We start from the raw sequence: 66,147 nt of genomic DNA, 5'->3' as shown, positions 1-66,147 counted from the left end.
GCTAGGTCTTCTTATCATTAGATCGCTCACTCCTAAGGCAGTTATTGTAAATGAAATGGTCACAGATAATAGTTTCGATGTACTTTGCCTTACTGAAACCTGGCTTAAACCAAATGATTATTTCGGTCTTAATGAGTCTACTCCTCCTGGATACTGTTATAAGCATGAGCCCCGTCTGATTGGTCGTGGCGGCGGTGTTGCAACAATCTATAAAGATATTCCTAATGTTACTCAGAAAACAGGTCACAGGTTTAATTCGTTTGAAGTACTTGTGCTAAATGTTACTCTCTTAGATGTAAGAAAGCAATCCCTATTATCTCTAGCCTTGGCTACTGTATATAGACCTCCAGGGCCCTATGCTGATTTCCTAAAAGTGTTTGCAGACTTTCTCTCAGATCTATTGGTCAATGTCGATAAAGCATTAATTGTTGGAGATTTTAACATACACGTTACACGTAGATAACACAAATGATGCGTTAGGGGCTGCGTTTACAGATTTATTAAACTCCTTTGGGGTCAAGCAAAACGTCACTGGTCCCACTCATCGTCTTAATCATACGCTAGATTTAATTATATCACATGGAACCAATCCAACCGATATAGATATTATACCGCAAAGTGATGAAGTCACTGACCATTACATGGTGACTTGCATACTACGTACTGCTGAAATTTGTCACGTTGCGCCACGTTATCGACCAGGCAGAACAATCCTTCCAACCACTATAGATAGATTCTCAAATAGCTTACCTGATCTATCTCAGCTGCTCAGTGAACACAAACAAACAGATGAACTAGAGGAAATGACTAGCACTATGAGCACCATTTTCTCTAGTACATTAGACATCGTTGCACCAATTAGATTAAAAAAGGTTATAGAGAAAACTAAAGCACCATGGTACAACAGTGCTACGCATGTTATCAAGAGAGAAACTCGTAATTTAGAGCGTAAATGGAAACAAACTAATTTAGAGGTCTTTAGAATCGCGTGGAAAGACAGTATGTCACGTTATAAAAAGGCCCTAAAAGCGGCCAGGGCTGAGCATCTCCGCAAACTAATAGAAAATAACCAAAATAATCCAAGGTTTTTATTTAACACCGTGGCTAGACTAACAAATAAACAGATGTCACCTGAGCAAAATATTCCGTTACAGTTTAGTAGTAATGATTTTATGAATTTCTTCACTGAGAAAATAGAAAGCATCAGAAACACAATTGTAAATGTACAATCTTTAATGATGTCTTATGATTCAGCCTCAATTATCGCCCCTCAAGAAAAACTACAGCGTTTTACAACTATAGGACAGGAAGAGCTAAATAAACTTATCATTGCATCTAAACCAACAACATGTTTATTAGATCCACTAAACTACTGAAAGAAGTGTTACCTGTAGTGGCAGAGCCTCTTCTCAATATTATTAACTCGTCTTTATCTTTAGGTCATGTTCCAAGAATATTCAAGTTGGCAGTTATAAAACCTCTTATTAAGAAACCACAATTATCATAATAACCTAGCAAATTACAGACCGATTTCAAATCTTCCATTTATGTCTAAATTTACTAGAAAAAGTTGTGTCCGCTCAATTGTGCTCTTTCTTGCAAGAAAATGATATCTATGAAAAATTTCAGTCAGGATTCAGACCGCATCATAGCACAGACACTGCGGTCGTTAAAATCACAAATGATTTACTTCTAGCTTCTGACCAAGGCTGTATCTCAATACTAGTTTTACTCTATCTTTTCTGCTATTAAATTCAGATAAAACGGAGGTATTACTTATTGGTCAAAAAAACTGCCCACAAAACCTCTTACAATACAACTTTAATTTAGAAGGGTGTCCTGTTACTTTATCCACTACAGTAAAAGACCAGGGCCCGTATTCATAAAGATTCTAAGAATCCTCTCAGAAAACTCTTAATTTAGCTTAAAAACTTTTATGTAGGAGTCTTAGCTTAAGAGCGATTCGGGACCGATCTGAGAGCAACTCTGAGTAAGGAAAATACAAAAACTTTTATCTTAGTAAGGAGGCGGGGTTAACCCCGTTGCTATGTATGACACAATCTTTTGAAGACTGTGATTGGTCGGTTGTCCAAGAAGGAAAAAAAAAGTGATTTTAAGTATAGGGTCTATTCTAAGCCTCCACTTTGAACTTACATGCGTAATTTTTCCTATTTGATCGTTCTCTCACACACACACACACACACACATTATATATGTGTATATACATCCTTTTTTTATTTACCATGCTGTTGATTTCCTATAAGGTATTTGATTGCTTAGAATGATAAAAATTGTTCCACTCTTTCCTGTTACACTGATTGCTGGCATGTCTATTTAAGTGGTGGTATGAATGTTGGTTTTAATGTATCAAACATGGAATTTTCCCAGTTACCAAATATCGTAATGTAGTGATTACTTTCATTTCAGGCGCTATGGCATTTCTGCGCTGTGTCGGAGATATTAGCGTGTCTCTAAAAAGATCAGTCACAAACATGATCCCTGCACGATCTAATCTATAGCGTCTTATTAACTCACTGTCATCCATTGTCTGCAACACATTTCTTGTCCCTCTTCATCTTTCTGCCATTTTCTCCTCTGCTAAAGAAACTCTTAAGCCTCTTAAAAGTCCTCGTCCGTGCTCCTAACAATTTTGACCTTAAGACCTCTTTTAAGGGTTAAGATGCTTTCTGAATTACTTTTTTCTTTACTAGGAGTTTTTCTTTAATTTTAAGAGTAAACGCCCACATTTCTAAGAATTTTCTTAGAATTTTGTCACTAGGAGCTACTCTTTGCATTAAGATTCTTTATGAATACGGGCCCTGGGTGTTATATTAGACCGCAACTTGTCTTTCGAAAATCATATTTCATATGTTACAAGAACAGCCTTTTTCCACCTTAGAAACATTGCTAAGCTACGTAACATGCTATCTCTTTCTGATGCAGAAAAGTTAGTTCATGCATTCATGACCTCGAGACTAGATTACTGTAATGCTTTATTAGCTGGTTGTCCTGCATCCTCAATAAACAAGCTACAGTTAGTGCAAAATGCAGCCGCTAGAGTTCTTACTAGGTCAAGAAAATATGATCATATAACACCAATTCTATCATCTCTACATTGGTTACCTATAAAGTTACGTATCAATTACAAAGTAATACTAATGACCTATAAAGCCCTAAATGGTTTAGCTCCTGGGTATTTAACGGAACTTCTATCGCCCTACAATCTATCGCGCTCTTTAAGATCACTAAAATCGAGGCTTCTGGTCATTCCTAGGATATCTAAGTCCACTAAAGGAGGGAGAGCATTTTCACATTTAGCTCCTAAACTCTGGAATGGCCTTCCTGATATTGTTCGAGGCTCAGACTCGCTGTCCCAGTTTAAAACTAGATTAAAGACGCATCTCTTTAGCCAAGCATTCACATAATACTTACCTTTTATACTACAGTTGAATCAGATTGAATGCATAAATATTATGAACAGCAGCTACGCTAATTATTTCCCATCTGCTTTTCTGTTGTTATTACGCTAGTCGAGATACTACGCTAGTCCCGAGGTAAATACAGATCGTCAGCTCCAGTTTGTATCCAGCCTCCCATGGAAACTACAGATGCCCCAACACCCGTGAAGAGACGACTCGAAGCCCGTGCAGAGACGACTCGAAGCCCGTGAAGAGACGACTCGAAGCCCGTGCAGAGACGACTCGACGCCTGTGAAGAGACGACTCGACGCTGGCGATATGTTTATGCCCTAAATTAATACATGATTAACTAACTGTATTTTTCTATGTACATTTCTGAAATGCACTTTCTGTAAAGCTGCTTTGAAACAATATGTAGGCTATTGTGAAAAGCGCTATACAAATAAATTTGAATTGAATTGAATTGAATTTGTCATGGCGAACAAAAGACAGAAGCAAATATGCAGGTAACTCAGTTTATTCTTATACATGTAAGTGAAAGTCCGGTGATGAGTGAGTAGCTGGTGACACAGGGACTGGATGGTCAGCGAGATGTCCGTGGTGAAGTGCTGAAACCGTGAAACCCAGGTGAAGACGAAATCCGAAGAACGAGGAACAGGAACTGGAACACGAAACAGGAACGTCGACAAAACTGGGATAACACACGGGAGACATCAACCAACGATCTGACAATGAGAGAAAAGTGCGGTGAGGTTTTATAGGTGGTTGAATGAGCTGCAGCTGGAGTGTTGAATGGGATCAGCTGGATCGCTGATCATCCGGAATGAGTGCCACGCCCACTCACACACACACACACACACACACAGAACAACAGTTACACGAGACAAGAAGGAAGCAATGAATTTATGAACCGTGACAGTACCCCCCTCCCTAGGAACGCCTCCTGGCGTCCCTAGGCTCCCCTACCTGTCGATTGTAATCATCAATAAGGGAGTGATCCAGAATGTCTCTGGCAGGTACCCAACTTCTCGCCTCCGGACCGTAACCTTCCCAGTCCACCAAGTACTGGACTCCGCGTCCCCTCCGCCTCATGTCCAGAATACGATTTACCGAATAAGTTGGTTCCCCGTCTACGAGACGCGGCGGTGGGGGAACCGGGGCTGGCGGATTAATACGGGAATAAAACACGGGTTTAATCTTGGATACATGAAACACGGGGTGAATCCTCCTGTACACTGGAGGGAGGTTGAGGCGGACTGCCACCGGACTAATGATCTTGGTGACAGTGAACGGGCCGATAAATTTAGGAGCAAGTTTATTAGATACGGAGCGGAGCGGAATGTTCTTAGTAGAAAGCCACACTTTTTGACCAACGACGTATACGGGAGGCCTAGACCGGTGGCGATCGGCCTTGGCCTTGGTGCGCGCTCCCACCTGGAGTAGAGTCTCGCGGGCTCTAGTCCAGGTGCGACGACACCTCTGGACAAATGCGTGGGCAGAGGGAACCGCGACTTCGGACTCCAGACTAGGAAACATTGGTGGCTGATAACCTACACTACACTCAAACGGAGATAGGCCCGTAGATGACACTGGTAACGTATTGTGTGCGTACTCCACCATAGACAATTGCTGACTCCACGAGGAAGGATTCTTGGAAACCAGACATCGCAACGTTCTCTCCAAATCTTGGTTGGCTCTCTCAGTTTGCCCATTGCTCTGGGGATGAAACCCTGAGGACAGACTTACAGTCGCCCCTAGTAATCTACAAAACTCTCGCCAAAATTTGGACACAAATTGAGGTCCTCTGTCGGAAACCACGTCTGTCGGGAGGCCATGTAAGCGAAAGACATGATTAACGACGGTCAACGCTGTCTCCTTGGCTGTGGGTAATTTGGGCAAGGGAATAAAGTGGGCCGCCTTCGAGAACCGGTCCACCACGGTCAAAACTACCGTGTTACCCCGAGAGGGTGGGAGGGCGGTGATAAAATCTAGCGAAATATGGGACCAGGGTCTCGAAGGGACAGGCAGCGGTTGGAGTAACCCATCTGGGGAACGATTGGAAGTCTTACCAGTGGCGCAAACTGAGCAAGCCAAAACAAAACTGTGAACATCACGAGCCATGAGTGGCCACCAGAATCGTTGCTTGACCAAAAACTTGGTACGATTAACTCCTGGATGACAAGCCACATTGGAACAATGCCCCCACTGAATAACGTCGGACCGTAATCCCTCCGGTACAAATAAGCGGTTCGGTGGGCAACCGGCCGGGGGCGTTACCCCTTCTAAGGCTCTCTTGACCTTCGATTCGACCTCCCATACGAGTGTGGAGACAAATAGATTCTCGGGTAAAATGCACTCGGGAGTAGACGGGCGTTCGGAATGATCAAAAATTCGCGATAAAGAATCGGGTTTGATGTTTTTGGAACCCGGGCGGTACGAGAGTGTAAAATCGAAAAAAAGTGCCCACCGAGCCTGCCTGGAGTTCAATCTTTTAGCAGTCTTAATGTATTCCAAATTCTTATGGTCTGTCCAGACGATAAAAGGTACCCCCGACCCTTCTAACCAGTGACGCCATTCTTCCAATGCTAACTTGACCGCCAACAATTCTCTGTTACCAATGTCATAATTGCATTCGGCAGGAGACAAACGATGGGACAAAAACGCGCATGGGTGCATTCTATCGTCTGAGGGAGAACGCTGAGAGATCACTGCACCTACCCCCACCTCTGACGCATCAACCTCCACCACGAACTGACGTGATGGATCAGGGGTAATCAAGATGGGAGCCGAAACAAAGCGACTCTTGAGTTTGGCAAACGCAGCCTTAGCTGCGTCTGACCACCTGAACGTAGTTCTGGGGGAGGTCAAGGCAGTCAGAGGCGAGGCTAGTTGGCTGAAGTTGCGAATGAACCGCCGGTAGAAATTGGCGAACCCCAGAAACCGCTGTAGGGCCTTACGGGAATCTGGAGTTGGCCATTCCACCACAGCCTTAACCTTCTCCGGATCCATCCGAATTCCCTCAGCCGACACAATGTACCCTAGAAAAGAAACAGACTGTGCATGAAAATCTCATTTCTCCGCCTTGACAAAAAGCCCATTCTCTAACAACCTCTGAAGCACTCGTCGGACGTGCTGCACGTGTTCCTGGAGAGAAGATGAAAAAATCAATATGTCATCCAGGTAGACATATAGAAACTGGTCGACCATATCTCGCAGCACATCATTGACGAGTGCTTGGAAGACTGCTGGGGAGTTGGACAGCCCGAAGGGCATGACCAAGTATTCAAAGTGCCCCCTGGGGGTGTTAAAAGCAGTCTTCCACTCATCCCCCTTCCTGATGCGGACCAAATGATAAGCATTACGTAAGTCCAATTTAGTGAAGACGGACGCTCCCTGCAACCTCTCGAAGGCTGAAGACATCAACGGCAAAGGATAGGTATTCTTTACCGTGATGCTGTTCAGCCCTCGGTAATCAATGCAAGGTCGCAGAGAACCATCCTTCTTCCCCACAAAAAAGAACCCCGCCCCCGCTGGAGAAGAGGAAGGACGGATGAACCCCGTTGCTAGAGAATCAGAAATATATTTCTCCATGGCCCCCCTCTCTGGAACAGAAAGCGAATATAACTTGCCCTTAGGCGGAGATTTACCTGGCAGTAAGTCTATTGCACAGTCATAGGGACGGTGCGGAGGAAGAGAAGCAGCCCGAGACTTACTGAACACTTCCTTCAGGTCCAGGTACTCCGTGGGCACGTTAGATAAATCCCCTGCCTCCTCCTGAAACACAGAGACAGAAACAGACGGACAGGCAGAGACAAGACAGGACAGGACTCATGACACTTAGTACTCCATTCAAACACCGTGCACTGCTGCCAGTCTATTTTGGGGTTGTGTTCGATAAGCCAGGGATGTCCTAGGACTATGGGTGCGAGAGGGGAGTCCAGTATGTAAAATGACAGGGTCTCAGTGTGGTTGCCAGATGTGATGAGCGTGACGGGTCCGGTGGTGAGTGAAATGTTAGGTAGAGCTTGGCCATTGAGTGCGCGGACTTCAATCTTGTGGGTGAGCGGTAAGAGAGGAACTTGAAATCTGTGTGCAAACGTGTAATCCATAAAATTACCCTCGGCCCCGGAATCCACCAGTGCTTGTCCGTCGTGCTCGTGAGCTGACCATCTCAGTCTTACTGGGAGGAGCGTCGATGTTGATGAGGTCTTCTCGGCGGAGATCCCACCTGACAGTCGCCTCAGAATTACTGCCGGGCCTGCCCCTTTAACTGGACAGCCGAAAGCGAAGTGTCCTGATTAGGGATGCAACGATACCATTTTTTCAGAACCGATCCGATCCGATACCAAAAATTCTGAGTATCGGCCGATACCGATCCGTACCGATACCAGCGCAGTTTTTTTTTAATCAAGTAGAATTTCTATAACTCTGTGTTGAACTGATAATAAGAACTGAAAAAAGAAAAACAACAACAAAAAATATATGATCATAATCTGACATAAATGCTATTATAAACTAGATTAGTGGATAATTCAGCAGTAAAATTTAGTCTAGAAAAATTACGAGTGCACAATAATTGTATAAAATTTGAACATTTTGTGAAAAAAAATGTTTAGTGGGGAACAAATTAGAGACAATAAGTGTAACACTAAATCTGGTAAAACTTTACACATTGCTCTTTGTATTGTTGTAAAATACATTCATGAAAAACAACAACAAAAATCAAAAATATAAATTATTTTATAGCCTACATTAAAATTGAGACATTTTTTAAATGTATAGCACAGCTGTTTAATGGTAGCAACATAATAGATAGGACAGAACAAGAACGGCTATTGATATTGTTTCATTGCGTCACTGTATTATGATATGAAAGGCTCCAATACAGAGCGGCACAAAGCGCTTATGCGCATCCCGAGCGCAGAATGATGCGCTTGAAGCAACATGAGTCACAGCGCGCAGCGCGTCGAGTCCGCATTGAAAAGTTTAAAGCACAAAGAAAATACATATTGATGCGTAGTGTATTGTACAGTATCTATCTATGCAATAGTCTATTCAGCATTTTCTTTTAACAGTTTTAAATTTCAGTTACTGTGCGCGTGAAGAACAAATAGTGCTCTGACTTTACTCCAGTGTTGTGATCTAACAGACACCCGGTAGAAAATAACATGATTAAGGTACAGCAATAAAGTCCAGCAAGATAGAGTTGTTTTATGCGAAACCATAGACCTTTATCTACAGATCAAGTATAATAATAGTAACACTGAATCATCTTGGAGAGAGTTTCATCGTGTTAACTGTTGTAACCGAACGCGACGCGCTGTTTGAATGAAGAATGACTGACAGCGCAGCTGAGGGAAACGTTTACGTGATCTTGAATTTAACGACTTAAATATTAATTTATATCTCACATTATACTATATAATGGCTTCAGAACACTTATAATATTGTGCACGAAAACTTATGGTGCTTTATAATGTTTGTGTGCCTTTTGTGGGGCTTAACAATAACACTGAATAGTATACGCACAATATCGGATTTGGATCGGCCTTGTCTGACCGATACCCGATCCGCCAAAAATGGCAGTATCAGAGCCGATACCGATACTGAGTATCGGATCGGTGCATCCCTAGTCCTGATGCCCCGCAGTACAGGCAAAGTCCTTGGGATCTCCGCCTCTCCTTCTCCTCCCGAGTAAGCCGAGCCCGCCCAACCTGCATGGGCTCGTGATCGTAGACGGGGCTGACCGCATCCCCACCGCTGGACCGTTGAACCCCGGCTCTTTCCGCCATTCGACCAGGCAACCTCCGTCGTTCAACACGGGATAAACGAGCATCTACTCGAAGTGCCAGTTCAATAAGTCCATTAAGGGATGTGGGCAGGTCCAGGGGGTAGATTTCCTTCTGGATGCGGTCAGCCAGCCCATGCAGGAATATGTCCCACTGCGCCTCCTCGTTCCAATGACACTCTACCGCCAGGGTTCTGAACTCAATCGAATAGTCAGAGACTGACCTCTCTCCTTGCTTGAGCTCTGCTAGGATGCGGGCCGCCTCTCTCCCGGTGCTGGCGCGGTCGAAGACCCTCTTCATTTCGGCGGAGAGTGTCTGGAACGAGGTGCAGCATGGATCTTGATTCTCCCACACCGCCGTTCCCCAGAGTGCTGCCTTCCCAGTCAAGAGCGTGAGAGCGAAAGCCACCTTGGCCGATTCGCTGGAGAATGTTCTTGGCTGCAGGGAGAAATGCATCGAACAGCGAGTCAAAAACGCTCTGCAAAAACTAGGCTCACCTGCATAGGTCTCAGGTACGGGAAGGCGTGGCTCAGACTGGAAAGCATTCTCCGATGGTGTGAGGGGAACGGACGGTGTGGGTGGCGCAGTGGGATTTCGCAGGAGTAGTAATTGCTGGGTGAGCTCGGACACCTGTGTCACCAGCGCTTGAACTGCTCGAGCTGTGTCGTTGATATTCCTTTCCTGATGATCCATACGTTGTATACTGGTGTTGACAAAAGTCTCGAATGAAGATGGTTTACCTGCTGCTTCCATAGCATGGTCAGATCGTTCTGTCATGGCGAACAAAAGACAGAAGCAAATATGCAGGTAACTCAGTTTATTCTTATACATGTAAGTGAAAGTCCGGTGATGAGTGAGTAGCTGGTGACACAGGGACTGGATGGTCAGCGAGATGTCCGTGGTGAAGTGCTGAAACCGTGAAACCCAGGTGAAGACGAAATCCGAAGAACGAGGAACAGGAACTGGAACACGAAACAGGAACGTCGACAAAACTGGGATAACACACGGGAGACATCAACCAACGATCTGACAATGAGAGAAAAGTGCGGTGAGGTTTTATAGGTGGTTGAATGAGCTGCAGCTGGAGTGTTGAATGGGATCAGCTGGATCGCTGATCATCCGGAATGAGTGCCACGCCCACTCACACACACACACACACACAGAACAACAGTTACACGAGACAAGAAGGAAGCAATGAATTTATGAACCGTGACAGAATTGAATTGAATTTGGACTTGACATGGGATGAGTCATTTTTACATCCTAAATTGTAATACATTAAGAGTATAAAACTATATATATCCGACCTATCACTATCTGTGTGTGTGTGTGTGTGTAGGTTTATATTACACAAGGATAGTAAAACCTGAGATCACCTACATTGTGGGGACCAGCCAGCGGTTCCCCCCGAGGGAAATGGGTTAATAAACATACAAAATTATTTTTTTTTGAAAATGTAAAAATGCAGTAAGTTTTCTGTGATGGGAAGGTTTAGGGGTGGGTTAGTGTAAGGGGACAGAATATACAGTTTGTACAGTATAAAAGCCATTATGTCTATAGAGTGTCCCCACAAAAATAGCACACCAGACGTGTGTGTGTGTGTGTGTGTGTGTGTGTGTGTGTGTGTGCACATGTACGTTCATCAATGAGTGTGAAACCGTACGTGGAGGGAGCGCATCAGGGAATATCTGCCTGCAGCAGGACAGTGTGTGAGAAACAGTGAGACGGTGCGAGACAGTGTGTGTGTGTGTGTGTGTGTGTGTGGGTGCTGTTCAGCTCAGCCTGTGTTCAGCTTTCACACTGTCCTCTGATAACACAGGTCACATCTGAGGAGCCTGCGGGGACCGAGCACTGAGAGAAACATGCATCAATATGAAATAATCCCTAAACATCAGATTCTCTGTCCAGGGCTTCACGCCAATCCTCTTTCACATATATGTGTCAGCAAAAACACGCCGCAGTGTTACATAAGCAGCCCTGTGCCAGCTTCACAAACACACCAGAGAGAGAGAGAGAGAGAGAGAGAGAGAGAGAGAGACAAAGAGAGAGAGACAGAGAGAGAGAGAGAGAGAGACAAAGAGAGAGAGAGAGAGAGAGAGAGAGAGAGAGAGAGAGACAAAGAGAGAGAGACAAAGAGAGAGAGACAGAGAGGGAGAGAGTGAGAGAGAGAGAGACAAAGAGAGAGACAGAGAGAGAGAGAGAGTGAGAGAGAGAGAGAGAGACAAAGAGAGAGAGAGAGACAGAGAGAGAGAGAGAGAGAGAGAGAGAGAGAGAGAGAGAGAGAGAGAGAGAGAGAGAGAGAGAGAGGGGCAGAAAGATCATGACAGTCAGAAATAAAATGACAGAAAGAAGGAAAAGAACGACGGACAGAAAGAAGAACTGACAGAGAAAGAATTAGTGATAGAAAGACAGACTCAAAAGAATGACATGCAGACAGAAAAGAACAACAGACAGAAAGAAGGGAAAAAAACGACAGACAGAAAGAAAGAAAGAAAGAAAGAAAGAACAAAGAAAGAAGAATTGATGGAGAAAAAGAAGAATTGACAAAGACACGGGGAAAAACAACTGAAAAATAACTGACAGAGAAAGAATTAGTGATAGAAAGACAGACAGAAAGGAAAGAAGGAAAATAAATTTGAGAACTACAAAATTTGAGTTTGTTGAACTTATCGGGTTTTGCAGTGCAGACAGAAAGAAGGAAAAGAACGACACAGAAATAAAGAAGGACAGAAAGAAAAGAAAAAAACGACAGACAGAAAGAACTGATCTGAGGAGAGAAATGATGGACAGCTGAAGAGGCGAATCATTGGCTCTGGCTGATGATGGTAACCCTTGATCTGTAGAAACTCATCTGTCACTACTAGGGTTAACAGGTTTGGGTGAGGGTTAATCTAAACCAGGGGTGTCCATTCCTGCTCCCGGACGGAAAAGGTTCGGGATTTCTCCAAAGCACCTGCTGGACCCGAGGACCTGCTTCAGGTGTGTTTGATTACGCCTGGATCTCCAACTTCCTGAAGAGCAAGACCGGAGACCACTGATGTTAACTCTGTTTGCAAGAACAAGGGTCACGATCTAACCAAAACAGGAAAGATGGGTCAACGGGAAAGAGGGAAGGATGGATGAGTGCAGAAGGGATTGGTGGGTAATTGGAGGAAGGGTTTAGCGTTTGATGAGCGAACAGAACAGACAGAAAATGTGTCCAAAAACAAGACTGACACATCTGTTTAATCCCGTCACATCAACAGCCAAATTAATCACAGCAGAACGGTTGGACCGCTCGCTGTCTCACACACACACACACACACGCACATACGCACATAAAACAATCACTCTGAGATATTTACTGAGAGATTACAGTCATAATCCAGCTTTTCATTCTGCAACAATCGCACCTTTTGCCACTTGTGCCAGACCATTTCAAATTAGATGACGTCTGTCAGATATCATTTAATCCCGGAGTTAAATCTGTCCATGAACTCATCAAGGCAAAGCTGGAAAAGAGCCTTTACATTTATTCACCGTGCGAAAGGATGAAACCTCAGTCTCTGACCTTTACAAACAGTTATGAGAGGGAAAACAGGGCTCTTACATGACAGAAAGAAAGAAAGAAAGAAAGAAAGAAAGAAAGAAAGAAAGAAAGAAAGAAAGAAAGAAAGAAAGAAAGAAAGAAAGAAAGAAAGAACGAACAACAGACTGAAAAGAAATGACAGAGTAAAAAAAAGACAGTAAAGGGATATGGGAAAAAAGAGGGAACCAGGAGACAAAAACACTGACAAAGAAAAGAAGGACAGAAGAAAAGAAGGACAGAAAGAAAGAACAACAGAGAAGAATAGAACGACAAACAGTCAGAAAGAAAGAACGACAAACAGAAAGAAAGAACAACAGACAGAAAGAACGACAGACATAGAAGAAAAGAACGACAGAGAGAAAGAAAACAACAGACTGAAAGAAAGAACGACAAACAGAAAGAAAGAACAACCGACAGAGAAAGAAAGAACGACAGACAGAAAGAACAAACAACAGACAGAAAGAACGACAGACAGAAGAAAAGAACGACAGAGAGAAAAAGAAAACAACAGACTGAAAGAAAGAGCAAAAGAGAGAAGAATAGAACGACAAACAGACAGAAAGAAAGAACAACAGAGAGAAGAAAAGAACGACAAACAGACAGAAAGAAAGAAAGAACAACAGAGAGAAGAAAAGAACGACAAACAGACAGAAAGAAAACGACAGACAGAAAGAACGACAGACATAGAAGAAAAGAACGACAGAGAGAGAAAGAAAACAACAGACTGAAAGAAAGAACGACAAACAGAAAGAAAGAACAACCGACAGAGAAAGAAAGAACGACAGACAGAAAGAACAAACAACAGACAGAAAGAACGACAGACAGAAGAAAAGAACGACAGAGAGAAAAAGAAAACAACAGACTGAAAGAAAGAACAAAAGAGAGAAGAATAGAACGACAAACAGACAGAAAGAAAGAACAACAGAGAGAAGAAAAGAACGACAAACAGACAGAAAGAAAGAAAGAACAACAGAGAGAAGAAAAGAACGACAAACAGACAGAAAGAAAACGACAGACAGAAAGAACGACAGACATAGAAGAAAAGAACGACAGAGAGAGAAAGAAAACAACAGACTGAAAGAAAGAACGACAAACAGAAAGAAAGAACAACCGACAGAGAAAGAAAGAACGACAGACAGAAAGAACAAACAACAGACAGAAAGAACGACAGACAGAAGAAAAGAACAACAGAGAGAGAGAAAGAAAACAACAGACTGAAAGAAAGAACAAAAGAGAGAAGAATAGAACGACAAACAGACAGAAAGAAAGAAAGAACAACAGAGAGAAGAAAAGAACGACAATCAGACAGAAAGAAAGAAAGAACAACAGAGAGAAGAAAAGAACGACAATCAGACAGAAAGAAAATGACAGACAGAAAGAAAGAAAACAACAGACTGAAAGAACAAGAGAGAAGAATAGAATGACAAACAGACAGAAAGAAAGAATGACAGACAGACAGACAGAAAGAACAACAAACAAAGAACAACTGACAGACAGAAAGAAAGAACGACAGACATAGAAAAGAGAAAGAGACAATAAAGGGATATGCAAAAAAAGAGGGAATCAGGAGACAGACAAAGAACAGAACGACAGACAGAGAAGAAAAGAATGAGACAGAAATAATGACAGACAGACAGACAGACAGAAAGAACGACTAAGCTTGAATGTTTATTGTGAGTGTAAACTGACAGAAGCTCAGTCTCTCTCACAGGCTCTGAGGGAATGTCTCTCGCTCGCAGAGATTGACCCGTTCACGAGCAGGAGCCGGTGGGACAGCAGGGGTTCTCCGGGGACCATCCGAGGGGAACAGACACATTCACACACTGTAATCCGATTCTGAGAGCCGTCGCTCCCTCGGAGGCCCCGTGCAGAATGCTCTTGATTTCAGACTCGATTTCAGTTCTTTAAAAACCCAATCCTGAAGCGGCTCGAGTTGCACATTTGCACACGCACAAAAACATCAGTTCCACAAATCTCAGATCCACAAGGGAAAACGACTCGGATTACCTAATATCCATGCACTTTATGTAGGGCTTGAGTTACAGGGGCTTTCAGAAGCACACAGAGCGAGAGGTATGGATTGGGGACGGGCTCCCGAGGGCCCCGGGACAGTATTGATGTTTAATGACGGCACATCTGCTTTCTCCCGCTCGGATCTTTAGGAAAGAGCAAAATCATGTTCATCGAGTCTCTCGAGTCTCTCGAGGGCATTAATCTCCAGGCGGTCGATGCGCTTTACAAACTAATGAAGTGGAATTATTATCGGCAGTCTTTCCTTCCTATCTATCTATCTATCTATCTATCTATCTATCTATCTATCTATCTATCTATCTATCTATCTATCTATCTATCTATCTGTCTGTCTATCTGTCCGTCCATCTATCCGTCCATCCATCTATCTATCTATCTATCTATCCGTCCGTCCGTCCGTCCGTCCATCTATCCATCTATCCATCCATCCATCCATCCATCCATCCATCCATCCATCCATCCATCCATCCATCTATCTGTCTATCCATCCATCCATCCATCCATCCATCCATCCATCCATCCATCCATCCGTCCATCCGTCCGTCCATCCATCTATCCATCCGTCCATCTATCTATCTATCTATCTATCCGTCTATCCATCCATCCATCCATCCATCCATCCATCCGTCCATCCATCCATCTATCTGTCCGTCCATCCATCTATCCATCCGTCCATCTATCTATCTATCCGTCTATCCATCCATCCGTCCGTCCGTCCGTCCGTCCATCCATCCGTCTCCTTGCTCAATAAAAGTATTCATTTCTGGTTACACTTTATTTTAAGGTGTCATTGTTACAGTGCAATTATATATTTAATTACTGAGTAATATTAAGCAACTACATGTACGTACTATAGGGTTAGGGTAGGATTAGGGTTTGGTGAGGGTTAGTTGCATGTAATTATGCATAATTTACTGTTATTACTATGGTAAGTACATGTAACATATGTAACAAGGACACTGTAAAATAAAGTGTTGCCGCATTTCTTTCGGTGTGGTTTCAGCAATCCTATAAGATCATTACAAAGATGACATGGCTCTACTAAACTTGGGTACGACATGTATGGAGACTGTACGATGATGACACCTGTTGAATCATCATAGGCTTCGACGCAAGTTAGAGTTGAAGAATAAAACGTCATTAAGATGCGCGAACAATGGCAATTGTGGTTTTTATGTGCGCTGAAAAAAAATAAGAGGAAGCGAAAGAGGAGAATATGGACACGGTCATGGCTAGAGAAAGTGCGCACACACACACACACACACACACACACACACACACTCATTATTCTAACACAGTCAGTGCTTTCCATCGACTTATTGTCGTTAAACAGCGTTAACGATTTTAAGTTTCTAATCCCAAATTTAACATTCATAGTAACCTTTCTGCATTTTCAGTTACGCATTTGGTGTTTATTAAGCCGTTTTCCTCAAAGGAACCGTTTACTGAAGGAAACGCACACACACACACACACACACACACACACACACACACACACACACACACACACACTCAGTGCATTCCTCAGGGCCGCTGGTCTCATTGATTCTCCAGTGATGAGTTGCTCTCGATTGGCTGCAGGGTCTGTAAGAGTCTTAAATTATTCACCTCCAGCACCATAAATATTTAGTCTGTTGCTGAAAGATCAGCTGTGTGTTGTGGGCTGTTCAACTGCCAGTGTGTGTGTGTGTGTGTGGCACTGAAGGGCTTTAAATCTTTACTGCTTAGTGTTAAAATCTCCCATCATCCTTCCTCTGCCTCTCACATCTCCCTGTTTTTTATCTACTCATCTGTTTTTTCCTCTGAAGGGTCGTCTGCGCCCACTCTCTCGCTCTCACTCTCTCCCACACACACACACACATCTCCATCTCCACATTATTCTGCTCTGTTAGCTGGAGATTTCCTCTCAACACACCGTTTTTCCCCCTCTCTCTGGTCAATGAAACTTGTGCGTTTTACAGTTTGTTCAATTCAATTCCATCAGACAAATCATGTGTTTAAGGGTTAATAATTTGTCTATTTTCAAGCTAAATTAATCACGTTTAATGTACTTTAATAATAACGGTTCTTTATTGTCATAATGGTTTAATGAAGAACCTTTAACATCCATGGAATCTTTACATTCCACAAAAGGTTCTTTATAGTGGAAAAAGGTTCTTTAGATGATTAAAAAGTTCTTCACAGAAGAACAATATCGGTTATTTTAAGAATTGATCATGAAAGGTTCTCTATGGAACCAAAAATGGTTCCATCCATCCATCCGTCCATCCGTCCATCCAGAGGTTGAGCCTGTCCGAATTGGTGTTCCTCAGGGTTCTGTCCTCGGGCCTTTACTTTTTTGTATTTATGTTTTTCCTCTGTGTAAGTTATTAAAGTCTCTTGGTCTTAATTATTATTTTTATGCTGACGACAAGCCAATTTACATTCATTCTTAATCAGGTCAATCTGTGGATGTTTACCTCTGTAACTGCTTATCTGAGATAGAAAAAAACTCTTTTATATATTTAAATAGTTCTAAGACTGAAATCATGCTTCTCGGCTCACCCGTTAGTGCCATTGCATTATCTATGGTTCTGTTTTAAAACCGCAAGATAATCGACTCATGCCTGCTGTTCGAATCCCATGTACAGAGTGTTGTTAAGATATCCTACTCTCAGCTCAGAAATATTGCAAGTGTCATTAATGAATTCCTTCGTGTTTCCCACATTTACTGTAATGCGCTATTAGTTGCCGTTACGTAATCGACTCTTAATAAACTGCTCTAAACTTTTGGAATCTCTCTATTGGCTCCGGGTCCATTTTGAAGACCTAGGGCCCTATCTTGCACCCAGCGCAATTGACTTTGTACACCGAGGCATGTTTCATTCCTATTTTGCACCCGCGCAAAGCGCGCTTTTCCCTCCACAGAAGCACGTCGCTAAACTAGGGAATGAACTTGCGCTCCCTGGGCGGTTCAGCGCAAAAAAGGAGGCGTGTTCCGGCGCAAACAATCCCTGGTGCTATTTTACTGTTCCATAAAACAATTGCGCCACTGGCCAGAAAAAACCTAGTCTAAAGTCAGTGGCGCGTTGCGCGTTGTTCATTAGGCTATTTTAAGGGCGCATGCTTGACCATAATGTATCGCGTGCACAACGCGCATACACTTTCTCTAATCTACACAGAAGCAGCCGTTTTCATTTTTGCAAATCATATTATTACAAACGAGATAGATAGATAGATAGATAGATAGATAGATAGATAGATAGATAGATAGATAGATAGATAGATAGATAGATAGATAGATAGATAGATAGATAGATAGATAGATAGATAGATAATTTATTATAAAATCATACATCTAGCTTACACATTTACCCACATTATTATATACCTGTTTAACCGAAGCTAATTTGGGTGTGTTTCTCGATCCCCAATGTCACTGGGGATATTCTGGGGATATTTAATTTGATTTTATCAATCAATAAATTCCACTAGAAACAAACCTTGTTGTATTATTTTAATTTAATACTGTGAAGCTGCTTTGATACAATCTGTATTGTGAAAAGCGCTATACAAATATACTTGACTTGACTTGACTTGAATTCTCTCTCTTTTACGGCCGTGACGAGAGCGTTGCTCTCCTCGGCTGTGAACCGCTCCTGGCGCGCGCCTGGCAAATCCGCCGTTATAATAGCAATACGCCAAGGAAAAAGCGCGTCTGCTCTTAAAGGGAATGTGAGATGATGCTCTGATTGGGTTATTTCACGTTACGCCCAAACCACACCTATGAATAATGAAGCTACTTCAGACCAACCCCTTTTAGATTTGCGCCAGGCGCAAGAGTCATTTATCCCGCCGGGAAAATAGCAACAGCGCCGAGACCCGCCCACAAAGTTACTTGCGCTTTGCGCTTTGACACTTGCGTTTCAGATCGTTAAAATAGGGCCCCTAATGTTAACCTATAATATGCAAATGTATAAATTGAGTTCTTCTTAGAATGGTTTCTTGGCTGTCCCTAAAACAAGACTTCGCTCTATGGGTGACAGGGCCTTTGCTTTTCATCTCTATCTGCTGACATTAGGGAAGCAATATCCCTGGGTGTTTTTAAATACAGTCTACGGTAAATATATAAAACATTTATTTTTGTGAGTGAATGCAGAACAATCGCAAACATAAATGGACAACTTTAAAGGCAATTTTCTCAATGTTTCAATTTTTTTGCACCCTCAGATTCCAGATTTCCCAATAGTTGCATTTCGTCCAAATTTTGTCCTATCCTAACATACATCAATGGGAAGCTTATTTATTCAGCTTTCAGATGATATATAAATCTCAAAGTAAAAAAAAATTACCCATGTGACTGGTTTTGTGGTCCAGGGCCACATATATAAAAATAAGAATAAATAATAAATCAGGCTATTAAACTAACCCTCTGGTGTTGCTTGCGTGGCGGTCAAAAAAATAGGGGAGACCGGGGACAGTTGCAACACTTTTTGCATTTCTCTCAGTTACTCAGAGACTATTTGGACTAGACCAACCAAATTTGTATATATTAAACTTGCATGCATCTGTCTGCTAATTACCCATACCATTTAAAGATGATTATATATGACATATCGTTCAAAGTATTTATTTGAATGGAAGAAGACAGATGTTGCAACTGACCCCGACCCAGGGACATGTTAAAAATACCTTAAATTTCTCTAATAAATTTTAGCTTTTTGTCTCAATGAGCATAGAATTCTGAAAATATTAACTGTTTTAGGCCTACTATAATATTATAGTATTATTTATTTCAATAATATTATTGTAGCCTATAATTTATTTATTTAGTCATATTTATCAAATAAGTTATTGAGTTTTGTTTGTTTATGTGTAGAACATAGGCCTACATAGATTCAGTGTGCAGGTGTTACAGATGCTATTCAATCCCTCCATATTTCAGTGTCAGACAGGAAGAATTGAACAATTTGCAATGCAACAAACCTTTATTAAACATGCAATTTATAACTTGTTGCAACCGTCCCCAACCCTATCAGCCATGACAGAACATCATGTGCCTGCTAGACACACTGACTTTGACATGCTAACCATGTCACTTAGAAGTCAACAAAACAATAATTCAAATGAAGTAAGTTTTGATTAATTCATACAAAATGTCAGGACAGTATGACAAAAATATATCTCATGAAAAAATTTACTTTCATACCTCCAAAACAAGTTTTGTTCAATAAATGCAGCAGCAGAGGTTGAATATGTCTACTGTCTTCTTGGTGGGGGGAGGGTCTAACTGTGCATGTGCAGTATGAGTGTCATCACTCTAGCTTGTTTCTGATTGGAGAAAAATGACATGTTGCAACCATCCCCATGTTGCAACTGTCCCCGGTCTCCCCTACTTTGTATTTTTAGGGGATTTTATGCTACTAAATTATATTTATGCAGTAGTTATAATCCATTTATACACTTTTTGAGCATAGACCTGAAAATGAAATGTCCAACTAAAACTGTCATAACTTGTGAATGGTTTGGAGCACAGACTGAAGTTTGGTCTCTTTTTCAAGACAAGTTTGAAAAAACAAATTTTACGTATAGAACTATTTACGTTTATTGTTATACTTTTTTATATATATATAAAATATATACGATTTTGTTTGGACGCAGTACCAAACGTGTCCACTAGATGAAATGTGTTTCCCATTCGTTTCCATTGCGGTTATTTTTGACTAAGAGGAGAACAAATGTGATTTTATTCAGAGCCATTTAATCTTTTCTAATCATGTTCATGATTTTTATGCATGGTCACATAGCAAAGTGCCAAAACCTTTACCAAACTTTGTAACAGTTTTTGGTCAAAAATGACCGAAGGGCAAGTTGACGTTCATTTAGGATGCTCATTTATGAAAATGTAATAATTCATCACTCAAAATAGCACAAAAACATGGTATTTTAGACTTGTTCTACTTGATGAATTGAAAAATGTATTCGTGTCAGCCAGCTGATTTTTCACAGCCCTTTCCCTTCCAACTCAATGGTTGGTCCTTGTCAGTCAACATTTTTGAAATATAGAAATGTAGATGATTGGAATGAAGCACGTGAGTCTGAAGGATGTTGTTTTTCCAGTTTCAGTTTTAATGGTCAATGTTTTCACATCTTTCATCACACAGCTTCAGAAGCAAACCCCTGATTGTCAGAAGCATCTTATTTAAAGCCCCTAAAAGGTCACTGAAAATGTAGCAGTTAAATAAATAAATAGAGTATGAAAAAATGATTTTGACAGAATAGCATCTATTGTCATCTCACCACCCAGCACAAAAAAGCATGAAAATCTCACTTAAGGCTGATTTAGACTTCTGCGTCGGACCTACGGCAGAGCCTCTACGCCGTTGGTTTTCATTTATACTTCTGCGTCGTTGTCCACGTTGACGCGCGATTACACCATACTTACTTACATACTTTGATTTGACTCACTTTTGCAGCCAGCCTCAAGCGGCCAGTTGATGAATTGCCGTTTAATTCACTTCCGTGTTGGTTTCAAGAGAGAGACAGGGAGGTTGCCGCTTGAATTACACATGCAGAGGGAGCGTGTGAAACCCGAGGGAGCGGTTCTAGCAGACCAATCACAACGCTTGCGTCCGCGTAGAACTAAAGGCCTCATTATACTTCTGCGTCGGACCTACGCCGGAGCCTATACGCCGTAGGCAACGTGTTGGTTTTAATTTATACTTCTGTGTTGTTGTCCGCGTTGACGCGCACCTAGGGAGCATGTGAAACCCCGAGGGAGGGGTTCTGGCAGACCAATCACAGCGCTGGCGTCCGCGTAGAATTGACGCGTTGTTACATTTTTGGAGAGGTGCACGTCAGGTTACGCCGTAGGGTACGCGCGCTACACACAGCCTACGACGTAGCTACGGCGGCAGTTCGACGCAGAAGTATAAATAGGCCTTGACGCGTTGTTACATTTTTGGAGAGGTGCACGTCAGGGTACGCGCGCTACACACAGCCTACGACGGAGCTACGCCGTGAGTTCGACGCAGAAGTATAAAAAAGGTCTTCCGGTTGCAATTGCACAGCAGGTAACTTTGTATACAGTAAATTGTGGTACAGTAAATGCTTTACTTCTAATTTCTCTTAAAATACATCAGAGATGACAAAAGTCCATTTAATGGTCTCCAGTGTCATCTATCAAGAGGTTTTCTAACCCAAACAAGAATGACGAACGAGTTGTGTGTTTTGAGTTTAAATTTTAACTCACAGTTGTTCATGTACAATAGAAAGTACATTATATACAAAGAGCACTTTCTACATCTCTAATGTCTTGACAGTCTTTAAGGACCGAGACGCTTCCACTAACAGCAGTATTAATTTATCATCTGAGGTATTTCTAATTTTGAAACATGAAGAAATGAGAATGTTGGCTTTTGGGATTCGTAGATCCAGACTTTATGTAACAGACACCAACAGTATTTCTTCAAATATGAACCAGGACTCCTAAAAACAGGAGCTGGTTTATGGGTGGACAATTGTTTCAAGACTCATTATGTTTTGATCTTTATACCTCCATTTGACTAGTATACTTATTAACGTTATGGCATACATGCCATTGCTATATTGCTCCAAATGCTATTTTCTAAAAAGTACAGTACGTAAAATAAGATAGCGAGATTTTACCAAATGAAAGATGAAAATTATGACTTCACCCACAATGAAATTTAGCTTAATCAAAAACATATTTCTACTGAACAAACCTTGCAGCAAAGGCTTTGAATGGCAAATAAACCAATATTAGAAACAACCTTCTGTAAGAGGCTGTCCTTTCAGAGGTATTCAGTTTCTATTTGGTTGCCTAAACCAACATTTCCCAACCCTGTTCCTGGAGGCGCCCCAACATTTTGAATGTCTCCCTTATCTGACCCATCCATTTCAGGTCTAAGGAGTCTCTACTAATTAGCTGACGAGTTGATTTAGGTGTGCTTGATTTAGGCACTAGTGTTGGGGTGCCTATAAGTACAGGATTGGGAAACACTGTCCTAAACCAATGGTTCCCAACTGGTTGGTCGCAGGTCTGATTTAATGCATCCGGTCAGACTCCATGGTAATTTGGAGCAAAATTATTTCAAAGTCACTCCTATGCTGCAAAAGCAAACCAGTTGAGAAACACTGGCCTAAATGAAAGTGATGCAGTGTTGTTTTAAGTACAAAGACAGTCAAAGGACTGTTTTTACATTCCACTGGCACGACTCTTTATGAAGGTGGCCACCATTCAGTCGGTCACCACCGAGTAGCTCTACATCACAGTGCCTTTAAGCGAAGATCCAAAAAGGAAAAGTTAGGCCAGAAACATACTCTACACAAGTATGTGAACACAGGCAATCTGTTAAAATCGAGTTTACTTGCCTGTGTAGAGTATGTCTTAAACTGACAATTTTGAGCTCTATTCCCTACTCTAATTTGATTACATACAAGTTACGCATTTGCAAGTGCACTGCACTATAAAACATTATCCCGAAAAACACACAAGGATGAAACTAACACAATGCTCACTCTGGCTGAGAACATATAGCGATTTTTCGGTCACTGTCCATGTAGATGAATTGTCTTGTCGCCATTCCCAGCTTTTAGTCAGGGCTGAAGCTCTCTGGCTTGTTCAGTAGTGGCCTCATAAAAATGGGCTGTGTAACCCAATCATTGCTCAAAAAGAGTAGAATAGCTATAGATGCTAGGTTTTTTTTACCACAACTGAAGAGTAGGTTATGGCAATTTGTGGCTCAGGAGCAGCTGTCATTATGCTGATGAGTGTGTAAATGTTCACACTTAAACGGAGCGATGTCGGTAAAAGGAAGCCTAACCAATACTCAACTCAAATGTCTTAACGCCAATACAGAAAAGATAAATTCTGAAACCCTGTTGAAAATTCAAGGTCATGCCAAGCTGGTTTGTTTCTGGGAGTCTATCAAGGTGGTCTAACCAACTTTGACCAAGATGATCTACCAGGTTAACCCAAATACAGTAATACAGCAGATCAACCATCTAGACCAGCTATGACCATAAAAGATTAGCTTTAACTAGCTAAAAACCATATGAAACCAGGTACCATCTGAAGCTGATTGCTTATTTACAAACAGTGAGTGATGATGGTATATATGGAGAGATAGTCCTTGAGAGATTGAGACATTCCAGATGTCAGGCTTTTAGACTTCAATATATATTTTCCTTCACCTTTTTACAATTAAATCTGTGTTTTTACAACAATGAAACAATGGTGTCTCTAACTTATAGAACAAGAGTTGTGAGCGTGCGTTTGGTTGTGCTCACATCTAATAAAAATGAGGTATGACCTCAAGCTTTCAAGTAATTCCAACAACTCATGGACATTTAGCTGCAGTCCAAAACAAGGAGTGGGAATAAAAGGAAAGAAGTTTGACTATCCTTTCACATTGGTCATTGGGAAAGCCGTAGCGCTTCTTTGTTGCTCTCAGTTCTCAGACTCGGAGCTGGGAACTCTCTGTGTGCCCGAACTTGTCCCACAAATTGTGAAGTCTTCTGGTAGCTCCGTAACGGAAACCGCTTCCGATAACGTAGAGACTCTGAGCGTAGCAATAGCCGCGTGTACTGCACTTCTGGCATTATCATCTTTAGACACTTGTCTTGCGGAGGGATGGGGCCTTTTTGTGTTACGTTAACTGGTAGATCGTACCCAACGATCGCCACTTTGCCACTTGGCTGCCAAGGCCGTAATTCCTTATTTGTGATCTGTGCAGCAGAGCGAAGAGGTGGCAAATTTCCCCCGAAACAGCTACGGACAAGTCGGTCACGAGACTGTCGCAACAGCAGGACTTCTCGCTCGACACATGCTAGTCCCAATGCTCTCAGCTGCCGCCACAACGAAGCATTGAAGTAATCGTACAGTACAGAATCTATTGTGTTCCAGGCTCTGATTTTGGCTATATTTTGGCTGGAAAGGCTGCTCTTGGAGTCAGGTGTGCGCATGTTGAGACTGACATACAAAACATCATCGAGATCCCAAGACAACAAGCGGCGTAGCAGCACCAACGATTCGTCAAAGTATTCCGCGATCATAACCAACGAGAACACCCGCTCCAACTTTGCAGCAAATCGTTTTGCATACCCCGCCGCTTCCGAATATGGCCGGTCCTTATCACCACCTAGGTCAAAAGTCAGTGTATTTCTTGCATACATCGAATCCTTCTCTTCTGGACGATAGTACCTCCAAGGGTGGTCCAGAAAAGTCTCTAAGGAGCCATTTGGGACACGTTTAAAGCTAAGACAGTGCTGATTGAAGTAGGTAAAAAGAGACTCAAACATCGCTCCCGGTTCCCGCAATATAGTGATGTACATAGTGTTGTTGGGCATGAGGCGTCGTAGTTCAGCCCGACTGAATCGTAAGTGGTTGGTAATTATGTCAGGTGGCGTGGTGTGCGGGTGAACAAAGTGGGAACTGAACGGCCGAGGGTAGCAGAACTGGTGGTCACAGGTGGTAATGGGCAGCGCCACTGTGAGGTTGTTGCGTTCTGCAAAACGAAAGAGGATGTTCTGCACAGTGGAGCTGGCGGTTTTATGAGTCTTCAAGAAGGCTATACTGGTGTGTTTAGCAGGTCCACTGCTGCGCTGGGTGGAGGAGATTGTGGAGGATGGACATCCCAACCAGAATGCCTCCAACGTCCTGCAATAAGAAATGGAAAATCAATGCAGTCAGCTTTGAAAATCAATGTGGAAAGATAAGAAGAATGGTAATGCAAAAACAAACAAAAAACCCTACTAATAAAATCATCTTGAGGTTTTATCAGTAGGGTTTTTAAGCCACCTTTAAGCGTAAGATGGTTTACTGGTTTTAGCTGACCACCAGGCTGGTTTCATCTGGGTCAGGTTTGCTGGTTTTAAAGGTATTTTGGGAACTTGTCAACTGGTCAAGTTGGGAGACCAGTTGGCCAAGCAGCTAAACCAGCAAGGTAAAGCAGGAAGCAAATTAATAGACCAAAAGACCAAAAACAAATGTGGCAGAAGTGAGGAATGAGTAGTGATAGTCTCAAATTTTGGCAACCAAAAATTGTTTTGTTGAAACAAAAACCAGATTTTCTGATTCGGTCGAAATAGTTTTGCCAAAAATCATTGACCAAAAAAAGTCACTTTTAATTAGCGCTTCTTCGATGATACTTGCACAAAACGTGGATAAACAACAAGGAGTAAACATGTCATGTGTGTTCATACTTCAGTTTGATAAAACAATTTGGCAATGTGTCAAATTTAAATTCTCAGCTGAAATACTGAGAGAACATTACTAAAACTGGTTTAATTTATCCACTGAGAACATGATACTCTGAATGCAGTTAAATTAACCAATTACCTAATTTTTATTATTGAAAAAAAAAATCATGGTGATGCATCACTAGGAACGTGATAAGGACAAATGAAAGCAGCGGCTCTTACAAGTTCAAGTGACCCCCATGGTGCAGAAGCAAGCTGACAGTACTGAGTGCAATCAACACCAGGAATATCTTCTTCTGAGACATCTCCAGGTTCTTTCACTGCAAAAGAGAAGAATGGGAAATCACAACAGTGTACATTACTCTTGTTTAACACACATCCAGAACACCAAGTCTTCTCTCTCTTCAGCAAAAAACTCCCAACAAATTCCTCAGCACAGAAATTGGTTGATAGTGCAAAAAATTGGTTTGGTTGACAAGTTGGATCTCAAATTGCAAAGTAGCTTGTAATGGTTTTTGGTCATGAAAACACAAAGAAAATGAGCAAACCTAGAGCTACGACTGGACAGGTGTCACGTATGCATTCTAACGTTGTTGCCTGTCTAGTGCTAACAAAGTCTTGGATATCTTCCATACGAGTCAGGGCCACCTCTTCCTTCGGCTTCTAATTACAGTTATCTCATCTCGCTTTCCCTTTCTCTCTCACCATATCGAATGGCACTTCTACACAACCTGCCTTTATTTCCACTGATCAAGCCCTGATACTACTGTAGTTTAATTAGCAATAGCATTACAAAAAGGATTTCGCTTCTGATGCCAATCGACAATAAAATAAGCCAAGACAATTAAATGACATGACTTCCATTTTAAACATATCGCACTAGAAAAGCTAGTCCAAGATTAGCAACACAAAACATTGACTAATATAATGAAAAAACTGCTACCAGCTGCTTCTAGTTTTATGATTTTATTGCAGTTTGGACTGTTTGCAGAATTTACAGCCGTTCAATTGTCAATGAAATGGTTGCTACACACAAAAATCACAGTTTGGATGAAGTGGGGTGCAATGGGTGGTGGGCACTTTTTTAAATTTGCACACAACACACACCATTTTTGCACTATTAATAAGCACAAGTGCTGTTTTTCATGACCGATATGAGTTTTACTGAACCCAACATCAGGGTTAAAATACAGATGCAAACAAATACCGCAGGTCAGAGTTCAACAGCGACCAGCTGTCTGGGCTTCTTTTTCCAATGGTAATATAAACCATCACCAACGACAAGAGTGCAATGTTCCTTAGAGGTCCAGTGCTGGACCATTCAGGATCATGTTTCAGCACATAGTAAAAGCTCATAAGAAAAGAGGTGCAGCAAGTCATTTTAGTGTGGTTTGCTCAGGCCTCACTATTATTCTTCATACTTGAAGTTAAGGATTTGCAGCAAACCTTTAAACCTGTTCAATTTTGGTGCCACGGACATTATAATAATAATAATATATTATATTCATATAGCGCTTTTCTCAACACTCAAAGCGCTTTACATGGAAGGGGGAATCTCCTCAACCACCACCAATGATACCTCAAACTATGCCATTGATTCGAGGAGAGACGTGCTGTTAGATGGCGCTCTTTAACTGTGCTGACTAATAATCCAGAAAGTTACAGCAGAACATGAGACAGCAAATTCTACAGTGTTGAAATCCTGGTGTTAACCCTAAACCAGGCAACGTGTACATAGTTTTTATAAGAACGATTTTTTCATCAAATCCTTTTATCATTTATCACAGCATGATTTGCTTCAAGTTTTTAGTGATCAGTTAGTCAGCCTGACCTAAATCCAACATGGCTACCGGTGGTGCAGGACATTCAGATTTTGAGGGAAGTAAATATACATTAAAATTACTTTTCTTCTGGAAAAATAATAATAATAATACTGCTAACATTAATTGTAAACATTGCCTTAAGGTGCTGATGAAGAAAATGAATTAATATGCTGTTCAAGTTATTTAGCACATTTTGAAATGTATTTGAAGTTACGTTGCCTGTTTAGGGTATAAAAAAGGGATTAACCCTAATTTTGGCCATCTTTGTATTTTGAGGTAATTTTTTTTTTTTTTACAGATTATAAAAGTTACAGGTTAAACTGATATTAGCATGTCTAGGTGACTATATCTTAGTATTTTTAACTGGATATTTTCTTTCAGGGCTTCACACCTAGCTCATTTTACGGTAAATGAGAGTAGAGAAAAGAGGATGCAAGTAATAGAGCAGATACCAGAAAACTCTTCAGATTCTGAGACAAGTGATAAAACCCACAAAATTGTTTTCAAAACTTCCATGAGAAATAAAATGGAATAAACTGGAAATTTTGTAATAAGAAACCTGACACCACCCACTAGGTGAGGAGCTCGCTAAAAGAATTCAAAGTACCATTTTTATGGTAACGCAAGGTCCGATTTTAAACGGTTTTCACAGGCTGAATCTTGAGTTCGTAAGCTTGAATGATATATATATCAAAATACAGGTGTTGGTTTTCCTGCTGGACATCGCTGCCTGACGCACCTCCTCCGGTGCCTTTTGAACTGGTGTGCCGTGACACCTCACTGAACACTTCTGTGAGCCTGAACGGGTCATCAGCTGGGGACCACCACTCATCGACGTTTCGCTCCTTTAACCCCAGTACGTCTCGTGGTGGCGGAGCGATGGCAGGGATCTCTCCCTGCCACCCCCTGCTGATGCCCTAGTTATTTGCCCCCCAACCCTTCTCCTTCCTCCTTAGCCACAGCCAGAAGCTGCCTTTCTCTGCCTCCTCTGCCAGCTCTTTCATGGCTTTCCGATGACTCGCTCCTGTGCATCCCATGTCGCGGAGTAGGCGAGCGGTTGAGGAACCTACGAAGCCCCTACACCCCACTTCCACAGGGCAGATAACGGCTTTCCAGCCTGCCTCCCTGCACTCTGCCGCCAGATCAGAGTACTTGGCTCGCTTCCGCTCATACGCAGCCTCCACACCTCCCTCCCATGGTACAGTGAGTTCCACAAGGAGGACGGTCTTGCAAGCCTCTGACCACATGACGAGGTCTGGCCGCAGGGATGTTTCCACTATCTCCCTGGGGAACTGGAGCTGCTTTCCCAAGTCGACCCTCATGGCCCACTCACTTCCCGGTGAGAGGAGCCTTGCTATATCTCTCTGGCGGGAGGGTCTGACACTCTCTCCAGCCCTCGCAAACTGGATGGAATGTCGTCCTCGAGCGGAAGGTCTGCTGTTTGCCTCCTTTCTGCATGACTCTGACACCTCTGCCAGCTTCTTCAGTACTTGGTCATGTCGCCACATGTAGCGGCCTTGGCACAATGCTGTCGTGCAGCCCGACAGGATATGCTGGAGGCTTGTGTTGCTGGTGTTACAAAGGGAACAGGTCTCTTCGGCACCAAACCATTGATGGAGGTTTCGGGGACAAGGCAAGGTGTCATAGGTTGCTCTGATCAGGAAGCTGAGCCTAGCTTGGGGGATCTTCCATAGGTCGGACCATGACATGGACCTGTCAGTGAGACCTTCCCATGCCGTCCAACGTCCTTGCTGGCCCTGGGACACCGCTTTGATGTTAAGGCGTTCGTGCTCAGTTTTTGCCACTTCCGCCACCACCATGGCTTTTCGGTCTTCTTTGGAAGCCTTTGACCAGAACAAGGGAATATCGCCCCTCCCAAGGCCTGCTCGACCCTCCTGGACTCTGCCGACCACCTCGCGGTGCTTCAGCCTGCCGATTGCCTTGTCGACCTCTTCTTGGGCTTTCCACTTTCTTCCCGTTCTTATCTGGGTGCCCGCTGCTCTCACCAGCTGGTCAGTGGATTCCCTCAGCTCCAGCACCAGCCGAGCCTTCTCTTGCTTGTATCCCACGCTGATGGATCGCAGTGGTAGTTGTAGCGTGTTCCTCCCGAAGAGGCCTACCTCCGAGAAGCATCTTGGTAGTCCCAGCCACTTCCTGATGAACGAGTTTGCCAGCCCATCCATCTTGTTTACCACTGATGAGGGGATTTCGCTCATCTTCAGTGGCCACATCACCCTTTGGTGCAGTATTGCCTGGTAACACCAAACTTTGTACTTTCCGGGGAGTTGGCTTTGATTGATCTTGGCCAGGCCATCTGCGAGCTGCTTCCTCACCGTCTCCCCCATCTGCCTGTCTGAGAGCTCTGCTGTGTAGGTACGACCCAGGCTACGAACCGGTTGATCTGTCAGCAATGGGATATTCTCACCGCCTGCGACAAAGATGGTGTTGTCATTCCTGACTCCTTTCTTGATCGACAAACTACGTGACTTGGGGGGTTTGATCTTCATCCTCGCCCAGCCCACAAGCTCGTCGATCCTCTTCAGCAGTCTTGTTGTGCATGCTGCTGTCCGGAGTATGGTGGTGATATCATCCATGTAACCTCTAACTGCTGGTAGCCTTTGTCCTGACGGCAGTTTCACTCCTCCGACCATCTTCCTAGCCCCTATGAGGATGATCTCAAAGGCTGCGACGAACAGGATGGGCGAGATTGAGCATCCCATGGCAATGCCTACTTCCAGCTGTATATTTCCATTATATATATATATATATATATATATATACACCTACTTCCTACTTCCATTATATATATATATATATATATATATATATATATATATATGATATATAATTTGTCAACATTAGATCAGGTGAAGTATAGGATATAATTGTTTTAAACATGCAGTGGCAAGTGGGCCAGTAACAGTTAACAGACTAATGACTTGGTCCTTTTTTTTTTATACCCTAATCAGGCAACGTGAAGTTGGAGTCACAACTCATAAAATCCAAAATATATCAAATATTTCAAAAATTCTTTAGGATATGTTTTACTTAAATCCAGATGATATATAAAAAAAAAAATGACATGAAATGAACTCTTGCCTGTTTAAGGGTTAAGGAGTCTTAGAGTAAATTTTCTGGTGTTGAATTTCAAGGGATTTACACTGCTAGTGTAAACCGCACCCTCTGGCTGGTGAAAATGTGTAGAATTAAATCTAAAATAACACAGAGAGTGTAAATTAGGGGCTTTCAAAACATCTCTAGTTGCGGCAATTCAGGTTGAAATGCAGGGCTGCCAACTCTCACGCATTCAGCGTGAAACTCGCGCAATTGACACCTTTCACACGCCACACATCCATTTACTCACGCACAGAACAATCGGGAAGCAAAGAGAACAATGACACCGACAGACAAAACAGAGCAGGTTCCTTTTGATGTGAAACAAATTCTCAGCTCTCAAATTCGGTCAATTTTATTTTGAAATTCAAACAATAAATACCGTTTTGGCACTTGTAAATGTGACGTGATGTGACAGATCGTTTTAGCGCCTCAGTTCAAGCGGCACGTGAACCGATCATCTAGTAAATAAAGACGAATGAACAATGGGTGTGTTGAAAGAGACAGTACAACTTAATGAAATGTATATGCCTCACACATAATTTCGATCAATCAGTGTTTTTTTAACCGCGGAAAGAGGTCAATAAAACAGCTGGAGAACGTAACCTTACATTTACCTCAGGAAAGTAATTTAATGACCATAGCACGTTAGTTGGCTAGAAAAATGTGCTATAGAGAGGAGTAGCTATTTTGCTAAATATGTGCACTATATTACATATTTATTGTATTTTTTCTTATATCATTAAATATTATAACGTTATATAACATATTTTTTGGAGTTATTTTTAACCTTTAATAATAATACCAGCTGACAGTGCTCTCTCTGTATAACATTAGGTGAGATCTTTTCTTTTGAGAAAAATTTACATGCATCTACTGTACCTAATATGTATCCAAATGAATCCATATTTAAAATCAAGATCGGAATCATATCACAAGAATTGAAATTGTGAAATTTGTGTCAAGCAATAATAAAAACAGTAACCTATCAGTCACTGTACCATGTAAACATTGTAACATTGTCACTAATCCTAGTAAAATTATGTTTAGTTAGCAAATGTTTTCACAATCACAATATTGTGTGTGTTTTACACAATGATGTAAAAAAAGAAAAGAAAAAACTTGCCACCCCCCACGGTTGGTGTGAAAGGAAATGAATAAGTGGATATGTTGGCTAAACAATCTCTTACATCACCAACAGTAGATCAGCAGATTGCATTAAGTAAAACTGAGGCTAAAGCAATCATAAAAGATCAAACTCAAAAAAATATGGCAGGAATATTGGGATATTAATGATACAGGAAGACATTTGATAGTATTCAAAGCTCTGTTGGCATGAAAGGGGAGATGAGTAAAAAGCAAAGCGAAGAAAGGATTATCATTCGTCTCAGAATAGGACATATAGGGCTCAACAAGACACTTCATTTATTAGGTAGACATATAAATGGAATGTGTTTACATTGGAAAGTTTGGTTGAGTGTTTTTTCCTGTTAGAAAAGATAGAAAGGAAGAGAAAATTAGAGGCAGAGGAAGACCCGAATCACCAACGCAATCATCCACCTCCCAGCATGCACTCAAGTATGCAACACCAGTTTGAGAGAAAAGACGTCACATTATAAAAGCGTGTTATAATCCCAGTTCTAATTTTAGATTTGGTCATGAACTTTAAAAACGTGCTGTGCATCCGCACCAGAGTAGGGTAAAAATAAAAATAAAAATATTCACATTCCTGATGACATCAAAGGAGAATTCAGATGCATTACTCACCAAACAAACAAAAACAATTCTATTTTTGTATATTTATATGTTCTATTAGTCTAATTCATTCTTGTTTATTTCTACCACATAACACTCTTTAAATGCCTAAAAAAAGTTCTGGGGTTAACACAAGCTCAAGATATTTCGATAAATAATATACTCTTGTTGTTCACGGAGCTTATTTTCTTCAATAATCAAAAAAACAAGTCAAGTGACCCAGGCTGGACTTCTGTGTTTACCTACAAAAATATGTCATCAGTGCAGGGTGAGTGGCAGCTGATATATAAACAGTTTAACATCAGCATATGAAATGCAGAACAAAACCTGCTGAACTGGAACAGCAAGGTATCCATCACCCACACATCAGTGCCTGACCACACTGACAATCTAAAAGAAATCATCATCTTCCTTGAAAGTAACAAATAATCCCTTTAGCTGTACACTAAGGCCAGTAATACCTCAACAGATTCTCAATCATTCCCTGTCATTCAAGCCACACAAAGCCAGAGTCGAGGTGAAGGCAAGGAGATTAGAATCCGATCTGTGCTTTTTTGTTGAAATCAAAATGCGGCTTTTGGGGGAAATCACCAAGAGTCAAGCTGTGATCCTACAGTGCTGAGTGGATCTATTGAGGAACTGTGGAAAGACAGTCTCTGGAGAACGTGTCGAGTTACTGTGATATAGCCAAGCTTGTGTGACCAATCCAGCAGTGACGTGAGGAGCGGCCAGACAGGCGTGCAACGCTATAGATGTCTGGGACAGATGGACGCGTTAGGTCTGACATTCACTGTAAAACAAATGTAATTATTAATATAATAATTTCAGCATAAATGAGTGGTGGCCCTGGGACCACTGTATCTTATCTGTTTCAGTTCAAATTAACAGCTAGCATAGCTAGGGTTGGGCCGATAGACGATGCCATTGTCCATCGCGATGGCTGACAGACATCGCGATGCTGAGCCTTCCCTGAGTACCGAAGCATAGCAGGTGTTATTGGCTTTTGCAGGCTTGCCTTCAAGTGTCTTTGTAACTCCATCCCGCCTCTATCGTGGATGAAGGGCCGCACACATATTGGACCGTCTCTGCTGGTTTGCAATGCAAGGGTAAATAAAGAATAAGTACAGCGTTTTCTTTAATCAGGAAACACACACACATTCCTTGTACATCTATCTTTATGAGGACATTCATTGACACAATGCAATCTCTAACCTTACCCAACTAAGTGCCTAACCCGAACCCTGACCCTAAACCTACCCTTAACCTCATTATAACCTTATCCCTAAAACCAAGTGTTGACCCTCAAACAGGCCAAAAATGTCCTCACTTTACTCTCTTTGTCCTCACTCCAATGGTCTAAAACTCAAACTGGTCCTCACAAAGATAGTTGTACAAGTACACACACACACACACACACACACACACGTGTTTTATATTTGAGGCACAAAGAAGAGAGTCATAGTTCTTGTCGTTGCAAATGCTGAGAACCAGAAATCCACTGCCCAGTTCAGGTTTATCAGGTTTATCAGGTTTACATTGATCAGAAACAACGTGGATAGAAAAACTTGTGAAAATAGCATGAACTACGACCTTCATACAGTACATGTCATTGTAAAGACTGCAAGTCCTCAATCCTCACAGCAAAAGGATTCAATATGGCATCAGTGTGAGACACAGGACCAGAAGTCATCTCTAATTGGTACAACAGGTATAAATGATACTAATTCTCATTCAATACACTTTTATGGCATTTTCTCAACACACATTTTTTCAAAGCTGCTAACAGAGAATAGTGCCTTACAAAACCCCAGGTAGCATGGGAAAGAAGACAAGAAAGCATTTTCAGTTTTCAGGCCAAAGTATCTCCAAGTGATTAATTCAATAGATATTGCTGTGGCGGTTGATGGCTGCTTTGTCTAGTCTCGTTGCAGTTAGGAAACTGGGTGTGCTATTTGATAACAATCTTTCTTTTGAAAGCCACGCATCTGTAAAACCGCATTCTTCCATCTTTAAAAAAATATCTAAACTATGACATACTGTATGCCCCAGTGACAAAAATGTGGAAAAGTTAGTTCATGCGTTCATGACCTCAAGGCTAGATTATTGTAATGCTCTAAAAATGACCATATTAGCCCGGTTCTGTCAACACTGCATTGGCTCCCTAATTAAACATCGTATAAATATTAAAATCTTGCTGATCACTTACGGAGCACTAAATGGTTTAGCTCCGCAGTACTTGAGCGAGCTCTTAACGCATTATAGTCCTTCACGTCTATTGCGATCTCAAAATTCCGGCCAGTTGATAATACCTAGAATATCAAAATCGACTGCAGGCGGGAAATCGTTTTCCTATTTAGCACCAAAACTCTGGAATATTCTTCCTAGCCTTGTTTTGGGAAGCAGACACACTCTTCAGTTTAAATCTAGACTAAAAAAAAAACATCTTTCTATAGTTCACATCAGTTAAATGATTGTTAGGCTGCATAAAGTAGGTCAACCGGAACCGTGGACGCTTCCTACACCCGATGTACTCGTTACATAGTAAGAAGAGTGGCATCTACGCTAATATTAGTCTGTCTGTCTCATCCTTACCCCGAGTTTACCGTAGTCAGCCATATCCAGATTCAGATGGTGGACCTGCGCCTAGACACGACCACAACGCAGGCCTTAATGTCAGCAGAGACTGTGTCTAGACAACCCCTGTGAAGCCATCGGCCTATGGCACAGCTTCAGCTCCACACCGGCATGATGAATCCGATCTTCACGCAAAGTAGCTGGATGAAATATTTGAATACCGATCCAGAGTCTTATTTCTGACATGTAAAGCAGCCTGAATCATCAAGACACTGGTTTCTCCCAAGGTTTTTTTTTCTCCATTCTGTCACCTGATGGAGTTTGGGCTCTTGCCACGGTCGCCCCTGGCTTGCTTAGTTGGGGACACTTGATATTCAACAATATTATTGATTTGACTGAACCGAGCTGAACAATGACGTCACTGTTTCTGCAGAACTGTTTTTTGTTTTTACAGGAGAATTAACTAAATTAACTAAATTAGTAATTGATGATCTTTACAACGAACTGAATCAGCACTGAACTTACTTAAGCTGGACAATGACACTATTTTCTTGTAGAGCAGAAAATGTTTGCATCATTGAATAATTTTCCTGTTTATCACTGTAAAGCTGTTTTGAAACAATCTGTATTGTATAATATATATATATGTATATATATATAAAGGTGACTTGACATCATTTACCTTGAATTTTCCCTCCTCAAATCATCCCGCGTCTAATTTTCTAGCTTACGAAATACTGCAATAATGACAAAAACATCCTGATTTTTGAATCTGCGGATTAAATTTAAACATGGTACAATTGTGTTAAACAGCTGAGTACATAATATTAGCCAAAATATTTATTAAATATTTATCGCATTAATAACTAGTATTTATCTTCATCCAAATCACTGATGTTACTATTAGATGTTTTAATTGACATTTGTAAAATATGCCAATGCATTCGTTTTAATTCCAAATGGCAGCAGTCACGTCCAAATTATAAAGAAACCATATATATATATATATATATACATATACACACACACACACACACTTATATACATATACTCCACATGCTGCAAATTACAGTCAGAACAAACGTCACAGGCAAATCCTAAGAGTATCCCCAACCAACAGGTAAATGTACAGTAAAGTGTGATGACAGTAGAAGGTCTTTCCAGGCCAAGATCATTTAAAATACACTCGCCCTCTGTGCGACTATGTGTTCCTGTGACTTAAATACATTTGCTTATTACATATTTACTTTTGTGTGTGTGAAGTTTTTCAAAGGTGTGACCGAATCCTTTACCAACACACTCAACTGTACTGAAAACATCCTTAATTGAGATAAGAATGCTGTTTTGAATATTAGACTTCCCATCTTTACTTAACACATTTATTTGTTTGGTTGTTTGCTCGACCTGCAACAGAAGTCAAAGTCCCCCTGAAATCAAAATGTAATTTTTTTTTTTTTTTTTTTGCTTTTAGTATGAATATGTTAGCCTTAAAGTTATGAATAAGCTGGTGTGTTCCAAAACAATGACAAAATTCACATTTAGGAGATATAAGCATTCAAAACTTAGTCTCTCACTTCCACTAAAATGGATCACAGATTTTTATGACGTCACCGCAGCTTCGACTTCTCATCACATCTTCTGTCCAATCAAATGCTCTCTAGAATCTAAAGCTCCGCCCCCTATGCTATAAATACCACCTGGCCAAAGCGATCACGGGGCAATATGTGTTGGAGACGAGTGTTCGGTTGCTCAAACGCTCGAGCTTTATTACGTTTTCCAACTGTACGTTGGTTACGAATGAAATAGCTAAAATGTATTCACAACTCTACTATTGAATCCAATGTATCATCAGCGCTCGGATTCGCTTCCATGGTGCTGTCAAGTACGACTTGCAGTCTGTGAGGTAAACTAAACACTATTGGCTAGTAGAAAGGGGGAGGAGCCATTCAATACGTCCCGCCTTAGCTTCCTGTTTCAGTGGAAGTTACGTCAACGCATCATACAAAGCTGCTCGTTCCACGGCACTTCAGAGGGGCTTTAAGCTAACAGTGCAGCTCGAGACTCAAATACTAGATTTACTTGAGTTCCTTATACATCACACCACAAAGCACCTCTAGAATATTTCATTGCACTCATAGTTGTAAATCTCTCTCTCTCCTCATGCAGTCTGCACATCTGATGCGGCATTATTGTCTAAATCCCCCCGCAAAAAAAAAATCAATCTGGGAAATGAAGCTTGAAAATGAGCATCAGCAAACCCCCAAACATCCACATCCACACACACACACAACCTAGAAGTTAATGAGTTTTTAAATAACTTTAGATTATATTTAGATATGAGCAGATATGTTACTTGACTTACACTATATACATTAAAGTATACAAAATGTTCTTTTTGGATTAAATATTTCTCACACACACACAAAAAAAATGTATTTGAAACTAATCAACTCAACTCTAAAATCAGATTATTTATAACAAATTATATTTCTGACATCAGTGCAAAAGACTAATAACATTATAAAACAGTTCCCAACATTTTTTGTCAATTTTAGACCAACAGCCCACTTCTGCATCACCCATGTATTGCTCCATATTCCTCTTATGTGTTAACAATATAAAGGAAATGCTGCCAATGATAATGTAAATATATGTATGCAATGATGCATTAAATTAATCAAAAGTTACAGTAAAGACTTTATAATGTTACAAAAGATTATTTTTAACAAATATCTTTCCTGACCACTTTATTAGGTACACCTTGCTAGTACCGGGTTGGATCCGCTTTTGTCTTCAGAACTGTACTGGTACTTTGGTACCATGTCAGTATTACAATTGAAAAAATGTGACGATATCAGCATTTCTGCAGAAAAGCTGCCTCTCATACTGAACAGTGCGCGATACTGAACTTCCACGTCTTTTCGCGCTTGAACAGACAAATACACACAAAAAATGTTAAAATATCCTCATAAACACATTCGGTTATGTCTTAAAGTCCCCCTGTAATCAATAATTGTATCCCTTAAAACTCATTTTTGATCATCAAAATTACATATTTATACTTTTTTGCCCCGCCTCCACTCACTCACTCAGCTCAGAGATCCACTGGTTGACGATCACACGTTGATCTGATTGGTTACAAGGTAGTTTGTGACGTCAGAAACACCAGCGATTTCAAAGCGTGTTTTTGAGACTGTCTTTGGTTCACTGCAGTTTTAAAACACTCAGCAATGGTGTCGACTTATGAATTTACACATGGTTTGTCTTAAAGCGTATTAAAAACACCACATAGACATATAAACATTAAAAGCTGGATTTTCACCACAGGGGGACTTTCAGTGAACGCAAACAGTTGACAAAGAAAACGCATGTGTAACGGCAGAGAATGTCTAATAAGGGGAGAACTTCCACTCTCAGTAAACTTCCGGCTTCTGAACTGGTTGCAGTTCCACTCTGGTTCCACATGAGGGCGCTCACAGGACGAGTGCAGAATGAATGGAGGTCTATGGCGCTATACCCATCAAAATCCACTTTTCTCAGGATATAATTTTTTGTCTAGTAATTTGAATGCTGTATTCGAAAAGAGATGCAAAGAAATTACACATTGCTGTGTTCGATTTTTTAGAGTCACTTATTTGCTTTAAAAAGTCTTTTAAAGTGTCAGTGACGTCATACACATCGTACGACCAGAGATACTGCTTTATGGCAATCCTTCAGTCACGTTGGTGCTTTCGCACTCTGCACTTTCTTTTCTCTCGAGGCATCGACAGCACAGCTGACACAGGTAAATACACGTGCTAGACGAGTTTTTGTTTTGTTTGTTTCTGGTCCTGCTTCGGATGGCACGATGCCATCAAGCTGTATCTCTGGTCGTAATCAGTCCTTCACTGACCAATCAGCGTTCATTAGCAGAACGCTAGCGTGTTATGGGCAACAACAACTCAACCTGTAAGAAATCGAAAGGACATAAGTACTCGTTCATTCAACTTTCGACCTATAACCCATGTTGAACTTGCAAAACCTACTATCGAATCTGAGATTTCTCAACGGCAATCGGGTGAAAGAGACGAATGGAGCTCCGTCTAGCTCCATAGACTCCCATACATTTTGCACTCATGGGCGATCGCCCCCAGTGGAACTCTGGTGGAACTACAACCAAAATTCGGTACAATAGGACTTAATAGGGAGTGGGCAGGCTCTCCGTAGACGGGCTCTGGTAACGGTATGCAGCTCTTAAAGCGACATACTTCTGCCGTCTCTAATATCGTTAATCAATGAACAAAAGACAAAGAGAAAATTCACTTGCTGTTCTTGACTGAATAACTTTTGTAACTATATTTATGTATATTTTATCTATAAAGTGCAGTGTTATTTTACATTTGATTACAGTTTCTGGTGAACGGTATTCAGCTACAATGAAATGTTTTGCAATAATACTTAGAATAAATGTGAAATATATATATATATATATATATATATATATATATATATTTTTTTTTTTTTTTTACCTTACTGTAATCGAAATTAAGAGTTGATAAGCAGAATCGGAATCATTAAAAAAAATTAAAAATAAAACCAATGAGTGTAGCTCTCAATAAAACAAAACTGTATACCACTCAATATCTGGAATATCAGACAGACAATCTCATTTTAACATTTTACATTTACATTTATTCATTTAGCTGACGCTTTTTTAAGAACTACATAAACTCATGCAAATTCCTAGAGATGCAATCAGATAAGAGCTTTTATCATTTGAAAGCAAGTATTTAAAAACAGTCCTTAGGCATGCCACCTGAGATGGAGACAAATGTTGCTGTGATTGTTACAACTGGCTACGCATAACCATATTTACAGATTAGCTGAAACACAACCCCTGAGATAAAAAATAAATAAATAAACAATATGCTTTGGTTATTTGTTTTCAGAGACCATTAGCCCTGCCAGTGTCATCTTCGCATTGCATGTTTGTGGTCTTTCATATGAAAGCTTTGTTCATCATCACAGCATGTGGCCAAACTTGTTGTGATGGCCCATGAACAGGCCACCGTCCACCGTCCACCCCCAACCCTGACAGGCCACCGTCCACCCCCAACCCGGACCTCCAGAGAAAACGCCAGTTGCCCCAAATACCCCCCAGAGATGAACAGATTAGATGCGCAGACGTCTCTTTACTAACTCCACTAATTCCTCCCTCAAGCTGGACGTTTACTTGTGTCCTTGACTTGTAGGATTTCACAATTTGGTCTGTCTATTTTAAAAAGCAACTAGTTTTTCCAACTAATCAGCTATGCTAGTTAATGGATGCAACAGACCAGAAAACCATGGCATTGAATTTGTGTTTGTTTGTATATAATTTAGTGGCATGCAAGCTGCCACGGCTTTATTCATGCCCAGAAACATGTGGGGGAAGAAAAAAAAAGAGCAAGTAAATTAATAAATGACTAAACTACGCTGTATACAGACAACAAATAAAAACTATTTATAAAAGGTTATCAAAATATTTAAAACTAAATTGGTCTTTTTCTAAATCTAAACCTAAATCAAAAAGTAAAGAGTCATTCATTGAAAAAAATGTTATTGGAGTACTCAATAATAATAATAATAATAATAATAATAATAATGATAAAAATATGTTTTATTTAAATAGCACCTTTCAAGAACACAAGGACACTTTACATAATATTGACAAATAACACAAAAAATACAGATATACAATCAGGGTATAACAACAGGAACTGGCAGATAGACGGTGATCATATAACATACAAGACAATAACCAAAATAATTCTGGATCTGAAAATGAAACTCATCTTAATAATACGTAATGTAAATGAATGAGTTTCATGTTCAGTTTTAAAGAACAGACAGAGGTTTTGGAGCCACTTGTTACAAAGCTTATCTGAGATGCTGAACGCCCAACCACCAACAAACAGTGTAGTCTGAACTTGGGTTATACAAGCAAATTCTCAGAACTCGGTCTCAGGAATATATGGGTGCATAAATTCTGTAAGATATGAAGGTGCAAAGCCATGGCAAGCCTTAAAAACTAGGACAAGTATTTTAAACTGAATGCGATAGACAATAGGGAGCCAGTGCAGTTGCTGAAGGATGGGCGTGATGAGCTGATTTTTTTGTTGAATGCAGGGTCACGAGCAGCCGAGTTTTTAATTAGTTGCAAGAAATTGAGGGCTCTAGTGAATAGGCCACAAAATAGAGAGTTGCAATAGTCCATTTGCGAGGTTACAGAAGCATGGACAACAGTTTCAGCATCCTTGAGATTTAACGAAGGTCTTACAGTATATGTATAATGTTATGAAGATGGAAAAAACTGGATTAAACAAGCCGGCTATAGTGGCTAATATTGGGTTCAAAGTTTAATGTAGAATCAAATAGTACCACAAGACTGCATATAGTGGGTGAAAAACAGAATTGGGCTGAGCAGTAAGAAAGATTTGAGTAACTATGGAAATTAAGACCATGATGCCGGATGATCTGACCAAGAGCAAGCATGTAGACTAGAAATGGAAGTGGACCAAGAACGGATCCTTGTGGTACACCACGGGAAACAGTGATAGAGCGAGATGTGTGTTTGTTAATGCTGATGAATTCTTGCCTGTCTGAGAGATATGAACTTAGCCACTGAAAAACATTACCAGTGATACCAATATCAGTTAGACAAGATAGAAGTACAGAATGGCAAACAGTATCAAAAGCTGCACTCAGTTTCAAGAGGACCAGAAGGAGGAGGTCATTCACTACTCTTCAAAGAGCAAGGTGTTGCTTGCAGTTTCTTTGTATTTGCTTGTGAAATGTACTAGCAATTTCTGAGTGAATTTTTTTCTAGTGTATAAGAGATAAAACCCTCACAGAGGAAATGCGAAGATGTGCATAAATGCAAAAAAATGTGCATTAATAAAAAAAAAAGTATGTGCTCAATAAACTATGACGGAAACACATTTACCGAATAAATCCCTCGATGCGCAACAAGAAAATCATGTGACTTTGCTTCAACAGTGGATGTGATTGGATAACTGGACTAGTCGGCGGACAAATCGCGTCGCACAGCATCTCAAATGTTGGTTTGGTCATTCTGAAATGCCTGACCCAAAGTCTGACAAGTTAAAGTGACCTCCCCAATTAAAACAACAATTTCTCACGACAATTTCCCAAAAGCAGATTTTTTTTAACACATGGGGTGGAAACTGTATATGTGATATTCCATGTTTTATTATATGATATTCCATGTTTTATGTGATATTCCAAAATTGCACACATAAGTAAAATTTGCAACATTGGATGGAAGCATAGCTACTCGTAGCCAGAATTTTGATATTAGAGATGAAACGGTATGAAATATCACGATATTCATAACACGATAATAGCGACCAAAATGATAATAGTTATCAATATTATCATGGTATTGTTAAAGGGATACTCCACTTTAAAATGAAAATTCTGTCATCATATACTCACCCTCATGTTGTTTCAAATCTGTATGAATTTCTTTCTTCTGCTGAACAGAAAGGAAGATATTTAGAAGAATGTCAGTAACCAGACAGTTTCTGGTCTCATTGACTTCCATAGTAGGAAAAAAATATATACTATGGAAGTCAATGAGACCAGAAACTGTCTGGTTACTGACATTCTTCTAAATATCTTCCTTTCTGTTCAGCAGAAGAAAGAAATGCATACAGGACTGAAACAACATGAGGGTGAGTATATGATGACAGAATTTTCATTTTAAAGTGGAGTATCCCTTTAAAAAGTGCTGAAAATGTTAAAAAAGCACTGATACACACATTGAATTCATTTCAAGTTTTCTGTTGAAAAACAACAAACAAATAAAATTAGCCTGGCTATGCAGTCTTTATTGCATTAAACATTTAAACATCTACAACGATGGCTGGATTTAAAATGAACTACAAATATTAGTTGGTTGACACACAATGACATGTTTAAATAAAGTAGACAAAAAAGTCTTATAAAATGTTAACTTTAAATCATTTTTATGAAAATGAGGATAACATAAGTATTTTATTTGCTCCAGAAACAAATCTACATCTGAATTGTTTAGATTTGTAAAGAATGCACATTAGCTTATTTTCCATCTACTGGTTAAAATTTACAATGATTTTCACATTGATCTGAGCAAAAATGCTGAACGAAAATGTAAATCTACTTTCTGACAGTAGGTGGCGCTTACGGAACCGCAAAAAGCGAGCCATTTTCCTGGAAACCCCATAAACAAAGCAGCGCTGCGCTTATAAACACTACTTTATTAGGCATTACACTGAGGGAAGATGAAATGCAAATGCCATCCAAACTTTTCTAAAGAGTCAGTTCCCCTTTATATATTCATAGAATTCATTCATTAATTCGTACATTCTTTCATATAATTTCTCTCAGCACTTGAATGATAATTAAGATATTAAACGGAAATACTAACCATCAGGGATTTTTATTGTGGTTTATCGAAAACCGGTAACCGTTTCATCCCTATTTGATACATACATAATATCACCTCATTCTGACCTACTAATTCATGCATCTACTTACTAATTAGTGCAAATCTGAATCCGAATATAACTATGACAACAAAGCGGCTTATAAGTATCTCAGGTCACTCATAATTATGCAGCATAAACAGTAAAAAAAAAAAAAAAAAAGTTCCTCTGGTTAATAAGGGAACAGTTTGTTTTCTTGCATCAATGAAAATGAAAATAGAACAAGATGTAATTATTCATGAAGAAGGTTTAATGTTAGAAATGCATGATTATCTAGTCCTTCAAACTGCACACTAGAAAGATTTAAAATAGATAAGCCTTTCCAAATCAATTAAGTTTTTGCTGAAGGATTTGACAAGTGCAGCAAATAAGGACCGAGGTGGCAAGAGCCTCCCAAAGGGTCATGGGTTTAAATCCCCAGGCGTTCGTCTAACTAATCCCCCGTGGTCCAAACCATCCCGAGAGCCAGACAGCGCTGCAACAGACGAGCCAAGCGCGAGATTGAATTATTGTGCGAGATGTAACAATCAGCGTGGAGATGTTTGGGCCTTACTAGCGCCTGCCATGTTTATGGGCTCGGGCAGATGGCACAACCTCTGGTGTAGTGCTGAAGGGAGATAAATGAAAGCGATCAAGAGAGGTGTGTGTGTGTGTGTGTGTGTGTGTGTGTGTGTGTGTGTGTGGTGTCAAAGAATAAAGGATGGGAACATTATGTCCAGAAACACATTATAAGCTCATTTATACTATACATTGTTACTGTGGTGATTGAAAACTCAGTGCTCGAGGGGGCGATAGAGTTTACTTCAAATGTTAATCCGGTTGCAGGTTATAACTTATAGCTCTATAAGTGCACATATATATATATGCCTTGTTTGGGTTATTAAAGTACATTTTGGGACTAAAATAAGTTGATACTTACGAAAACGGCAGTTTGTGAGTTGATGAAGAGCTAGCCTCGTAATTATATAGAATGTACTGTAAAATTAAAATAAGCAGCGATATAGCTTAGTGCGATTATCATTTTAAAGGCTGTGATTTAATCAAATAACTATATAGTGTTTCAGAGAGAAGCACGGCACCGTGTTCACGTGATCAGCTTATGATCTGGTGTTTTCAGCGTCTCAGAGTTGCTCGATTCACAGTAAATGCAGCAAAACTTGAGCATTTGGGAACGCAACATGTGCTTCAGTTTATTTACACTAATTTATTCTGTGGACAGAAGTTCACAGCGAGTGAGGGTTTGGACGTTTGAAAGTGGAGAACCTAAAACATACTTTAGTATTGTAACTTGTAATGTAAAATTAAATAATCATTAAAATTGTTATTTATTCTTTTTTATTTTATAATAAAATTGTAAATTACAGCAGTAATATATTATAATATAGACAACAGTCTTAATTTTTTATAATTAGTTTAAAAATGAAAAAAAAAAGAATAATTATTATTATATTAATAATTATCATTTATCGGTGCTCAGGCCATAAAAATATGTTTCCCCCTTTTAAAATCCAGCAAAAAAAAAAAAAATTTGTTATTAATAAATTAATTAAAAATAAATATTGTTTCTATTTACATGCATGGCATGTGACCATTAAGCGACATCAGAGAACAGCAAGCATGTGAATGTGTCGTAAAATTAAACCTCAGTTCGTAAATATTTAAGACAAACATTGAAAACACCAGCTAATACTCGCATTTCGGAATTCAACTTAAGTTTGCATAGTGTGTGTGAAGCATTGCTAGATAAATGCAGAGCTGAATAGAAAAAGGCGGCATGATTCAGGAAGAAAAAGGAAAACCGCCGGCAGCATCACTGATGAAAGAGAGGCATCAGCGGGCTTTAACGCTGCACCGTTACCGGGATCCACTTACACTCCTGCTGTCTGAGCACCGAGAGACGGGGGGGTTAAACCGCGAGGCTTTGTGTCTGTGTGTGCATGTTTATGTGGTTATTGGATCTGTTGCTGGAAAGGAGCATCTGTAATAGACCGACAGTCAAGCCCCTTTCTGAAGAGCTTTTAATTAATCCTTCAGCGACCCGGCCAGCCACCGCAAGTCTGGAAATAAAAAAAAATAAAAAAATAAAAAAAAAGAAGTGTTTGATGGTATACATTCGCAATGACATGATACTGCACACAATTTTTTGCACAGTACTGCACGGTTTCATATGCATCTAAATACCCGGAGGACCTACGATATTAGCCCCCCAAAAAACTTACTGCATTATACTGACATTTTCAGTGAAATCCCTTAAAGTCCCTGTAAAGGCAATTCTACAAAAAAATTCGAAACACATTATAAGTGCTAGAAATGTATTGCTAAAACATGTTACAAAGACTGAGAACTGTGAAGTACTAAATTGTGGAGTTAGACCGTTAAACAGTTTTTCACCCTTGCTGTGAGCCGGATTTTTTGGGCGGGGCTAAAACGGGGGCTCGATGACGCACTGCGACCCCCTGAGCTTGATTGGGCCCCTACTTGATGACGCACGGAGTCACTAAGCCTATCGCTCAATCGCGAGTTACTATCAGACAGCCTACAGTTTGCTAGCTACTATGCCCACGGCTCTGGCTATGCCTTCGTCATGTAAATGCGTATTCCCTGGATGAAATCACTTAGAAAACAGATCGGTGTCCTTATTTAAATTTCCGAAAAAATTATCATATCAAGAAGAGGTATATTTATCTTGTGAAGAGCTAACGTTACCTTGATGGAGAGCTGATGATCACCACCACACCCGCCTCTGTAGAGATCAGGATAGTTTACTTTCGTTGGAGACAACTGGAATTCACTGATAATCCGCTGTTACTGGTGAATGGGGCCGAACCGACTATCTCCCGCTGTCCGCTTCGGCCTTCATCCTCCCGTCGCGCCGACATGCACGAGCTGTGCGCGAGTCATATTTCCCGCGAGTGGGCGTGGTTTCAGCGCAGCCAGCAGACACGCCCCCAGCGTTTGAGAGCTGAGACTACTGCTAATTTTTTCGAGATTTTGATAGCTTATTTTATTTACTTGGCGGCTTTTTTAATCATTGAAATTGGGCTGGGTGGCTAATAACACATTTTTCGGTGGTATGACAAACTCAGAACACATACTTAATTTTGACTTTACAGGGACTTTAATTTTGAAGTCCTCAACTTGACCTTTCGGTGTTAAAAAAAAAGGGTCATATAATGCCATTTTTGTACAAGCTAATATGATTCTTTAGGGTCTAAATTAAAAGTTTGTAATATACTTTAATAAAAAATACTAATGAGAATTGTAAGAAAACACTAATTTTACCTGGTCAAAAACAGCTGTTTTCAGCACGCCGTTTAAGTGCATGTGTCTTTAAATGATAATGAGCTTTGCTCACCCCGCCCCTCTGTTCTGTGGGCGTTTTGCCACAACAACACAGGAGTGTTGCCTTGACAACAGTTGAGGGTTACGTTATATTTTGAAGAATGGCAGCGGGAGTCTCTGAGGACAATTTGAACCGGAGTTGGAAAACAGGACGTTTCTGAATGGTTGGTTAACATAATGTCACTCTGATCTATCTTTGTATGTACTGGCAGGGTAGAGTGGTGAGATACGAACGCTATGTGTTTACTGATGTATACGTTAGTTCATTGACAGATTGATGTTACAGCTAATGGTCATGAAAAACTTTTTTCCGGTAAATGTAGCCTTGTCAGTGATGCGTAACGTTATCTATGCAGTGTTAGGTACAACTGTCAGGGCTGAAGCACTAAAATTTTACTGATCTGTTTAAAAAATAACCAGTCTGTGAGACTATAGCCGCTTTTCCACCGAAATTACCCGGAACAATTTGTCCCAGGAACTTTTTTCCCAGGAACCTTTTTTGCCCCAGACCGGTTGCTTTCTGCGTTTACACCGCGGTCTAAAGTACCGGGAAGGTAAACTGCGCGCAACTGGTCCTCCCAGTCTGCGACGGACAGTAATCAGTTTTGAGCGCCACATTTATAAGTATGGAGGAGATTCAAACTGTGCTGCAGTTATTGGTTTACTAACGAGGTAATTAACATAACAAAATAGACGAGCACTGATACTAAAGCGTGTTCAGAAAGCTCGTATGCGTATAAAATTAGACAAGGTATGTTGTGAGACGAACGCGCAGAAATTTCCTTTTGCGCAAATACGCTTAAAAAAAAGCCTGAACCCCGTCTATCAATCATAAATAGTGACAGTCTTGTAAATAGTTGTTTGTTACCAACCTCAAAGCGCTATTTCAATCCTGTTATAGTAAATTTGAAACATGGTTTGCCTTGCAATAGATGACAATGTGTAAACATAATGACTAATATTAAAAGCTGTGGCAGAAAAGAGACGAGCACTGATAAAGCGTGTTCAGAGCTCGTAATGCTAACGTTAGATATAAAATTGTATGTTATCAGCTATTGCGGACATTGGCCGTGAGATGGCTGTGACGAACGCGCAGAAAGTTTCCTCTTCCACAAATACCCAAATAATAAAGCCTGAAACTCGTCGCCAGTCCCCCAGTTTTTTTTTATTAAATTCCATATTTGCAGACAGACAACTTTACTGCATGAAGCCACTTTTTAAAAGGGAGGTTAAAAATAAAGAAAATGCTGCGTGGAGTCATCCAACCAAAATGCGGCGTGAACACAACCAATCAGCTTGTGCAGCGCACAAGTCCCACCCCTGAAAGTTCCTGAACTTTGAAAAAGTACTACCTCGTGAGCAGGGACTATCGGAGGGGGAAATATTTACCCGGAACTTCATTTAGACCCTGGTTCCTGCGGTGTAAACACATCGAGTACCAGCCCAAAGTTCCTAGTTCCTGGGGAAAGTTCCTGCGGTGGAAACGCGGCTTATGACAGTCATTAGGCACTTAAACAACACATACTCAGACAGGAGCTAATACCTTTTTCAATGTTCTCGTTTATAAAGCAGTCTGGTGAAATGATTCGCGCAAACATGAAAGCATTGCTGTTGCGCGGACTATGATGACAGACAGCTCGCTTACGAGCGAGGGCGGGTCTGTGTTGAAACGCTGCTGTCAATCAACAATCGTGGGAGGGGCGTCGATTTTGTGACGTCACAAAATCGAACGGCTTGATTTGAGACGGGGGAAAACATATAAGAAGATTAAAAAAAAACACTGGATGGATTTTTATCATTATATGATGGTTGTGTACAGGCACTGCCAACACACATTTCAGTACAATCAACTTGTAAAAGTGCATGTACCATTATATGACCCCTTTAAAAAAAGACTCTAAAAACAGATCTGAAAGTCAACATCTTTGGCTCATTATGTAATCGGACCACCAAAAGTAAGCATATTTTTACATATTATTTGACTTAATAATAATTATAATGTTTTGACAAAAAAAAACTTTTATATTACTATTATTAGTAGACCTACTCATTATACTGACTCAAAGCTGCTTATAGCTGAATTGATGAACTTTACAGTTATTGAACTGAACTGATTCAACACTCAACTTGATCAACAAGCATAAGCTAGCTAGGCTGGTAAATGTTGCCTCTAAGGTGGTTGGGGTACAGCTACCACAGCTGCAACATATGATAAACGGGTCCGGGGTAAGGCTAACCACATTTTAAATTGTTCTGATCACCCACTTTTGGGGAGTTTGATTTGCTCCCCTCAGGTCGCCGGTTTAGGCTACCCATGTTAAGAACCAGACGTGCCAGGGATTCTTTCATTCCTGTGGCTATTAGGAATCTGAATTCACTTAGGTGATATCTTATGAATTTTTTAATAGTATATTTTTTATATTTCTGTCATTGTTTATTATGACATACTGACCGTGTATTGTATTGGTTTCTGTCATTGGTTTTGGGGAAGGAGTGTCTCCTGTAGCCTGACTACGTCAGACTTCTTACTTCCGCTCAATTTCATTTCGCTTCTGTAGTCAGTCTGAGACAGCGTAATAGCTTTCCGTTTGCCTCCGGCCTGAAAACAGCCGGGCCAATCAACGAACAGAGGGCGGGCTGAGAGCCGTGACGTAGACGCTGATTGTACCGTGGATGCGTTGATTTTTACTTCACATAATCTGCAAAAGTCGTTCACAGCCATGTTCACTCCGGTATTTCGCTCGATGGTTTTGTTTTCGCATCATACATGTGTTTACAGTGGAAGTTAGATGCGGCTGAGCATGCTCATAACACACGCCATAACCAAATGTGATGCAATGTGATTGGCTTACGGGTAACCAATGATTTTAAACTTCAGACAAGCGCCCCCCGCGAGAGAGAAAACACTTCTCTATTATGCCATTCCAGACTCTGTCTATGAAGCAAAGCGAAGTAGCAGAGTTTGGTATTACCAGGCTATGTCTCCTGCGTTGTGTTTATAATGTTGTCGGCATCTGGTGGTGTTCTTATCCTGTTTTTGTTTTTAGATATCTTGCTGCACACTAAATTTCCTTTCTAAGGATAAATAAAGTGAAACTTGAAAAACTTGAAACTTGAACCGGCTCAAGCCGAAAAATGATCCTATTGTCTTTTTAGAGCTGCTTTACAGCAGAAATTAAATGTTTACATCATTTATTATGTTGTTTATTCCTCCCTGTAAAGCTGCTTTGAAACAATCTGTACTGTAGTAAGGTCATGTAATAAATCCAATGCGTGACAGCTGGAAAAAACACCATGGCTGAAAACCACGAGCTAACAGCTAGCCATGCAATGTTTTCATTGGAGCACATTTGAGGTCTCTGAGAAAACAAACCGTGACTGTACAGATTTCACAAAGAGATGACAGGATGAAAAACGCTGCTTTGAAATGCAATATCACAGAGACTACCGCAGTGGCTAATTTCACTCTGTTGCTGCACTGAGGTCAAAGTGGAACCGTTTGATACGACAACAGAAGTTTTTCAACGACATAAGAGGGAAATATTAAACCTTCAAAGGGCCGCCTGTGAGGAACCATTGAGTTTTTCTTAATCTGCATATCAAAACAAGTTGGTCTAAGTTTCACCGAAGAGCCAGAAAGTGTTGAAAAGGTTCATGGGAAAGTCCTCAATATATTCTGTAAACTAGTCCATTAATGGCGTTTGCTAAGGGATGTGTGACGTGCACAACAGGGTGATCGTTAGCTTTGCTAATGTCAAGTTCAATTGCATGGAATCAATTGTGAGTGTATTTACCCGTGAAAAGCACTATTTGTGTTTCTGCTGCTGCTGTCAAACGTTACAAATCACTTGATAATGGACTGTTTGACAGTGCATTAACATTGCAAACAGTGCCTCACAATAAATAAATAAAAATGTAAGATTTAAAAAAAACTATTTTTTAAGTCCCCCCTGAAGTCAATCATTTTATTCCTTAAAACTCATCTTTGATCACCAAAATTACATATAACATCCTTGCATATAATTACATATAACAACATTCACATCCTTGAAAAAATAAAAAACAATCCTCATGCCTTAAAATAACTTGAATGTAACTCGACACCCTTGGCTCATTTAGTATACGCAGTTCTATGAATATGCAAATGAGCCCCACCTCCACTCACTCACTCAGCTCAGAGGTCCACTCGTTGACGATCACACGTTGATCTGATCGGTTACAGGGTAGTTGTAAAACACCAGCGATTTCAAAGCGTGTTTTTGAGACTGTCTTTGGTTCACTGCAGCTTTAAGGAGAAAACACTCAGCAATGGTGTCGACTTATGAATTTACACATGGTTTGCCTTAAAGCATATTAAAAACACCACATGGACATATAAATAACATTAAAAGCTTGATTTTCACCACAGGAGGACTTTAATGTATTTGAAAGTGGCTCTTCTGCTCATTAAGGATACAATTAGGTGATTTGCTCAAAAATACAGCAAAACCAGTGAAATATATGACATTTAAAATAACTTTTCTATGTGAATATATATATAGTAAAGTATATTTTTCTCCTGTAATCAAAGCTGAATTTTCAGCATCATTACTCCAGTCTTCAGTGTCACATGATCCTTCAGAAATCATTCTAATATGATGATTTGCTGCTCGAGAAACACTTATTATTAGTGTTGAAAGCAGTTGTGCTGCGTCATATTTTTGTGGAAACTGATGAATAAAATGTTTCAGGATTCTTTGATGAATAGAAAGTTGAAAAGAGCAGTACTTATTTGAAATAGAAATTTTTTGTACCATTATAAATAAATGTCTCTACTGTCATTTTTGATCAATTTAATGCATCCTTGCTAAATAAAAAAAATAATAATCTTGCTGACCCCAAACTTTTGAATGTTAGTGTATTATAAAGTAAAACCACAAACCTCTTATATCTTATCAAACACTCATGGTATTGTCCGGTTTTGAATTCATTAGTTTTACCAAACACTCAATTAAAATTTTTTTGCACTGAGATAACACAAGGCCGCAGGATAAGATTCATATTAATATACATGCAGCTCCTTGATAAAGCAAAATGGACATTAATAGCCAAGTGGAAGAAAAAGAGGATGAGAAACAGATGAAAAGTAAAAGAACCAAGAAATGCAGCAAGCGCCTCAGAGGAGGGAAATTAACGCAAGGGTCACGGAAAAGGTTGAGACCAGGGAAACCGAGAGAAGATGGCGGGTTTAATCAGTGCAATAAATTAGTCAGACAAACAGCCAGGCACATATATGCAAGCAAAAACACACACTTTCCCACTTTCACTTTTCTCTGGAGCAGCGAAAACCCCACCAGTAAATATTTAATCACACAGCCGATCTAATCAGATTCCCACTTTAAATGCCAGCACAGTAGAAACAGAAGAGCGGACGAGCAACCAGACGCCACGTAGACCCGTCTCCGCATCTCACTTTACCTTCTCAAGCGCCCAGAAGACATGCAAGAGGAGCAGCGCCGCCTTGGCGTCATTCTGATCGTTGCAATATATGAGAATCACAAGGCTAATGATTAACCTGATATTTATGGTCATAAAAATCACAATCTATCCTGTAAATTATGTTTTAGAGTCGTTGTACTTTGCCCCATCAGAGTAGTTTAGCACCAACTGAAAGGTCTATTAATAATTTAAGTAAATCATGTATCACGAACACATCCTGTTGACTTTCAGGGAGAGTGGCGATATACGCAGCGACTGCTCTCACAACAAAGCGGTTTCAAGATATATTACTGCAGTCAGGGGATATTCAAGCACAAGATTGTAATTATACTTGGCCTAACCAAGTCAACCAGTCTAGTAAAAGCAACTAAGCAAATTTAAATTAAGAAACTAGTAACTGCAACACAAATGCTAACTTTACTGTTAATGTACTAGTTCTATAACGGGTCGGTTTTATTATTATTGATAAAAGTTTGACGGCATTGAACTTCATGGTTGCCATTTGTTCTTTAAATTTACGTTAAACTTCAATTATTATTGAAAAAAGTAGGGATGCACGATTTATCAGCCACCATATCGGTATCGGCCGATAAATGTTCGTTTTTAATGTTATCGTTATCGGCCCGATGAGAAAATTGATAACTGATGTATTAAAGCCGATAAATGATGAATTATTTCCTCCAGCTGAGACACTTCAGATGCGCACTGATCGCAGTTATGGTTTTAAATGGCTTGAAATAGCGAAACAGGGCAAGTCTGTCATTTAGGCTACATAAAATTATTATGAGAACATTATTATTATAGTTTGCTTGAGACATGGTGAGACTTGTTTTTACAATCAGGCTCTCAAAAATTATATAAAAATTTGGATTTAGATTTATCGGCTGGTTATCGGCTTACAAATATAAAAAATTATCGGTTATCGGTATCGGCCAAAATTTTCGTATCGGTTCATCCCTAGAAACATTTTTGACAGCAAGTCACGATGAAATGAAATTTGCAATTGTCTTTTCTGTGTTTTCTTCTCATTTTGCAACGCAGAGCTCTTTTCTGTGAATGTGCGAGACTTCCGATTCATTAACGGCTAAAGGTAAGCAAACAGAAGAATAACAAAGTGCAGCAAATGTGTTTATGATCATGATAAATTTAAATGATATAATAAATACTAGGGCTGGAAAAAAAGAAAAGATTTACCTAGGTATCGCGATTTTTTTTTTATCGATTTTTTTATAACAGAATCGATATTAAATTGCTTTATTTTTGTCCTTGCTTATAGATGAGGTTGACAGAAGTTAGCCACTTTCGTTTCAACAGAGGATGAAATGTGTCGTTATCTTTGAGTGTTCAGTGACGTAATATCCCTTTCAAGTGGACGCGTGAACACGCTGAGAAAGATAAGACAATAGAGCTACACGATTCATCTTTAAAAGACTGTGATCTCCATTCAAACACTCACGCGATCTTCTTCCAATTCGTCTGTCTATTAAACCTTGCTTCTGAAATAAGTCAGAAAGATATGATGAATTGTTTTTGTAAAGATGACTCATCTTATACATCATGTATGTGTATGATTTAACTTTTCCCGATGGTCTAGTGTTAAAAAAAATAAATATATATATATATATATATATATATAGAATCGCAATACTTGTAGAATCGCAATTCTTACAAAAAATTAAAAATAAAAAAATAAATAGCAATACATATAGTATCGGCACCCAAGTATCGTGATAGTATCTAATCGGGAGGATAGGTGTATTGTCCCAGCCCTAATAAATACCAGTTTGCATTACAGACAGATAAAATAACTGGAATCGAATGACACCCGAAGGCTTGCAAAGAAATGAACAAATGTTCGCACTTGTTCTTACGTTAAAATTAAGCTGGATTGTGAGGTATACGAGGCATTTATGATCAAGAAAATAAAATGTAGGGCAGGACTTGATTTTGTCCAATGGAAAATTATTGGATTGCGATCATGTTATTGGACAAACTTATTGCCCATGCCAAACTCATGTCAATATACCGTTATACCGTTATAACCCTATACCGTTAATTAGGGCACTATTTGACGGGACAGCCATTTGTAGTGATGTCCGCCATAGTGGAGGTTATCGAGTGCACTCATTCAATCCCACAATGCACTGCAATAACGAGTGTACAACCAATGTACGCTGTACATCCCATAATGCCGTGTGAGAGTCGCGCACCAAGTTAATTCCCACGTCTCGCCAGAAGATGGCGTGTAAGTGGTGGTATATTTTGCTAATAAAGTGATGGAGCCAGAAGAATAACGTGAGAACTTTATGTCTGGTCTTTCTCTGTATCATCCAGTGAGCTTATGTTACATTTTACGTATGCACAGTACGACGATTTAAGAGTCTTCCGACGTTTCAGTGTGGATGAGAAACATCTGGAAAACGCTAGCGTGGACGGAGAGTGTTGAAGCAAAAAATTTCGTTCATAAATGTATCGCACATCAACTGAATGATGTACACAGATAAACGTTGCAACGTTACATGAAAACGTTACATTTTTTTATTGTGATTTTAAACAACAGCCAACATTTGTTCATGTTATTTGGGTAGAGTTGTTTATACGGTGGCCCAAACTAATCAATATATCGTGCATTTTGTAAAATTGAAAAAGGTTTAAAAAGGTCATTAATTCCATTTTGTGCTGCAAAAATGACCCACTTCTGATGAAAATAAAGTTTCGGGTTCATACTGGTGTTCATCTGACATGCACAAGGATCTGAGCTGGTATCCCACATCTGCTAACTGGGATTACAATATACGGCTTGAGAACCAGTTTACTCTACGGCTGTCATCACTCTCCATTAATGTGTATCGAGCACCGGATTCAAATACGTTAAATATCAATCTTTTCTTTCCTGGTTAGATTAGATGAGCTCTGAAATTATATCTTGATTTTGAGAACATCTTAATTGCAATTATAGAGTAAAAATTAATACATTTTTAAACTCTGAAGTTACATTCCCCCCCCCCCCCCCCCCTCTTTATTATGTTAAGATCATCTCAAATTCAAGCTCTTCCAAACTGTTTCCTCTTAATTTCAGGGTACAGATTATATAATTTGATCAATGCACCATTATATTTTCTACATTTGTTTCACCAGATGATGCTAAGCCTCATTATCTGCCGTGCTAAAAACGATGAATCATTTTCTGAAGGGGGAAACTAGGAACAGCAGGACAAACAGAAAGAGATCATCTCATACCACACAAGCCTGATGTGCAAAAGGTTGGTGTGACTGATTATTAATGCAATTTGCATTGCAAATCACACAGTGACAGGCCAGTTGCACACTTGTTTGACAGGTTTGTTTATATGTGAAATGGGAAAAAACTAAGCAGTCGCCAGTCAAAAGCATCCAGCATTTATAACTAGAGGACAGCAGAACTTCAACTAAATTGAATGCATGCATTTAGCATATCCCAGATGAGCTGTCTATTAAAATCATAACACGTACATTAAATAATTAAAAAACTTTCTGAACATAAGAGACACAAGCTTTCACAACACACTGCATAATCCTTTTTGATCTCTTTAAAATACTTCAAAGCTAACATTATTTCACGTTAAAACTGGAACATCTGATGTCAGATGATCATGAATGATCCTCACAGGTGAATCTGTCACTTAAAACCTGATTTATGGCATGCAGTCCTCCTGAAATCAATATCAGTAAATCAGCTTATTCACCATTAGGAATCAGAGAGGTGAATGAGAAAACGCCGATGCATTTGATTTCTGCTGCAAACGCACCACATTTATCACGAGATCAGAACCATGTAAAACCATCACAAACCAGTATGCGATACGAGACAGGTGTGCTGTCAATCCAAGCCACTGACTGCGATCAAGCCATACGGAAGCAAGGTTGTACTCTCATTCTCACCCACCTTTGTCATCTCCCGCTCCGGCGACTGGTGATGGATAGACGCAGCTCTTGATCCGCACAGTCAAACAATGGCTCCGAAACCGCTTTAAATTCGCTCGTCCGCTGTTATTTCAGCGCAGAATAAACGGACGCGATCCGCGAGAGACGCTGAGGTGTTTGGTAGGTCATCAGAGTTTATAGCGGCGCGTCGCGTCGGTTGCCGCTGTTTGTCATCACGCGACTGCACCGCGCGCCGCCTCTCTCGCGCCAGCGATTCACGACGCACGCGCGTGGAAGGTGCACGAATTCAGGGGCGGAGAGGCTCCACAATTAACTTTCTGGCTGATGAACTGAGAAAATAAATGGAATTTGTACCGAACACGAAGATATATTTAGCATTATTTCGATGAAAACCCTTTTATGCCTCAATGACAAGTTCATTATTTAGACGTTTTCCCTTGCATGATCGTTGCGTAGACTTCTCCACATAATTTATTTTCTTTTGTTTGTGAAATGTTTTTATTTTTATTGAACAATATCAATTTACAAACTCCAATAGGAAACAATAATATGCATATGAAAATATACACAAATAACATGTAATTAAATCTACAATCGTAGATCTGTGCGCTTAAATAGGTTTAATGTGTGTATAAAATAATAAACAACAGCATATTTAGTCCAGTAAACAAAAGCATAATCTTCAAACACTTAACGGGGGTTGCAAGGAGGAAATAAATAAAATTGAAGCATGTACAAAATCTTAGAAGGAAAGAGATTCATACAATAGCCTGCCTTTATACAATTCACCAAGGAATTGATTATCTTTGGGAAAGTATTTTATGGATGCTAGATCCAGAATAACAAGCCAAAGAGGGTTCACTGTTATTCCATTTACTTTTATGTATATGATATTTACATATCGTAATCATAACATTTAACATCAATGCCATCTTTTTGAGAGACTATTTACATAAATCAAAACCTATATAAATGTTACGAACGGAAATGTTTGACTGTTTGCAAAATTCCAAGTCATCTGAATCTCACAGAACGTGAGGAACGAATTGATAATTAAATGATCCATTACTCAACCTCTTGTCATTTCAAATGACAAAATTCGTAATATTATTTACAGCTCACATATTTCAATGACAGCAGCTGCATGAAAACATTTAAAACATCGTTGTTCCTCATATTTTTATTTTACACAACAGGTTTAAGCTTCTGCAAGAACCAATGAGGTTCATACCTCATACAGGGAAATAGTTTCTTTGTTTAAATATTTCTTTGACAGGAGCTGTCATAAAAACATTTAAAACATTGATGTTGTTCCTCATACTTTCATCTTAACAGGAATTGATCACTATAGTTTCCAATAAACGATGGGAACATTTGAAACCAATGTTGTTTGATGACAGTTAATGTTACTGTCATTAAAACGTTTAGTTTGTTAAAACAATGAATCAAAATCTGCGCAGAACCGATCGCCGGTGATCAGCGCGAGATGCATGCCGGTTAGAAATGTGTCCTAGACTAGTGCGGTCCGCCTTGCTCTGATGTCATGCTTGACGTATGTCAAAAAACTCTCTCGATCGCAAGGCAGACGTGTCGGATTCTGCAGTTTCTCTCCACCGACTGCGCTGATCAAAAGCATGATGGGAAACGACTTGCTGACGACACAGCTTAATGCTCATTGGTTTAAACAACCGTGATGTATTGTTCTCTTTTAAACTGTTTGATTTTAAAACTCTGATCTCATGTGTATAAATTATGTGTTAGTATCCCCAAACTCTCTGACAGTGTGATCTATGGGTTTGATTGTTGTCATATTTATACAAATATATATATTTATAAAACATGTCTGTAATTAAAGTAAAAATGATTGATGAACATGTCTTTGGTATGTTATTAAATGGGTGTCTTGTTCATTATAATTATTTTCATATAAAAGCAACAGAACTTAAAGGGATACTTCACTTTTTGCGGAAATATGCTCATTTTACAACTCCCCCAGAGTTAAACAGTTGAGTTTTACCGTTTTAGAATCCATTCAGCCGAACTCCGGGTCTGACGGTACCACTTTTAGCATAGCTTAGCATAGATCATTGATTCAGACGAGTCCAGTAGCATTTCTTTCAAAATGACCAAAGAGTTTCAATATTTTTCCTATTTAAAACTTGACTCTTCTGTAGTTAAACCGTGTACTAAGATCGACGGAAAATGAAAAGTTGCGATTTCACGACTGTGCGGCCGTAACATGGGTGCAGCAGGCGTAGTGATATGACGCAGCGCCTGAAAATAGTCCCCAGCTCGGTAACTTCTTCCAACGTGACCGGGACTAAGTTTGTCTAACCTATTAGACCTATTTTCAGGCGCTGCGTCATATCACTACGCCTGCTGCACCCATGTTACGGCCGCACAGTTCCTTGATTATTACGCCGGAATGAGAGTAGTTCCTAGTCATATAGGCTTAGAAAATCGCAACTTTTCATTTTCAGTCGATCTTAGTACACGGTTTAACTACAGAAGAGTCAAGTTTTAAATAGGAAAAATATTGAAACTCTTTGGTCATTTTGAAAGAAATGCTACTGGACTCGTCTGAATCAATGATCTATGCTAAGCTATGCTAAAAGTGGTACCGTCAGACCCGGAGTTCGGCTGAATGGATTCTAAAACGGTAAAACTCAACTGTTTAACTCTGGGGGAGTTGTAAAATGAGCATATTTCCGAAAAAAGTGGAGTATCCCTTTAAATTACATCCAGTTTATTAGCAACACTGTGCATGAGCGTGAATCCCGCGATATCCATCTTGATCTCACAGGTGTCAGATCCACTGCGAGAAGACAGAACTGTCCGTCTTGAGAATGAGGTTCATTCTCCTGTTACGCATCACATTTGAGCTTCTGCAAGAACCAATGAGGTTCATTCTCGTGTTACGCATCACGTTTGAGCTTCTGCAAGAACCAATGAGGTTCATTCTCGTGTTACGCATCACGTTTGAGCTTCTGCAAGAACCAACGAGGTTCATTCTCGTGTTACGCATCACGTTTGAGCTTCTGCAAGAACCAACGAGGTTCATTCTCGTGTTACGCATCACGTTTGAGCTTCTGCAAGAACCAACGAGGTTCATTCTCGTGTTACGCATCACGTTTGAGCTTCTGCAAGAACCAATGAGGTTCATTCTCGTGTTACGCATCACATTTGAGCTTCAGCAAGAACCAATGAGGTTCATTCTCGTGTAATGCATCACATTTGAGCTTCAGCAAGAACCAATGAGGTTCATTCTCGTGTAACGCATCACATTTGAGCTTCAGCAAGAACCAATGAGGTTCATTCTCGTGTAACGCATCACATTTGAGCTTCTGCAAGAACCAACGAGGTTCATTCTCGTGTTACGCATCACGTTTGAGCTTCTGCAAGAACCAACGAGGTTCATTTGTTTTCGCACGTCAAGCAGTTTCGGTTAAGCTTCTGTTTATGTTCACAGATCAATGTTTATATGTGAATACAAGCCTAAATTAAATCTGTTAATTTCCTAAAATTCCACCTGCTGAAGTCATTAATTTTGAGTAAGTTAATTAGTGGATTCATTTTGGATACTAGTAATTTTATTTACCTATTTATTATTTCAGTTATTATTATGACAAACCACTTTGAGCAAAGATTCCTGGCTGGTTTCAAATTCCGGTTTAATTTGGTTATTCCTAATGAATACATGTGAGTTTACATGCCCTGAAGAAAATATTATAGTTACTTTTAATTTAGTTGGTTAAGATTCTGGTTGTTGTTCATTTAGGAGCATCCTAAGGGCAGAGCCGGACAGTAACGGAGTACATTTACTTGAGTACAGTACTTAAGTACAATTTTGAGGGATCTGTACTTTACTCGAGTATCATTTTTGGGGAGTACTCATGACTTTACTCAAGTACATTCGAGAGGCAAATATTGTACTCTTTACTCTTTACTCTTTACTTTTTTTTAAAAAAAATCTCGGAAACCCTCAATTTGTTGTTTCCCTCTCAAACGTGATTGGATTGTGCAGGCGCCACTGATTGGGACAGCCTATCAGCAATCACCTTCAGCTTTCCGCCAAAGTCAACTCCATGGTCAGATTTAGATAAGAGACGAAACCATGGACGAAACAATGGATGCAGGTCCATCCCGGGAATGTGCCAACCCGTGGTCCCACCTCCCCAGACTATTTCAATTTTCTGAACAAGTTAATGATAGTTTTCGCTTCAAGTGTTTGCTGTGTTTACCAATGTAAGCACTGTGGCAGTAGTAATGCAATATTTAGAAAATGTACTCTTGTACTCTTAATACTCAAGTACTTTTGTACTTGAGTAAAATTTAGCAAGGGGTATCTGTACTTTTACTCAAGTAATGAAGCTGTGTACTCTGTCCGCCTCTGCCTAAGGGCAAGCGCCTCGTCACCTCTTCTGTTGAATCTATAATCCTAAATAAATATGAATGAAGTTCCATGATCTATTATTGACTGATGGACGTGTTTGTATCACTCTCACTCTTGTAAAATGTTCCAACCTTGAAGGTGCCAAGAATGGAGCAAGTTAAGCAACATATTTAAATGACTGTAATTGTGCAGGTATTTATGGCACATAGTCAACATTCAAAAGTCAAATCATTCCTTTACGAAGACATGTGTCAAATTATACAACTGCTTTGTAAAGAGAGCCAGGGTTATAATGCCATCGAAGACATAATCTGTGTTTACAGAGCAATAAGGAATGATAAAGGACTGCCTTTGTTTGGGACCTCTGATATTATGACTTAATTATCTTACGTGTTCAGACGTACTCACACATTTCCCATCATTTGTGATAGGAAATGAATGGCCCTTATTTTCAGCTGCCTCCACTGCAGGTGATTTACTAATTTTCAAAAAATTGGAAAATCCCAAATCGCTTTGGGGGAAAAAAAATAGGAAATGCTAATATTGCAATTTTCTGATAGAAGTGGTGCTTGTGCAAAACTCACTGCCGCAGAAAAAAAAAAAAACCATGAGCCGTTTATCTATATTGAAGTTTTTTTTTTTTAAGTATGGCTCCTCATGTTTTTTTATGTTTTCTTATCCTCCCCCTACTTCTAATTTTCTCTCCCTTTATTTCTGTGCAGTGACTTTGTCCTTGTGAGATCAAGTATCCCAGCACACACAGAGCACTGTTAACAACAATGAGGGCTGGGTGAGACACTGTGTGTGTGTGTGTGTGTGTGTGTGTGTGTGTGTGTGTGTGTGTGTGTGTGTGTGTGTGTGTGTGTGTGTGTGTGTGTGTGTGTGTGTGTGTGTGTGTGTGTGTGTGTGTGTGTGTGTGTGTGTGTGTGTGTAAGTGCGGGGTTGTCAGAAGAATAGGCCTTGTGTATGAGTGGTGGGTGAGAATGAAGGTGGACAGTGAGACTGAAAACTAGTTAAAGATGAACAGGAGATATTTCAGACCTACCTTTGCTCTCAGAATGTGTGTGAAGCCCCATGAAGCGCTGAGATGCCGCGCTCACACAGGTGTGTGTCTCTTGAATGAATCGCTGTCTCTGTCCCGTTCCAGACTCCACCCATCCACATCTGCCACTGCTTCTCACAGAACTTATAAAATAACATGGTAAACCTCACTGGTCGTGGGAAAAACTGTACAATTCAATACTGCACGGCTGTCTAAAATAGGCTACTTGATTTTGACTGTTTAATGACAACATGATTAAAACAAGAGTGAGAGAGAGAGAAAGGCTTAATCCAGAGTTGATGTTGCAGTATGTGTTTTTATTTCCCATTCGTTCTATGTTTCATTTCTTACATTTTTTGGACCTTGTAATTTAGAATAAAAAAGTCATAACTGGGTTTTTTTGCTGAAAACTCTATCCAATAATTTAGTCCACTTAAAGGCAAAACACTACAGGAAAAAAAAGTGTTTCCTTCCATAACCTGTCTTCTCTCAGACTTGTGGAAAGAAAACATCATACATACTTTATCAGTGGGGTCATGAACTGTGCTGCTCTATGGTTTTGTTGCTGGAGTAATCCTGTGTTTGCGTCCGTCTCGTTAGACATGCATCAGTAGAAGTAGAAGATGTAGAAGTAGGCGTTGATCTTCTTCCGCAGAGGCGGTCTTTCATCGCACTATGACGTCATTATGTGACAAAAATCCGAAACGAGTCGTTTTCTGAGCTTTGTTTCATAAGAGGCTGTTTTTGGACTAATGAGGAAGTTTTTAGTTACAGGACATGTTTATAGTAGCCTAATAACCTCTTATATATCAAAAGATCAAGGAAAATTTTATTTATCTATTTATGTGATAAGTGTTTATTTTATCACACCTTAAACACACTGCTGTATTGTGTCAATTACAGTCAATATCTTTGATGACAGTGAGCCATAAATCTCCACTTCAGCAGCTCTTTTACAACCAAACAGTTTTATTCCTATCTATATATTGTGAAGGTTTTCACAGAGCGGTTTGTTCATCATTCGCCTGATTTATATTTTATTCCTAAAAGCAAATGTGTTTATCTTCTGGCTGTTTACAGTATTTTCTGATTTATAGAGAGATAAAAAGAGAAATTGAAAATCCCCAATGCAAGAAGTAGCCTAAATGAATCAAGAATTTTGAATCTGGCTTTATACAATGTTCTGATTTTGTAGATTTATACAAATTAGTGCATATTTAATGCATCATTTGCAATTTTAAACATAACATTTCAGAAAACTTTTAATATAACTGAAGCTTCCCCGGGGGCCGCCATTGATTAGCAGACCATCACCTGCTGTTAGCATCCCATTGACTCCCATTCATTTTGGCGTCACTTTGACAGCGAATAACTTTACATCTGAGGCGTTTAAAGACTCCATTTGTCCATTATTTATTTCTAAAGAAACACGAACATGTATAAAAGGCTCCATTACCTTCTTACGTTATGGCCCCGTAGAAGCAGTTTTTGTTCATTCCTACACACAGACACAGCCCGCCACAAGCCAGGGCTCGCACACATGAAATCGACTCATGTCGATTGTGCATTAAACGTAGTAAATGTGCCCACGACCCAGTGCCCACAAACACTACATTCTGCATGTCTTACGGTTTCTGTAAAAACGAAACCAACGCACATTCAGTCTGCCCAGGCAGACGGTGTATTCAGTGCAGTAAATGTGCCCGCTGTCCCGTGCCCACATTCACTCACAGACATGACAACGCCCCGCCCTCTCCCTCTCGGCGAACCGCCATAGAAGAGTCGAGCGCGGGCAGACTGCCCGCTGTGATCAGCGCGCCCCCTGCCTCGAATGTCGCAAGCACGGCATTTATGTTACAGCACACCCAAGCTCTTCGGTCGCCACGCGACCATAGCTCACATCTCATTCAACCCCTAGCCATTCGTGCAGATGCATGGGGAGAGCTTCCCGGGGTTTCAGAGTGGGTGCTGAACATTATAAAGAGAGGCTATTCGCTACAGTTCAGTCGACGCACCCGCCGTTATGGCGCGCGCGTTTTAGCCTACTAATGGCAATGTTTCATAATTACATTACATTTAAGATGAGGAGGAGCAGTCACAAGCCTCCAGACTGTGTGAGGGAAATGTGGACCAGGAGGAGGCACGACAGGTAGGCCTAAGTGATGATCACCAAATATGAGACGAGAGGACCATGCTAGAAAGTACAGGGTTAAAGAGCTGCATGCTAAATAATTGTAATCTAAAAAAACATAGGCTATTTTAGAGGTCATTTCAAAGATCTTGCCTGAGCAGAACAGAACATGCCTTTATTCAGGTCAGAGCAACTGCCCCTCAAAATTCCTGTGCACGTCCCTGCATTTGGATCAGCAGCAAAATCAGTATTAGCGAGGTTGGACAATCTTCAGGCACAGGCATTGAGATTATGTCTCGGAGCCATGAGAACATCACCAGTTTGCTCAATTCAGGTATAGAGGCAGGAGAAATGCCTTTGAGCCTAAGACGGAAGCAGCTGCTTGTAAATTACTGGATTAATTTGAGGGGACAAATAGATAGTCACCCAACCAAAAGAGTGTTACAAGACAATTGGGAAAAGGGAAAGGGGAAAAAATGTAGTTTTGGTTGGACAGGAGATGATGCAGCACAGGACTTGGGAGTATATGGAAAGGAGTTTTGTAAAACTGTGGTGTGGCTCAGTACCCCCTATGTGGAAGTTTGACAATCCAATAGTGGATTTGGAGGTATTACAGATCAAAATACTAAACAATCAAGCTAATGTGGTGAGTGAATTTTATAGACATGTGAACCAAAAATATATTAACTTTAAGCAAGTTTTTACAGATGGATCTAAAGATCCGATAACAGGAGTTACAGGTGCTGCAATTGTAGTTCCCAGTCAGAAGAGTGAGATGAGCAGGAGAACATCAGATCAGATCATTTAAGTGTATATGCTGTTGAGATGTTTGAGATGAAACATCTAACTGGGTTTTGTGATCAGTGTCAAATACATGAGACTATAGAACATGTGCTTATTAATTGCTCAAAATATGAATTACAGAGGAAAGATATGATAAAAGACATGGAAAAAATAGGGGATATTTGTTTCTCTAAATACCCGGCTATGTGTAAATGTGTCCTGAGATTCAACTAATTTGGATTCCTGCTCATCTTGGCATTGTGGACAAATTATCCAAACAAGTTGTTAAAAAAGAGAATATTGAAGCAAATACTAAGTTTTCAAAATCTGAAGGAAAGAGTATAATATGGAAAGAAGCTACTATGGCAACATCAGTGGGACAGGGAGACATCTGAATGCTATTTAAAATAAAGTTGGGGCTGTGAAGAATAGGGAAGAGAATAGAAGGAATAGTTATGACCAGATTAAGGATAGGTCACAGTCATTTGAATGGCACATTATAAGGAAGCACCCAACTGGTTTTTGTAGCTATTGTCAGGTTGCAGAAACTATAGAGCATGTGCATAAAATATAAAATACACTGCATTTGGATCCTCAGTCTTCGTGCCTTCATTGTGTAACAGAAGATCTAGCCATACAATGGATCCAGCAGTGCAACTCATTAATCTGTGACAAGGTAACAGACCACTCGAGAACCACACCCGAGATTTTCTGGGACTTATTGACTTTTATTGTTATGGACTTAATGATCAGTTTCAATCCAACTCATCAGGGAAGGGTCCTCATGGATCACTGGTGGAGTTTTTGGGATTATGCACTTTTGCTGGCCGGTTCATCTTTTACTGTGGGTTTTGCGGACAAGGAACCCCACGATCCTACGGTACCCACCACATCCGAGTGTTTCCACACTCACACTGTCATGTCAGGAGTTATTCACTGCCGAGCCAGCTCACGTCTTGCCTGCCACGCCCAAGTTTCTTCATGCCATGCCTGCCAATCCAGAGACTGTTCACGTCATGGCCGCCGCACCCGAGTCCTCAGCCAAGATGGTCTTTGTTTGGACTGATTTGCTGTTGTTTGCACCTTGCCTGGTTTTGACTACGATTGTGTATGACCCTTCAATAAAAGTACACTTCATTTGGATCCTGAGTCTTCGTGCCTTCATTGTGTAACAGAAGATCTAGCCATACAATGGATCCAGCAGTGCAACTCATTAATCTGTGACAAGGTAACAGACCACTCGAGAACCACACCCGAGATTTTCAGGGACTT

At 40.3% G+C, this 66,147-nt stretch overlaps 1 protein-coding gene across 1 annotated transcript; it reads right to left on the bottom strand.

The window, feature by feature from the left end:
- Window positions 1-20,902: 20,902 nt before the first annotated feature.
- On the bottom strand, window positions 20,903-56,774 carry gal3st3 (galactose-3-O-sulfotransferase 3). The gene is made up of 3 exons (XM_084403577.1): window positions 56,528-56,774; window positions 26,232-26,329; window positions 20,903-25,467 (listed from the first exon to the last, which is right to left on the bottom strand). Exons 2-3 carry the CDS (start codon window positions 26,312-26,314, stop codon window positions 24,225-24,227), a joined length of 1,326 nt encoding a protein of 441 aa, XP_084259703.1. The 5' UTR covers window positions 26,315-26,329; window positions 56,528-56,774; the 3' UTR covers window positions 20,903-24,224.
- Between the last annotated feature and the right edge of the window lie 9,373 nt (window positions 56,775-66,147).

Source organism: Rutilus rutilus (assembly GCF_951802725.1).
Source record: "Rutilus rutilus genome assembly, chromosome: 3".
Classification (NCBI taxonomy): domain Eukaryota; kingdom Metazoa; phylum Chordata; class Actinopteri; order Cypriniformes; family Leuciscidae; genus Rutilus; species Rutilus rutilus.
This window is presented reverse-complemented; position numbering and strand designations above follow the sequence as displayed.

Coding starts and splice junctions, on each gene's coding strand:
- gal3st3 (XM_084403577.1), bottom strand. CDS start 26,314: ATGTCTCAGAAGAAGATATTCCTGGTGTTGATTGCACTCAGTACTGTC. Junction 25,468..26,231: donor CATGGGGGTCACTTGAACTT/GTAAGAGCCGCT, acceptor TTCTTATTGCAG/GACGTTGGAGGCATTCTGGT.